Raw genomic sequence first — 72,089 nt, forward strand, 5'->3', positions numbered from 1 at the left:
GGAAAGGACCTCTAGAAGCAAAGAACAGATCAATTCTAGTTGCTTTTTAAGTGAATTCTTGAACCCTAGTCTTTGTTTTAAAATTTTATACATTGTGAAGTTTTGTAATAACCAAAGATGGCTGGTTTTCAGGTCTTAAGCTTCTCCAGAAGGAAAAGTCTTGTCTTGAAAGCATTTCTAGCTAAACAACGCTTCAGCAAACTCTGGCTTAGGAATCATGAGCAACTTTGTTCTTTCTCAGACTGTTCCTCTCAGAAGTCATTTCTGCTTTTACTCTTTGCCAAATGGCTGGGCTGCCCTCCACCCTGCTGCCTCCCGGAATTCACCTCCAGTCGGATGTGCCCTGTCACCTGAGCAGGGGAACAGATCCAGAGGTTATAATACACTGAGGCAGTATTTTCCCTTTGGACTGCCAGCCTGAGTCAGGCCCAGGTGGGTGGTGATTCAAGTGGAAACAAACATGGGCTCAGTCCAAGCCTTTGGTTTTGATCTGTAGGAAAACGTCTTTGTAATGTGTGCCAGAGAAATGCAAGTTAAATAATAATAATAATATGCAGGGAATTGTTATGTAAGCGCTAAGACTGCTTTACGGTCCCGTGACTGGGATGCTTAAAATGCTGTATTACAAGGAGAAAAATGTAAAGTGGAAGAATATGACAACAAAGTTTTGGTATAAAACATAGCCTTTATAGGAGACTGGAGTTTAGTACTCCTTTTAAAGGACTCTGAGGCCATCCTTTAACTTCTCAAGAAGTCAACCCAGTTACTGCTGCTGTTTTCTCCCAAATAATGAAAGTGTTGGAAGGTGATGAATCACAAAGCTGAGAAGAGTCTTCTCATTCTTGTTCCCATAATCTGGTGAGAAACTATATGACTATATAATAACCTCTTTAAAAAATAGCTATAGGGGGCTTCCCTGGTGGCGCAGTGGTTGAGAGTCCGCCTGCCGATGCAGGGGACACAGGATCGTGCCCCGGTCCGGGAGGATCCCACGTGCCGCGGAGCGGCTGGGCCCGTGAGCCATGGCCACTGGGCCTGCGCGTCCGGAGCCTGTGCTCCGCAACGGGAGAGGCCACAGCAGTGAGAGGCCCGAGTACCACAAAAAAAAAAAAAAAAAAAAAAAAACAACCCACAAAAAAACCTGTCTCCCTGTGTTCTCCTAGAAGCTGTTGACTGGAAAAATAAAAGCACAACCTAAAAGTTGAGAGTTGTTTTATTTGGTGGATATTCTGAGGACTTCAAGCCTGGGAGACAGGACTCTCCCATAGCTCTGAGGGACCACCCTCAAGAGGCAAGGGAAGAGCCAGGATATATAGAAGGTTTTGCAACAAAGACCAGGTAGTTGGAACTTCAAAAGATGACCATTAATTAAAGACAACAAGACATCTCAAGTTAAAATTTAGCACTTTTCTATTTATGGGAAGATGCAAGAGTATGGGCTCACTGAAATCATTCCTTTGATGTGCGCAATTGTCCTGTGCTTTCTCATGGCGGGGCAGGGGGGCTGTGCAGCAGTTGACTGCTGGATGGCAGGCTTTCTGTTTCCATTCTGAGCTCCCTTGGGGCGCACTGTCATTGGCTGTAACGTGATGGCTGCAATACCCTTTGTTTACTGATATGACAGGCAACACATTTTTCATGGACAAAGTAGATGATACTAGAACAGAATAGTTCTGTTTTTCCCCCAGCTGAAGCTTCTCTCATTATGGATGTAGTGAGTGAATCATATCTATTTACTCAGACTTTTGTTATATCTTTGAAGCTATGAGTCTTCAAAGTACAGTAGCAAAAAGGAGTAACAGGATAACTCTGAGATGTGTTTCTAGAAGTTAGAAAGTACATATTTTTAATTCACGGCCTCTCCACTGCTGTGGGAATACTACATTCTTGGTTTTGTTCTTCAGAGTTATAAAGACAACCTATAATTTTGTAGCTATATTAAAAAAATTCATAACTTTAAATAGCACTAGGAGTTCACTGTGAAACTTTTAACCCCTCTGAAAACAAACAAAAATAAAAATTAAAACTACCTTTGAACACATGAACACAAAAAAGCCCTCATCAAAATGACTTCCTATAACTGGAACACGTGTGACTCCACATTCTCAGAAAGAAAGAAAGATCTGTATGTTCTGTATGAAAACAATCATATTGAGTAAGAGGAAGTTACGGGAACTAAAGATCCTTTCAGGGCAGAATAAATAGCTAAGAGAGTTAATGAAGGGAATAAGTCTATGCATTCAGGCCATGACATTGCTAATCTAGAACAAGCCATCTTCAAATGTTTAAAATAATCATCCTGAAGAGAAACATTAAATCACAGTAATATGGTTTAAGTTAGAGTAATGGAGTAAAATTAGGAAAGAACAAAATTATTTATTATTTTATTTAAAGGCTAATTTAAAAAAAATCTTTCCAGGATGATTGATTATGATATGAAAATAACTTTTTAGGAAACAAACGATTTTCTCAAAGATTTTTGTAAGGCTGCTCCTCTTCTGGTTTGGAAAACACCAGCGAGTTAACATATATTTGCTCTGGTGAAGGATTTCTGCCCCATTTCTCCACCCTGCAGGCCCTGCTCTGCCAACCTGGTACCTCCAGTTCTCCTTCACAACTAGGATAAGCAAATCAAATCAAGAGAACTGAAAGGAAAGGACCATTAGGTTAAACTTTAAATTTTTGTGTACAGAAGTCTAGAGTAAGAGCTGGAAGATCTAGACACTTAAGAGCTGCATGATTTAGAATAAGACACTCAAACTTTATAGGTCTGTTACTTTGATCTGTAAGCTAGGGATAAAATTACTTACCTTGCCTACATCATTGGGTTGTTAAAAGGATTCAATAAATAACGTGTTGTGAAAATACAAAGTAAAGGACAGGATCATTATTACTCTAGGACAACTCCATGCTGCTTGTTCCAGCCCACTTTCCTAGGAACCTTTTCCCCGACCCAGCTCTGGTCTTGCTGTTGGACCACCAAGCTCTGTCATTGAGCCAGTGATAGGGCAGAAGCAGTAGTGGTCTTGAAACCGCACTCTTAGGATGGGATTCGAACCCAGTCGCACCTCATATGGGACTTGAACCCGCAATCCCTGGCTTAGGAGGGGACTCAAACCCACAGTCTTCTGATTGAAACCACACACCTGGTCTCAGGACTTACTGAAGCTCAGGTTCTTTCTGTCTTCATGAAGAAAGAATTCATCGAGAGGCAAAGTGATCGAGAGGTAAGAAGTGGATTTAATAGTATAGGATGCTTGTGAGAGATACAAGTGGGCAGGCAAGAGGGTGCTGCCCCAAGAGCTGGGTGAACTACATTTTTATAATCAAGGAAAAGTGGGGCAGGGTAGAAGACCACCTTCTTCCTCATTCTTGGAGTCTTCAGTCATTAGCTCCTCCTACATGCTGGGCAGAGGACTTTTCGACCCTATATGGCTCAACCAAGACTGTCATGGCACTATGGAAATGAGCAAACAGGTGTAACTTATACTAAAATATGGTAAACAATCTCAGGTTTCAGTATAATGTCACCTTTCCCTTATGTTTCTGCTCTTAATACACGTAGAAAAAAAGCCCCTTCTCAAGGATCATTAACTTGCAGACTTCAATGGGCTGGATGTAGGTCTCATTCCACCATTGTTTTATTGTTTTGGGGCATGTCTCCTGCTTCTAATGCATGGTTTTGTTGCCAAGCAAGCCTGCTTTCTTGAGTGATCATTATACAGGGTCTCTCATGCTTCTCTCTCTACTTACGATTCGCTAGTGGGATTAACACTATTTAATCACCTACTTTGTCCCTTTACTCTGTCCCTATCAGCCTGGACAATAGGAGGTGAAGAAGCTAAACAGAGCAGTCCTAATGGCTACACCCTCTGTTATATCCATAGCCAGGAAGAACATTTCTGACAATTATTCTGCAATAGAAATGTTTCTGAACAATTTTCTTCTACCTTAGAGTCCTGTCATTCTGATCTCTAAAATGAAGATTTGAATTGGTATGAAGGACAGCTCTCACTCTGAAGCGATCACCTTCTCTACCAGGAACAGCTCCATCCTCATTGGTGAATCATGAAATCCTGTCGTTCTGATCTCTAAAATGAAGATTTGAATTGGTATGAAGGACAGCTCTCACTCTGAAGCAATCACCTTCTCTACCAGGAACAGCTCCATCCTCATCGGTGAATCATGAAATCCTGTCATTCTGATCTCTAAAATGAAGATTTGAATTGGTATGAAGGACAGCTCTCACTCTGAAGCGATCACCTTCTCTACCAGGAACAGCTCCATCCTCATCGGTGAATCATGAAAAGAGTGGAGGATGGTGGACTTTGGTTTACTAAGTATTGTTTGAGATAGGCAGCACTGTTCAGGTCTACAGAAAGGTGACGCTCTACAAAATAAAATATATCTTTTAGTGGGTCGTGAAGAAGAATGTCTAGTGGCAGTGTTTTCTAGACTTTTCTGGGCAGAACACAAGGTTTGCATTGATATTACAGGTGCATAATTTATGTGTCTAAATACATAATTATAGGGGTCAATTTAGAAATGAAGTTTCCCATTCATTGTGAGAGTTCACAGGCTAAGGAAGGGATATGTTAAGGTTAAGGAATGCTAATATGTATGTGGGCATCAACAAAGCTGAAACCAAGACTCACCAGACTCACTTGCCTTACCACAAAAACAGAGTTTCTCAACAGCGGTGTTATCCACATGTTGAGCTGGATATTTCTTTGCTGTAGGACAGTGTCCTGTGCATTGCAGGATGTTTAGCATCATCCCTGGCCTCCACTCACTAGATACAAGTAGCACCTCTCCCACTTATGACAACCAAAAATGCCTCCGGACATTGCCAAAGTCTGCTGGGGAGCAAAATCAATCCTGGTTGAAAATCACTGTACTAAAGCCATTAATTTAATTTACTGCATAAAAATACTGTTTCCACTCTGGAAATTTTCTCTTATAAAGTAATATGCTTTTCAAATAATCAATAAATTTTAGTTCCCACTAATTTTACCAACAATGTTTTCATGGCTTTATGAGTTACAAAATAGTTCTACATACAATATTATGGAAGTGACAGAAGAAAAGGAGGTAATATTTGTTGAGTATTTACTACATGCCATTTGCTAAAGGACTTGCTTCAAATACATTCTTCTATTTAGATCTTGGATAATGTCTACAGGAGAGTTATTTCCCTCCATTTATAGATAAGGAAACAAACTTACAGCTGTTAAGTATCTTTCCCAAGAAATCTAGCTTACCATCTTGACTTCAAGTTTTAACTGCTCTTGTGCCACATAACAGCTGCCAGTGAGACACTGATCTTTTATACTTGAAGGTAAAAATAGCAACTATAATCTATGTTTCAGAATTAGTTATCTCCTTAGGGGCCCAGGTCATTTTGTATGGGGTGTCACACTTTTCCATTTTACAATTTAAGAGTCTGGCCCCAAATCACCAAGTTGCAGGCATGTAGCATCATTAAACGAAAATTCAGGGCTTCCCTGGTGGCGCAGTGGTTGGGGGTCCGCCTGCCGATGCAGGGGACACGGGTTCATGCCCCGGTCCGGGAGGATCCCACATGCCACGAGGCGGCTGGGCCCATGAGCCATGGCTGCTGAGCCTGCGAGTCCGGAGCCTGTGCTCTGCAACGGGAGAGGCCACAGCAGTGAGAGGCCCGCGTGCCACAAAAAAAACAAAAAAAACAAAAAAAAAGAAAGAAAAGAAAATTCAATTCAGCGTTCTGCACCAGGCCAGTTAAAATAACCAAATCAACCCACACTCTCTCTGGGTTGGTAAGTTACACCACCCTTCCATGCAGCTGGATTGTAACATTAGAGGGCAGGCGTAGCTAGGGTAGCAGATGTTAGCGGGGATTTGCAACAGTGGAGGGAGTTTTCACTGCAGCCACATGAACAATTGGACATTAAATATTAGATACCTCTTTTCTTAAACATCCTTTGCCCACCGCATCTCAGAATTCATCCCATTCTTTCTGGTCATCTTTTCCCCAGGCTTCAATCTGTCATCACACAGGTTAATCAGTCCTATCCCTCAGTATCCCCTCTTATTCCCTGATTCTCTAGGTCCCTTCACCTTTGGCTCTCCCTTTAATTCGATTCCCTTCATTTTCAGAGCAATTAGCTTTCCACTCTCTCAGGATGGGGTCCACCTCTGCGTATTCAAAGATGCATCTATCATTTTGCCAAACGAAAATCCATGTCCTCAGGAGCTCACCCCTGTGCAGCTCTGAAGAACTGGCAGACCTTGCAGTTTCTGTCCTTCCTGTGTCCCCACTCCACCCCCATTTTCCTCCTTCCAAACTCTGTGAGTGGAAGAGTTCAACACAGACATTTGTTTTCCCATTGATAAGAATTATCTAGCCACCCTGATACACATCATGAAAGGAAGCAGTGGTTAGTCGTTTTTTTTTTTTTTAGTACTTTGTATTGAAGTATAAAATACATACTGAAAAAAGCAATTTATACATGTACATCTCTATTAATTTCTATAAGCTGAACACACCTGTGTAACCAACCTCCAGAACAAGAAACAGAACGTCACAAGCTTTCCAGAAAACTCTTCATTCCCTCTACCAATTAGGGTAATATTTTCTAATGACAGGGTTTGTATATGCCAGCATATGCTCTCTAACCAAGAGCACTGCAGTAACTTGGTTTTATTACTGTGTTGCACTCAATCAGAAGTTCACCACATGAAGCAGAATTGTTCACATTATTTGTACACAAGTCATTGAACATGTAGTGACTGTGTTAATATTATGGTTTAAAGGTTCAAGAGGAGAGAGAAACCTCCCAGGTCCTCTTCCTGGAATTTCCTAGAGCCCGTGAGCCTGCCCTAGGTGAGGTTCTCTCCTAGTCACCCAAGAACTCCCAAATTTCTTTGCATTCCATGGGTATCATCTATTCTGATAAGTGATTACAGCTCTCCCAGCAGAGCTCACACCAATTCCATGTGAAGCTATTGCTCCCAGAATCACCAACACCACCACTTTCCACTGTCTCAATGCACATGAGACCTTGAACTCAGAGAATTCTGTACCCCAATGGATCTCATCCCTGGTAGCACATGAGAATTATCTGAAGAATTACAACCCTCCCCCAACCACCAAAACAAACAAAAAATGTGCCCACCCTAAACCAATGACATCAGAATCTCTTGAAGGGTAAGGTCCAGCATTGATAGTTTAAAAGTTCCATGTGTTTCTAGAGGGTTGAAAAGCATTGCAACTTCCCAACCTCTCCTGGGAGCTCCCTTCCATTTCAGTTTTAGGCATCTCAGAAACTCCAATAATGTTCTGAATGTGTCCAAAAATACAGCGCAGGGCTTCCCTGGTGGTGCAGTGGTTGAGAGTCCGCCTGCTGATGCAGGGGACACGGGTTCATGCTCCGGTCCGGGAAGATCCCACATGCCGTGGAGCAGCTGGGCCCGTGAGCCATGGCCGCTGAGCCTACGCGTCCGGAGCCTGTGCTCCACAACGGGAGAGGCTGCGACAGTGAGAGGCCCGTGTACCACAAAACAAACAAACAAACAAACAAACAACAGCCCAAACTTGATTCCCTAACCAGCTTTCAAACATAGGGTAGGGCGTTTTTTTTAAAGCAAGGCTTTAATACTTAAGTTGTCAGAAATTTACAAAACACGCCTATTATCTCCCAATTTCCTTCCACTGAGCATTGGGCAGGATGGCCAGGCCACCTGGGGCCCCTGTGATGAAGGTCTGCTCACTAGGATCCACTGCTTGGGGATGCTGAGTTTTCTCCAGCACTAAAGTGTGCCTCCGTCTGGTTCCATTCAGTTCATGACTAAGGTCTGCCTAAACAGAGCCATGTAAACAAGTGGCTCTCTTTCGTTTCTGAAGTCAGTCACTCACCAGCTTCATTTTGATAGCTTGTGAGCAGCAGTGGTGATGTGAGAGGGAGAGCGAAGTGAGGAGACTGAGTTTGCTCAAGGTGACTGGCAGGGAAGGAAGCATCCCAGAAGCTCAGCTCAGAAGGAGTCCAGAGAGAGGTGTGGGTGCTGACAGGGCTGTACAGGACTTTTCTTACAGAAAAGAGTCAGTAGTTTCATGTCTTCACGCTCCCACTTTCTCTGCCACAGGAAGTGTCGGGTCCAGAAGATGCCCTTGGAAGTGCATCCTGCCTCCACCGCCTGAATGATGCGGTAACTGGAGGGTGGGCAGGCAAGAAAGCATCCCAGAGGTGACATGTCACCTGGCCTGGGGCTCATACATGGCTATGAAACTGGCCCCAATATCTCTCCCCCTATTACACCTTTTGCTTCACAAGTTTCAAAGACAGTAATTGGAAATCCCGCCTTTTCTTTCTGTCCTCTTCTCTGCGTGCTGCTTCTATTGCCCCCCTCGTTTCAGTTGCTCTAACATGTTCCTGTGTTGAAGGCGAGGAGAATGGATGTCACGCTGAGTGATCTGCTCGAAATCACCAGACTTTCAAGAGATGTCTTTGCTGGAAGGAAAAGTATACCCTCTGATAAATTTACCTTTAAGTCCCAGCTTTGAAACTGGGCCCAAGGCAAACAGTTCTCAGGTCATCCTTCCACAGTGAAACCCCCATGGAATCTCCAGCACTGGTGGCAGTCCAGACTGATGGAACTTGCCGAAATAATAATATCATTATTGATAATCTGCTAGTCACCAGATACTGTATATTCGTCATATTATATAATATAACCAACCCTTGAAGGTAGGTTAGCATCTCATTTTACAAATGAAGAAATCAGGGCTCAAAAACTTGAATGGCTAACCACACAGACAGTAAGAGCCTGAATGAAGGTTTCAGACCAGGTCTGTCTCATTAGACCTTGCTGCCTTTCACAACCAACACTGACCTTCCATGTCTCCTCTAAGGCAAAGCTGCTAACCCTTCTCAGGTGGCTGGTGCTCCTTAGGCCAACCCTGGATCCCCAGTCTCCCCCAGTTACAACCCAGAGCGAGCCTTTCTCCTTCAGACTCTCGCATGAAAAGGGTTGCCTACTGCTCTCCACCCAAGGCCCTGTCTTCTTTTAGGAGGTAGCTAACCAAAGCAGCAACAGTTCTATGCTCCATGCAAAATGTGGTGAGTTCGCCTTTGGCCCTTCCTGGATAATACCTTTACTTTATGAGAGCCTTCCCAAAGCAATGCCTTAACCAAGACTGCTGCTGATGGTTGGGATTTTAGGCAACTCAAAGAGAGATACATGGGGCACTTTAAGATGTTTCCTGAAAGGGTCAATCAGGACTTTTTGGTTGACAGGTAAGGGAAACTCATACTCAACCTGACTAGAGGGAAAAGAAGATATACTAGCAAAATACCAGAAACATCAAAGAATGATGAAGGGCTTCCCTGGTGGCGCAGTGGTTGAGAGTCCGCCTGCCGACGCAGGGGACACAGGTTCGTGCCCCGGTCCGGGAAGATCCCACATGCCGTGGAGCGGCTGGGCCTGCGAGCCATGGCCGCTGAGCCTGTGCGTCCGGAGCCTGTGCTCCGCAGTGGGAGAGGCCACAGCAGTGAGAGGCCCGCGTACCGCAAAAAAAAAAAAAAAAAAGAATGATGAATACATAGCTTTATGGAATTTAGAATACAGCACTTTAAGTGAACTAGAGCTACATCTCATAACACAGTTAAATCTCCAAAACATAACATGGAATGAAAATGTCAAGTTGAAGAAGTATCTGTATAATTTGATAAAATTATGAAGTTTAAAAATATGTAAAAAAGTTTAAGGATAGATAGATAGGTAGTAAAAATATGTCATGTATGGACATGATAAACCCTGAATTTATGACAGTAATTGTCTCTGGGTTGAGAGGAGGGATCAGGGAGAAGCACACAGGGTATCTCAAATCTGTCTTTAATGTTGAATGCTTTCTTTTAAAAACGTCTAAAGTATGGATGCTTAACAGATTTGATAAAACTGGGTTTCATTGTATTATTCACTACTCTGATCTATATGTTTAAAATATTGCATAATTTTCTTTAAAAGGGGAAACTTCTGGCTTACGTAACAGAAAGATCTGTGCATAATTGGCTCAGTCAGGTGGATCAGGAGCTCTCTGGCTCCACATCTTGGCTCTACTTTCTTCCTCTGGGTTCTGGGTTCTATTCCATTCAGGTTCCTTATCCATGATAGCTACAGGGCTCCCAGGAGCTCCACTCCCAGGTTCTAACCTCTCAGCAGCTCTTGTAAAATGCAATTCTCTCTTCTGACAATTTCTATAAGAGTGTTAGAATTTCATCCCATTGAATCATGTGTCCATCCATGAATTAAATCACTTCGACTAGGGGACTGAGCTGATGAGCCAGGCCTTGGCCGTGTGCCTCTTCCTAAAACTAGTGATAAGGAGATCGTTTCCCAAATGACAATGAGGGAGGCATTTCCCGAGGGAATTAGGAGAGTGCTAGCAAGAAGATGGGGAAGTAGAAGAAACAGCAGATGTCTACCACGATAAGCCCCTTCCACAAAGAATTGCCTGTATGTATACTCTACCTATGATTATCTTAGAACAATGCTGTTGTGCTCTTTCATCTCTAAGTGAAAGTAAATCAGTCTCACTTAGGAATATATTTATATATGCAAACTCCTAAATGAAATGCCGGAAAATATCATTGAACAGTATATAAAGGAATAATTTACCAAAATCAGTCAAGATTTATCTCAGCATAGAATAATAGAACAAAATCCATTATTATATTACATTAATAAGTTATGAGGAATAACGAGCAGTAGGTGAAACTCTATAGGGAGTCCCATTAAAATTAGGAACTAGAAAAAAGTGATGCACATTATTACCATTATTATTTAATATTTTTTCCTGAAATGCTAGTCAGTGCAATCAGGCACAAAGCAGATATAAAAATATCATAAATAGAAGGTGGGAGAATTTTTCTAGAAATAAAAGACCAAAACTAACAAAAGTGGACAGATTCAATCCAGTTTATCAACAAGGAGAACCTGATCTAAAGGACAAGGACACAAACTTGCTCTGGAATGAGGTCAGTGGGAGTATAGATACAGAGCCAGGTTGTTCTCAGAATTATCTCAGAACTAGCAAAAAAGAAGAACAAGACCCAACCCCCAGGAAATAGGGCTGGCAGGGATGAAGTGGGAAGCAGTTTCCAGCCAGCTGGCTAGATGCCCAGAAGACACTGACACCCTAGCACTGACAGTAGGGAAGACCTGTGCTCTCAAGAGCTCCAGGTAGAAAAGAGTCAGGTAGGGGCCCAGCCTTGCCATGTTCTGTATTTGTCAATGCCTCTTGGTATACTGGAACTATAGACATACTTAACACAAGCACACTTAGGTGAGAGCAAAGGGCAAGAGGTTTTGATGTGGTGCTGGGCTGGCAGCCTTTTCCTAAATGGACACTCCTTTGACAATATAACTGGGTTGAGAAGTTATAGTCTCATGGGACAAGTCCTGACAACATCTTCCATGTGTATCAAGGACGTGAATTGCAGGTAGGAAGTGATATTGTGTGGGTTGTAGGGTCAAATGAATTACAGCACAAGGCCTTCTTCCCAGTCTGACCTGTCCCGTCCCGTGGGCCTTGAGACAGCGCTGCTTGTGTCAAGCAACAAAGCCTCTTGTGGCTACTCCAGCTCTTGACCTTGACCTCTCTTATCCTAGGGTTGAAATCCCACCCACGGAGCCAAGAGGGCAGGCCAGCTACCCCCTCCAGAGACTTTCCCTATCACCCATCTCTCCCAAGTCCCTAGGGCCTTAGTAAAACAGCCACACAAGGGAACAACTCCTCCTGGACTGTAAACCCAGGCTCCTGTGCATATCGGCAGAGGCTGGAGATGTCTGGAAGGCGGGGGTTGTTGGAGCCTCTGCTCAGCCGGGGCAAATGGGCTCGGGCATGGGGAGGAGGGGGATGCTGTGGGGCTCTTCTCACCAGGAGCACCCGAGCTGTAGCCACAAAGGCCTCTTACGCTCTGACACAATTAGCCCCATACAAGCCATGAGTCACAATGCTCGTGTTGGTGCCTGTTCAGAGCATGTGAATTCTGCCAGCAGCATTTCTAGTCTTCTCTGCCCTGATGCTGAGAGAAACAGCAAAAAGGTGCAGAAAAATCAAAGGTCCAAATTTGATCTTTTTTCTCCCTTGCTGTCCTGTCCCTTTCTGGGGCTGTTGCTGTGGGCATGTTGCAGACAGCACAGATTCCAGAAGCCCTCCCATCACACCTCCAGGTCATTTCTTAATTACAATCCATATCTCCATACTGGGCTTGCTCATAGGTCATCCCAAGCTTCAGGTCTTAAAAATATTCCCTTAGATGTACCGTCATGAGCTGATCATATCTTCTGAATATGGCAGAAAGACTTAATACTAGAAGATGGATCCATAAGGAAAAGGACAATTAATGCTAGAAGATGGATCCATAAAGAAAAGGACAATGTCTGAAGCCTGAGAAAAAATGACTATTTTTTTCTAGGGAATTAAGGATAATAGTGCATATGAGGCCCCTTCCTCCCTACTTCAGCCCTTCGTACCGGGACATTGGGAAGGGAGTTGTGCCAGGCGGAGAGAACTCAGCAAGGATTCTGAGCCATGTGGCTGACAGGGTCTTAGTGCTCCAGCCGGGCATCAGGCCTGAACCTCTGAGGTGGGAGAGCCAAGTTCAGGACATTGGACCACAAGAGACCTCCCAGCCCCATGTAATATCAACTGGCGAGAGCTCTCCTACAGATCTCTGTCTCAATGCTAAGACCCAGTTCCACTCAACGGCCAGTGAGCTCCAGTGATGGACACCCTATGCCAAACAACTAGCAAGACAGGAACACAATGCCACCCATTAGCAGAGAGGCTGCCTAAAATCATAATAAGGTCACAGACACCCCAAAACACACCACCAGACATGGTCCTGCCCGCCAGAAAGACAAGATCCAGCCTCAACCACCAGAACACAGGCACCAGTCCCCTCCACCAGGAAGCCTACACAACCCACTGAACCAACCTTACCCACTGGGGGCAGATGCCAAAAACAATGGGAACTACAAACCTGCAGCCTGTGAAAAGGAGACCCCAAACACAGTAAGTTAAGCAAAATGAGAAGACAGAGAAACACACAGCAGATGAAGGAGCAAGGTAAGAACCCACCAGACCAAACAAATGAAGAGGAAATAGGCAGTCTACCTGAAAAAGAATTCAGAGTAATGATAGTAAAGATGATCCAAAAACTTGGAAATAGAATGGGGAAAATACAAGAAACATTTAACAAAATGTAGAAGAACTAAAGACCAAACAAACATTGATGAACAACACAAAAAATGAAATTAAAAATTCTCTAGAAGGAATCAATAGCAGAATAACTGAGGCAGAAGAACGGATAAGTGACCTGGAAGATAAAATAGTGGAAATAACTACTGCAGAGCAGAATAAAGAAAAAAGAATGAAAAGAATTGAGGACAGGGCTTCCCTGGTGGCGCAGTGGTTGAGAGTCCGCCTGCCGATGCAGGGGACACGGGTTCGTGCCCCGGTCTGGGAGGATCCCACATGCCGCGGAGCGGTTGGGCCCGTGAGCCATGGCCGTTGGGCCTGCGCGTCCGGAGCCTGTGCTCCGCAACGGGAGAGGCCACAACGGTGAGAGGCCCGCATACAGCAAAAAAAAAAAAAAAAAAAAAAAAAAAAAAAAAAAAAAGAATTGAGGACAGTGTCAGAGACCTCTGCAAAAACATTAAACACACCAACATTCGAATTATAGGGGTCCCAGAAGAAGAACAGAAAATTAAAGGGTCTGAGAAAATATTTGAAGAGATTATAGTTGAAAACTTCCCTAACATGGGAAAGGAAATAGTCAGTCAAGCCCAGGAAGTGCAGAGAGTCCCATACAGGATAAATCCAAGAAGAAACACACCAAGACACATATTAACCAAACTATCAAAAATTAAATACAAAGAAAAGATATTAAAAGCAGCAAGGGAAAAGCAACAAATAACATACAAGGGAACACCCATAAGGCTAACAGCTGATCTTTCAGCAGAAACTCTTCAAGCCAGAAAGGAGTGGCAGGACATATTTAAAGTGATGAAAGGGAAAAACCTACAACCAAGATGACTCTACCCAGTAAGGATCTCATTCAGATTCAACGGAGAAATTAAAACTTTACTGACAAGTAAAAGTTAAAAGAATTCAGCACCACCAAACCAGCTTTATAACAAATGCTAAAGGAACTTCTCTAGGCAGGAAACACAAGAGAAGGAAAAGACCTACAAAAACAAACCCAAAACAATTAAGGAAATGTTAATAGGAACATACATATCAATAATTACCTTAAATGTAAATGGATTAAATGCTCCAACCAAAAGACATAGACTGGCTCAATGGATACAAAAACAAGACCTGTACATATGCTCTGTACAAGAGACCCACTTCAGACCTAGGGACACATACAGACTGAAAAAGATATTCCATGCAAATGGAAATCAAAAGAAAGATGGAGTAGCAATTCTCATATCAGACAAACTAGACTTTAAAATAAAGACTATTACAAGAGACAGAGAAGGACACTACATAATGATCAAGGGATCAATCCAAGAAGAAGATACAACAATTGTAAATATTTATGCACCCAACATAGGAGCACCTCAATATATAAGGCAAATGCTAACAGCCATAAAAGGAGAAATCGACAGAAACACAATAATAGTAGGGGACTTTAACACCTCACTTTCACCAATGGACAGATCATACAAAATGAAAATAAATAAGGAAACACAAGCTTTAAATGACACATTAAACAAGATGGACTTATTTGATATTTATAGGCCATTCCATCCAAAAACAACAGAATATACTTTCTTCTCAAGTGCTCATGGAACATTCTCCAGATAGAGCATATCTTGGGTCACAAATCAAGCCTTGGTAAATTTAAGAAAACTGAAATCATATCAAGTATCTTTTCCGACCACAATGCTATGAGACTAGATATCAATTACAGGAAAAGAAAAACTGTAAAAAATACAAACACATGGAGGCTAAACAATATGCTACTAAATAACAAAGAGATCACTGAAGAAATCAAAGAGGAAATTAAAAAATACCTAGAAACAAATGACAATGAAAACATGATGACCCAGAACCTATGGGATGCAGCAAAAGTAGTTCTAAGAGGGAAGTTTATAGCAATACAATCCTACCTCAAGAAACAAGAAAAATCTCAAATAAACAACCTAACCTTACATCTAAAGCAATTAGAGAAAGAACAACAACAACAACAACAAAACACCCCAGAGTTAGCAAAAGGAAAGAAATCATAAAGATCAGATCAGAAATAAATGAAAAAGAAGCAAAGGAAACAATAGCAAAGATCAATAAAACTAAAAGCTGGTTCTTTGAGAAGATAAACAAAATTGATAAATCATTAGGCAGACTCATCACGAAAAAAAGGGAGAAGACTCAAATCTACAGAATTTCACAACATTGTGAAAATGATTATACTACCTAAAGCAATCTACAGATTCAATGCAATCCCTATCAAACTACCAAGGGGATTTTTCACAGACTAGAACAAAAAATTTCACATTTTGTACGGAAACACAAAAGACCCTGAAGAACCAAAGCAACCTTGAGAAAGAAAAATGGAGCTGGAGGAATCAGACTCCCTGACTTCAGACTATACTACAAAGGTACAGTAATCAAGACAGTATGGTACTGGCACAAAAACAGAAATATAGATCAGTGGAGCAGGATAGAAAGCCCAGAGATAAACCCACACACATATGGTCACCTTATCTTTGATAAAGGAGGTAAAATATACAATGGAGAAAAAACAGCTTCTTCAATAAGTGGTGATGGGAAAACTGGACAGCTACATGTAAAAGAATGAAATTAGAACACTTTCTAACACCATACACAAAAATAAATTCAAAATGGATTAGAGACCTAAATGAAAGGCCAGACACTATAAAACTCTTAGAGGAAAACATAGGAAGAATACTCTTCGACATAAATCACAGCAAGATCCTTTTTGACCCAACTCCTAGAGAAATGGAAATAAAAACAAAAATAAACAAATGGGACCTAATGAAACTTAAAAGCTTTTGCACAGCAAAGGAAACCATAAACAAGACGAAAAGACTATCTTCAGAATGGGAGAAAATATTTGCAAACGAAACAACTGACAAAGGATTATTCTCCAAAATATACAAGTAGATCATGCAGCTCAATATCAAAAAAACAAACAACCCAATCCAAAAATGGGCAGAAGACCTAAATAGACATTTCTCCAAAGAAGATATACAGATTGCCAACAAACACATGAAAGGATGCTCAACATCACTAATCATTAGAGAAATGCAAATCAAAACTACAATGAGATATATACACTACCAAACGTAAAATAGCTAGTGGGAAGCAGCCGCATAGCACAGGGAGATCAGCTAGGTGGTTTGTGACCACCTAGAGGGGTGGGATAGGGAGGGTGGGAGGGAGGGAGATGCAAGAGGGAAGAGATATGGGAACATTTGTATATGTATAACTGATTCACTTCGTTATAAAGCAGAAACTAACACACCATTGTAAAGCAATTATACTGCAATAAAGATGTTTAAAAAAAAACTACAATGAGGTATCACCTCACACCTGTCAGAATGGCCATCATCAAAAAATCTACAAACAATAAATGCTGGAGAGGGTGTGGAGAAAAGGGAACCCTCTTGCACTGTTGGTGGGAATGTGAATTGATATGGCCACTAGGGAGAACAGTATGGAGGTTCCTTAAAAAACTAAAAATAGAATTACCATATGACCCAGCAATCCCACTACTGGGCATATACCCTGAGAAAACCATAATTCAAAAAGAGACATGTACCGCGATGTTCATTGCAGCACTATTTACAATAGCCAGGACATGGAAGCAACGTAAGTGTCCATCGACAGATGAATGGATAAAGAAGATGTAGCACATATATACAGTGGAATATTACTCAGCCATAAAAGAAACGAAATTGAGTTATTTGTGTGAGGTGGATTGACCTAGAGTCTGTCATACAGAGTGAAGTAAGTCAGAAAGAGAAAAACAAATACCGTATGCTAACACATATATATGGAATCTAAAAGAAAAGGTTCTGAAGAACCTAGGGGCAGGACACGAATAAAGACGCAGACATGCAGAACGGACCTGAGGACACAGGGAGGGGGAAGGGTAAGCTGGGATGAAGTCAGAGTGGCATGGACGTATATACACTACCAAATGTAAAATAGGTAGCTAGTGGGAAGCAGACACATAGCACAGGGAGATCAGCTCGCTGCTTTGTGACCACCTAGAGGGGTGGGATAGGGAGGGTGGGAGGGAGACTCAGGAGGGAGGGGATATGGGGATATATCTATACATATCACTGATTCACTTTGTTATACAGCAGAAACTAACACGACATTGTAAAGTAATTATCCTCCAATAAAGATGCTAAAAACAAAACAAAACAGTGCATATGGGAAACAGATCCCCCAGGCCAGACTGTTGGCCAGGAATGTCATCTTCCTGATTCTTCTGTTTTGGTGTCTTGCTATCTGGCCTGAATTTCAGAAGCACAGCTCTAAAAGGGTTCTGAAAAATTTTGCTTCCAAGGTGTACCTTCACATAATTCAACTGAAATGGCTGAAATGTAACTCATTTTCCTCACCATTTCTGTCATAAGTTTGCCTGCTTATTGGTGGCACTGAGACTTACAATAGTAGAGAAATTCTTGAAATTTTTCTCACCTTTTTTTTTCTCCTCATCTTTCACTGGGCATGGGGCAATTATTCCTTTTGTCGTTTGTATATATGCCTCCATTTCCAGTCCCCAACCCCCATCACCACCACATTCAGGTCTTCCCCTAATTTCCTATGAGGTCTCCATGCTGTGGACTAAAAACAAAATGCACAACCTAAAAGTTGAGAATTATACTTTATTTGGTTGACTTAACACAGGACTTAAGCCAGGGATACAGTCTCTCAGCTCTGAGGGACTGTTCCAAAGAGGTAAGCAAAGAGCCAGCATATATATGAGTTTTTGGAAAAAAACATAAAACAGTGGTCAAACAGCAAAAGATTACTCCTAATTAAAGAAACAGACATCTCAATTTAATGGATTTAGCATTTTTTCTATGCATGGGAAGATGCAGGAGTCTGGGCTTATTGAAATCATTCCTTTGATATGCATCTTAACTATCTAGTGCCAGTATCCTCTTCTTTCGGACCCTGAGCCCCCTCAGGGTACACCTCTGGGGGCGGTTGCAGTAGCTGACAGCTTGGTGGTGGCAACATCCTTTGTTTATTGATATGGCAGGTGACCTTTGTCCACAATGTCTTTACTCCTGTCTGTTCCCTAATTCTTCCTGTAAACAGCCAGATTTATCCATCTAAAATAGAGTCCTGATGCCTTTGTTTATGCTAGATTCATTCTGCCTGAAGCGGTACCCCCTTTCTTGCACTTGTCTAAACTGTACCCCTTTTCAAGTCCTGCTTCCTTCCTGAAGCCTTTTCTGGTGGCCCTAAGCTTCAGTGATCAATTACTCTTGCCTGAATTTCTGGAGCATTTATTTTCTGTGTCACCTATTTAGCACAAAAAATACTACCTTGCCTTACCTGTGCATGAATGCTTGCTTCCTTTCTAGCAATACCTGGTAATGGCTGTGCATTAAGATTTACCGAGGTTTTTCTTCCCCTAATGTTCAAGACAGAGATTCAAGAGACATTCCAACTCATATAAGCAACAAATAAATAAGAAGACCTCACTGTTCCAAATTTCTGAAGTTGATTTGAGGTTTTTATATTTACAAATATTTTTTGAGCAGCTACTCTATGCTTGGCATTTTACTGCATGCTGGAGACAGAACAGTGAACAGGACACTAATCAAGTCTGCTTTCAAGAAGCACACATTCTGGTAGGAGAACAAGCAATTATAATACTGTGGAGTACATACCACAATAGATGCATAGGACGCTATCAGAACACAATGTAATGCTGACCTGGGGGGCCTGAGAAATCATTCCGGAGAAATAGATCCAAAAACTGGAACATGGAGGATGAGGAGGAGCTGCCCAAGCAAGAGTGTGTGTATGTGCAGGGATGGGACTGGGGACAGAGGAAAGAAGGGGACTCCAGGCGGAAGGAATGACAAGGTCCTGGAGACAGGAAAACACGGCTCACTGAACATACGAAAGGAGTTTAATTTGGCCAGAACACAGAGTGCAAGGCATGAGACAGCAAGAGATGAGGTTGGAGGGATAACCAGGGCCTATGATAAAATAATAAATACTTGGAAGGGCAGTGAGCAACATAAAAAAGGTAGGATGACTGGACTAGGTTTGCACTTTAGCAGTGCCACTTTGGCTGCAGGGTAGAGAAGAGCCCGAGGAGAGAGAAGAATGAAGGCAGGAAGGCCAGCTGGGCAGCTAACAGGGCAGGTGATCCAGCAAGAAACTGAGGTGGTGACCTGACATTAGCAGTGATGGTAGAAGTGAAGAATGTGGATACATTTCAGGATGCTTAAGGGAGGTGGGTAGTGAGGCTGAGGAAGGTGAGCGGCTGTTAATGTCGTTCCTTAAAAAGGAAACCAGGAGGAAAAGCTAGTATAGAGAAGATGATGATGTCAGCATGATTCATGTTTAGCTTGGTTTTCTGCACCTGGACAGACCCACGTGGAGACGTCTTGGCAGCTGTGCCATGCAACAGTTCTCAAACTTTTTGGTTGTACAAATTATTGTATACTGTTACAAATTATTGAGGACTTGAAAGAGCTGATGACTATTCATATTTACTATTCAAATTAGAACTGAGAAAAATTTAAACATATGTATTAAACCATCTTAAAACATAATAAACCTATTACTAGTTGGTATAAATGTTTATGAAAATAATTATTTTAAAACAAAACATCAGTGGAAAAGTGGCACTATTTTACGTTTCTGCAAATCTCTTTAATGTCTGGCTTAATAGAAAATAGGTGAATTCTAAGATCTGGTTCTGCCTTCAATCTGTTTTGCTATCACACTGTATATAGCCTCTGGAAAACTCCACTGTAGTATCAAAGAACCAGAGTGAAAAAAGTAAACAGCATCTTGAATAACTATGAACATAGTTTGACCTTGTGTTCATCCCTGAAGGGGATCTCTAGGGATCTGGGGACTACACTTTTAGAATCACTGCCCCAGAGCAGGAAAACTTGACAATATTGTGAGTCTCACTAATAAGCTCTTGATGCCTTGGCCAAAAGGAGGCTGGATAGTCTTGATTGAGGTTTCAACTGCTATTTTGAGAGGTTGTGGTTGCCTGGTTGACATCACCTTCCAAAGTTAGGAACGGAAGAATGTTCATTCAATTAATTCATTCAACAAATATTTATTTAGCCCATATTATATGTCAGGAACTACTCTAGACACAGAGGGTAGAACGAACAAAACAGAAAAAAAATCCTTGCCTTCATGAAGCTTCCCTTGTCTTTGGGGAAGATTAGACAGTGAACAAAGTAGTAAAATATATATCGGAGGGCAGTAAGTACATGCAGAAAAACAATGAAAAGAGGTATGGGGAATGTTGGAAGGATTTGCAGATTTCGAGTAGTGTGTACAGGGAAGGCTTCATTAAGAAGGCAACATTAGAGCAAAGACCTGAAGGAGGTGAAGGAGCCATTTGGGTATCTAACACAAGAGCTTTTCCGGGTATTTAAAAAGATTATTTCCTTAATTTATTTTAACATTTATTAACATGTATTCTTTAATTAAATATCTATTGTATCTGGCATTAGCTGCAGGTAAAAGAAGATAAGATGGGAGGCTAATGTTTATTTAGTGTCTGCCATGTACCAGGCACTTTGTTAGTTACTATACATGAGGTTTGGCGCCCTCACTAAGATTTATAGCTTGCCAAGAAGACAAAGCATGTACATACAATTCCTGCAGTTGTGGTGTAGTAGCTCTTATGAGTAACAGTTGGTTTGAGTTGCACCACCAGAGATTTGTATGCACCTGATCTACCTGAGGTTTACATCTCTCTGAATATGAAGTGAGGTGTGAAGGGTATTTGTCAAACAGCCAGGAAGTTAATAATACCAGATCACACCTTTTATAGAGCACTTGAGTTTACAAAGTGCCATCAGAAATTAACTCATTTAATCTTCATAACAATTCTAAGACGCCGGTCTTGTTCAAATAAGTATAGTTGTGCCGACTGAGGGGAACAGGCTCAGAAGTCTAGGTAATGCAAAGCGGTTATACGGTGGCTGGGACCTAAAATTAAGATCATCTGCCTTCGCGCACAAGACTCTTGCCACTGCAATGCAGCTGTTTTGAGCAGCTATTGAAATCAGAGAGCACCATACTCCCCTGACTCAGTCCTCTTCCGAGTACGTGCACCAAGGAAGGACGGTTAAGTGAGGGCTAGAGAAGCGGAAGAGCCTGCGAACTCGGTGAAATCACACCCGGCACTCTCCCTCTGCGCTTGCGCAAGGGAGGAGTTGCCCTCTCCGGAAGGACACCTGGGACTTGGGTTTGCGCCGACGCAGAGCTACCTCCAGGCGGAACCCGGGCGTGCGGGGCTCCTGCAACCTAAACACCCGGTGTGAAAGGAAGGTGGCACCGGCGGGGCGGGGCGCATGCGCGGCAGCTCCCACTGGGGAAGGGCTGAGAGGCGGAGCGGGGCGGCCAGCTGTGAGCCGAGCGGAGCAGGGTCAGGATGGACGAGGACGTGCTGACCACCCTGAAGATCCTCATCATCGGCGAGAGTGGCGTGGGCAAGTCCAGGTGAGGCGGCTCTTCGGGCCGTGACGAGGGTGGCAGGGCCCTTTCCCCCTCGGTGGCCGCTGTCCCCTGGGCCGCGGCAAGAACGGTAAACGGCGACGGCCGGGCGCGGCCCGGGCTGGGGCGGCCTCCGGGCCTTCCCGCTGCGCGGCCCCGCGGCCCCGCCACCCCTCCGCCCGGTCCACGGCCTCTGCCAGGCCCGGCTCCCTGGATCGCTTCGCCTCCTGTCGCACCCAGAGGAAAACAGTTCCGGGGCCGCCGCCCGGCCGGCGGTTTGCTGTAGAGGAGCCTAGGGCGCGGCGGGCGGGCTTGGGCCCGAGTCCGGCCGAGGGCGAGGCCTCTGGGCCCCGGGGCCAGGCTGCCTGCACCCAGCGAGTTGAGAGGTGTAGCTCTACAGCTGGGGTTTCGGCCTGCCTGCCTCGTAGTACGTCAAGTTCTGCACGGGAAGTTTAGCGACTCCGTAGGTCGCATTCCTGGCCTATTATGGTGCACCCCGCAATTTTTCTTTCTTTTTTTAAAAATGAATCAGCTGTGAAAGAACTCTTCAGTCCTCTGATTGCTTAAATAATTCACTTTAGTCTAAGACGGTAGAGCTTAAGCTGTGGGCCGCTTTTGAAAATCAAGTGTGATCGTTACTTGTCATTGTGCCGCATCATATAGAGGTAAAAGAACACATTAGCATGTGTCTCTTCTTTCTTGACGCTTTCTTGGGGGAAAATAACGTCGACAGTAGTTAGAGTTGAGTATAAGGGAAGACGTGGAGCCTGGGGCGTATTGCAAGAGGGCTGTGATTTCATCCACATCCTGGAACAGAGTTCTCCAGGTGAAGGTATCCTCGCCATATGATTATGAGCTCCTTGTATTCTACGCTGCTTTGATCTTCAAATAATAGCCAAATTCCAGGAGCTGCAAGCAATTTCATATTTTAGCTATACCTCCTGATAAACTTATCTTTCACATTACTTCGTGAAGTCTTACTTTTTTAAAATACTTGAGTATTTGAAACCTTACTCTGTAAATATATTCTGAAACTTTATGTGTTTTTAAAGCATGGCGGTACATTTTCATAGTTTCTCTCATTTAATGTACTCTGTATGTTAGAGTGAGGGATTTGTACCTAAGAATGAATAAATTAATGAAACACTATGGGCTAAAAAGATAGTATGATTTGTGTGTGTGTGTGTGTGTGTTACTTAAAGGGCTGAATAAAATCATTTTCATGGTCACCATCTATTGTATTTGAGGGTTAAAAAGCTAGGTAATATATAAACATTGTCTTAATAGGAATTCCTTGGCCTTTTGACCATTTTCTTCTTGAGATGTGACCCTCATTTAGGTTAAGACATATGAAATTGCTGATTTTGAAGTTAGGAATGGTTGAATGTCATTTCATGTGGTTCAGCCCCAAACATGGTTGATTGGCACCTTTTCTAAATGTGTTAGATGGGTGATTACTTGATAGCTAATTGCAGTGCAGTGTTCACATAATTGAAGTTCTTCCCCTAGAGTAAAATCTGTTAAGTGGATTTACTGGTTCCCTTGGTTCCCTCCCCCCAAACAAATTTATTTGGATCTAATATGCTCCAGACTTTTTCTCAATAGTTAGTGGTGAATTATCAACTACTCACTGCAAAATTTTAACACCTTTACCTCTTTCAAGAAAGGATTGCATTTAAGGAGAAAGTTGGCTTATTTTTCTGGCTAGATATACATTTTTGGTGTATGTCATATGCTATGGAAAAAACTTTGAACACTTTCTGGATAAGATGAGAATAAATGACTTTAGAAGCCTATGCTTTTTAAGGTAAGTACAAAAACACTTGTCATGGATATAATACAGCGTTGTTCTAACCAATGGTTTCTATTTCTTTATAAATCTAGAGTTAGTGGAAGTGATGTATCACTTGTGTTGTTGAGAAATCATTGCACAACAAAGGATATCTTAACTAATTCAAACTAGTGGGTTATTTTTCCAGTTTATTTCGTACTTGGAGTGTAATGAGCATGTGTGAGAGGAGCCAGGAGATGAGAATGATGAAACTGGTGCTGCCACTTGTGTGACCTTTGTCACTCAGACACTCCAGGCCTTCATTTCTTTGTTCGAAAAGTGAGGTTGGGTAGAAATCTCTCAGGCCCTATCAAGTGTTAAATGTGTAATAGTCTTTGATTCCGTGGCTAGCCATAGTGAAGTGAAGAAGTAGCCAGGTGTTTCAGAAACTGGGAGGGATTATAGAGACCTTCTGTTATTTAAGTTGCCGTCCCTCCTGTGCCCCTTATATCCCATCCTTTTTGACCAATTTAATTTGTAAGTTGAGAAATGCATGTTAGTTATAATCGCACTGACTAATTACAGATTTGGTCTTCTCCAGGTGGATTGGTGTCTCCTTCCATCTATAGCTCTGCATGGAGAGTATTTTGCTCCTTTAACTTTGAAAGTATGAAGGCTTAAACATACATCCTTTAGAGCAGTGGCTCTTAATCATTTTCGGGTTGTGGGTTCCTGTCAAAATCTAATAGAGAAACAGACTCCCTGCCTAGAAAAATGTACACATAGAATTTAGAATACATTTCAAGCTAATAGTTTACCCCTGGCTAAGATCTGCTGCCTTATACTCGAAGCCTGTATTAAAATTTGTGGCTTTACACCCTTGTCTTTCCTGACAGAATACCATTAATGACAAGCCACGTTGTCGATGTTTAATAAATAATAGCCAAGACCATTGTTATTATTTATGTTATTATGGTGTTATTATTACTACTCAACAAGGTTCTACGTTTTTGTAATAGTATTTTCTTTGGTGACTGAGTATAGATACACAACCTTTCTATTCTTAAATTGTGAGTAACTGAAATTTTTAGTGAAATCTTCACTTTTATTGATTTGAAGTGTAGTGTTGGGGACAGAAGAAAATCCTTATGAGTAGTGTTTTAAGATTCTTATTAGTGCTGTCACCTAATTCATGTTGGAGGTAAGTAAAATGAGTTATAGTCAAGAGTGTTCAGTGTTAAGTAGAAAAATCTACAATATGATTCTTTTTACTTTGCTTTTGTAGTGCTGGTTTTATGATCAACAAAAAGCAAAACCAGGAAAGGGAGAGTTAATCCTTCAAATAGAATTAATGACACTGGGTTCGGGAACTACCAAGAGGCCATTACGTTTTGCAACCCTGTGGACAAAAAAAAAAAATCTTTAGCAGCAATAATTATAATCTATAGAAATATTCATACATTTTTTTCCTGCAATTCAGACATGAGATAGCTATTGTCTTGATTTTATTAATGCAAATAGGTCAATAGAATGGTCTCGTCCTACTTAGGAGATAATGTGAGGGGCAGTTGATTAATTTTATAAATCTAGGGCTTTAACAAAAGCTTAGATTTTATTTTTGAAGAGCTTCTAATAACTGACACTTCTGCCTTATGTTAAACAAAATAATGCTGGGAAACAAAATCTTGGAGTACTCTTAGGGTATCTTTTCATTTCATGCCTTCCTTTCTAGTTTCTTTACCATTTCCTAGGTTTAGTCCTTCATGATCGCTTACTATAATCATGGCAGGTGTCTTCTGTTGTTTTTCTTGCATTTTTTTTGCTGGCAATAAGTTTTCAAGATAAAGAGCGATTCCTGCCATTCCTTTCGGTGAAAGCTTTTGGTAGCTTCATGTTGCTTCCTTGACTTTATACACCCTACCCAGCATTTGCCAGAGGCTACCTGCTCTGGCCATCATGTGACCTTTCTGCCTTCACTTTTTATTATATCTCTTTACACTTGGGTAATAGTCTTACTACTTGTTTCAAAATGCTAGACTTCACACCTTTCTGTTTTTACCTGAATTCAGAGTGAATTATGCATTAGATTAAAAAAAATTAATTTGTTGCATTCCAAAAGACTTACTTTTCCCCTTTTTGTCCATGTCAGTTAAAGTGTCACATGTTTGCTAATATCATTTTCTCAGAAGGACATACCAATACAGTTATAAAAAAGCAAAAAACACAGTCGTTTTCACACGTGGTGAATTGAGCAGGGGAGCATGGGGAACATATTTTCTAGTAAAAACTACTTTGCTTTTGGGACTCTTTAATTGCTGTTCCAATAATTTAATTCCTCTGTATATACCTGCACTGAGGCTGTATTTCTGGGAGTGGACTACATCAGCTATTCTTATCTGCATCTAACTAGTGACAAAATAAAACAATCAGGAAGATTTATCAAGTGATTAGAAAGAAAAGCCAAATTACTAATCTGTCTTTTTAACATCTCTTTTAGCCTGCTCTTGAGGTTCACAGATGATACTTTTGATCCAGAACTTGCAGCAACAATAGGTAAGCCTATGTTTAAAAATTTAGTAGAAATGCCAAATATTTTCTTGCTTCAGGCTGTTTCATCTAACTCCCCCTGCCCATCCTCTCACCACCCCATTGCTTCCATGTGTGTCAAAATCTTATTTGTCTTTCAAGTCTTAACTTTGGTAGTCATTAAATTTCTGGAGCCTTTGTAGATCTCACCAAGCAAAAAAAGTCCTTTTCTGTTGTCTCATGGTACTTTGTTAACACTGCGGATATTACGATTATCTGTATACACATCCCTGTGCTATGGGTTGTCTGTTATTTAGCAGTATACAGTCATTTGAATGTTTATTGCATGCCAGGCACTGTCCTAAGAGGTGGGTTATAATGTTCAATAATGCAGACTTGGTCTCTGTCATAAGGGACCTAGCAGTATCACCCAGCAGTAGAGTGTGTTAATTTTGTATTTTTAGCACTCAGTACAGTATCTGGCATGTATTCTGGCAGCATATTTATTTATTTATTTATTTTTAAATTTTTTTTTGCGGTACACGGGCCTCTCACTGTTGTGGCCTCTCCCGTTGCGGAGCACAGGCTCCAGACGCGCAGGCTCAGTGGCCATGGCTCACGGGCCCAGCCGCTCTGCGGCATGTGGGATCTTCCCGGACTGGGGCACGAACCCGCGTCCCCTGCATCGGCAGGTGGACTCTCAACCACTGCGCCACCAGGGAAGCCCATCTGGCAGCATATTTATTGATACTAGTTATTAAAGACTGTTAGAAGCAGTAATACATAAATGCCTTTTAAAAATGAAATTTAGATTGCCTGAAAGTGGTTTGCCACGCCAGCTTATTAGGATATATGAGAAGACAGAGCTAAATATTCTGGTGTCACATGTTTAGGGAGTAGGTGACAATGTAAAGGAACAAGAGGCAGCTTGCAGCAGCAGTAGGAGGAGCTGAGTCAGAGCAGGATAATAGTCTTGGCTCTGCCTTGAATGTTGTCTTCTTGAGCAAGTCATTCACTTCCTTGTCTTCTGTACATTGAGGAATTTTGGTGAGAGAATACATTTTTCTTCCAGCTCTAAAATTTCATGATCTGATGAGTAGAATGTAGTAAAGATGACCCTTGTATTATTATTAGGCAAAATAAAGAGTTTCTATTAACTGGGTTGATTTTTTTTCCTTTTTATTGTTAAATAATTTCATACTTAGAGAAAAGTTGTAAAAATAGTTCAAAGAATTCCTGTATATCTTAATCAAATTCCCCAAATGTTAACATTTATCACATATGCTTTATCATTTGCTGTCTACATACACATACACAGTATTCTTGCTTTTCTCGAATTGTTTGAGAGAAAATTGCAGACAGTGTCTTCAGTGTCTTTAACCTCTAAGTACTTTAATGTGTATTTTCTAGATGAACATGGATACAGTTCTCCTGTATACAGGCAGATTTCATCAGTTGGCCCACTAATGTCTTGTATACCAAAGAAAAAGAATTGTTTCTGGTCCAGAATCCAGTCCAGCATCACATACTGAATTTTGTTGTCATTTTTCCTTAGTCTCTTTTAATCTGAACAGTTCTTCACTCTTTCTATGTCTTTCATGGCCTTGACATTTTTGAAGAGCACATACAGGCCAGTTATTATAGAATATCCTTCAATTGCATTTGTCCGTGTGTCCTCATGGTTAGATTCAGGTTATGCATTTTGGTCAGGAATTCCTCAGAAGTGCTTGTCAGAGCACAGTGTATATTTGTGCCATTACTGGTGATGGGACTTGGTTCCTTAAGATGATGTACACCAAGTCTCTCCACTGTAAACTGTCATCCTGTCATTCCAGCTATAGTGGTTGTCCAGCTGTGGTTTTTCAAATTCCGTCCTTCCATTTACATTTCTTATTTAGAATTCTGTAAAGAAGAGTTCTTCTTTGTTTCTTTCTATCAGTATGAGCTCACGGTGCCACTAAATGTTTAATAAATTATATCAGGCATTACTTAGCTTTTGGATGACATGTTAACATTGACAGATTTACTGTTATGCGTGTAAAAGGTAATCATTTAAAACACTAGTAATTCAAAATCTATTTAATTTGGTTTTGGTATATTATTTGCTCCTTTAAAAAATCAGTTATTAATAAAACTTGATTTTGTTCAGAACATACCTGGTATTGGATAAGCGAGGAGTAGAAGAATAATAACTGGCAGGAAAATAAACTTGCCTAGAGTTAAAATTTTCCTAAGGGAGTGATCTTATATATACTATAAACTATCCGTCTTCATTTCAAACCCAAATGTAACTGGGGACTTGCAGACTGACAGATCATTCGTTGTCTTTATTACTAAAAAGGCTTTGCTTTAAAAGCAAATACTAAGATTGTAGCATACTGATGAGAATATACATAATTTGTTCCCCCAATAGGCCTTGGGTCTTGAAAAGTATCTTTTACATTTCGGCATCAGATAATTTTCTGCCCTAGGTTATAACCAATATACATGAGTTTTTGAAATAAAAATAATTAGCCCAGTTGTTAATGGCCATACGAAAATTAGTATTTACCTCACAGTATAATAGTAAGGAAAGCACACCTTTATCTTACAGTAATACAATGAGACACTCAAGTTTCTGTCTTGTATGAAATACTCTATTAAGGTAATTGTTGGATTTCGGGTTTGAAGGTGGTACTATAGAGTTGGCATTTTCATCTTTTGCTTTCTGGCAATTGACTAATAACAAAGAGAGGGAGAAACTAAAACCCCACCTCGTAGTCCACTATACTAGAAGGCAGCTAAAACACCAAGCCACGAAATAGGTGGGATGGCTGCCAAGAGCAGTGGGGACCAGACAGGCCGCCTGCAGGAGAAAGTAGGCGATGCCAGGGCTGCAGAGCTCGGAGCCAGCAAGAGGTGCTTCATGAGGTTGAGAGGCCCACTGTGAGGTGCAAAACCTATATCCCTTGTTTGTAAAAGCAAAATGGTTTCTTAAGCTAATGGCAGGAGTTGCCCTGCATCTGGTTTGGTTTTAAGAAGTTGGGAAGGTGAAGCCAAACAAGGAGTCATACAAACCAGCCATTTTTGCATTTTGTCTGTCTCTGTAGCAGTAGGGGAGGAGATAGATGCCTTTGAAAAACCTCAAGGTTGCCTATCTCCTCTGAATGTTGAGAGATAAAAAACTAACTGATTCTCATGTAAAACCCTGAATCAAGACAAAATTTTGCCAGTGCAGAACTGATCCACTGTGGCTTTCTGCATGAACCTCCTGCAAATAGCTTGTCCAGGAAAACCTCACCACTTTCAACTATGACTTAGTAAAAAAGAATCCAGCTCAAGGCCACTACCACCATTCAAGAATCGAAAAGGAAGAAAGGAATGGAAAAACAAAGGACAGTTGAAGAATCCTCACCAGAAAAAAATATTGCCGTAAAGAAGATGAAAATAATGACCAAACATTTTGCCATGAATTTAAAAGCCTTAATGGAAATATTTATCAGTGAGAGCACAAAACAGTGATATAAGAGGTCGGGGAAGAGATAGTGCGACTACATGAGAAAATACAGTGTGAGCTGATTGAGTGGAAAGAAAGAAAAGATAAAACCATCACTGAAATGAAGGTGAGATTGGAAGGATCACAAGGGACAGTAGAAACTGGGAAACACAATAAAGAACCTAGAAGCTAGGAATGGAAAAGTGGGTAGAATTTACCAAAATGAATAAGAATATTAAAACAAATTAGAGTGAGAAAATGATAGATATGGAAATCAGAAAAGGAGATTTTACATAGTATGTTTGAGTCTTAAAAGAAGAAACATAATGAAGCACAACCAATATTTAATGATATATAATCCGAGGTAACGTTTCTGACATAAAAATAAACCACATAGACAAAATTGTAAGAATATTTTGACCAGGTTTTTGTTTGTTACATGGGAATGTTTGGGGGGAAAATAATAAGCATTAGATTTCTCTTTTTTGCTATGGTCAGGCCATAAGATGGTGCTTAATCAGGTCTTTACCTGAGGTATTTAATCAACTGCATAGATACAACTGGTTGAAATTTAAGCATGGATATAGAAAGTAGTTACATTAACTTTATATAGTATGATTAAATAGGCAAAATTTGCTTCATGCTTTTTGTTTTTTTTATTTACCCTATTTTAGGTAACCTTTGAATACAAAAAGAGCACTTTAAGTAAAAATTTTCAAATAAAAAAATTAGAAAATTTAAAACTGGCTCTCTACTTAGGACAGGCTCACAAACTATTTCTTAATCTCTAAGACTTATAGTTGTTACAATATGTGAAAGTGTTTTTTGAGGGTTGATATATTTCAACTAAAGTTAGACAAATTTTGCTTGTTGTTGGTTGACTTTAGATCAGTGATTCTTATCACTCCCTTGGTAAGTTTTTAGAAATACCCATGACTGTTTGGCTTCTAAGGGCAGGTGTCAGATCTATTTCATCCACAAGTTACTTTATAGTTTGGGCTTACTTAACAGAAAGATAATTTAATTAAAATGCAAAGTAGTTTATACATCTTGTTTAATGCCACAACATAAACTTGTTAAAATACTTGGGAATATGAGATAATTCAGAAAGTAAAATAGAACTATTCTATTTCATATAATTTCATTCAATTAAACATGTTAAAGTAATAAAACTGGCTCTGACATTTCTTTATTTAGAATAATGACAAATGGTCTTGATCATATATAGATTGTTTCTTTCTTCCATTCTACTTAGAGGCTTTATTAGGAAAGGTTGTAATGTTTTTCATATGCCTTTTCAGCACTGACTAATGGTAGATAGACCTTTTTATACTGAAATGTCCTTGCTTTCCTAGATAAGCCTTCACTCATTTTGTTTGATGTATTTCTGGATTCTGTTGACTAATTTAGAATTTTTACATCTATTTTTATATGTAAGATGGTCTCCTTTTTTGTATTTTTAAAAAATCAGAATTTGGTATTAAAGTTGTATTAGTGTATACAATGAAGGAGCTTTCTGTCTTTTTAAATTGTCCTTACTTGCGTAAATATTACTGGAATTATCTGTTCTGTGAAGGTTATATTTCATCTGAGTCAGTCTGATCCTGCTTCTTCCTTACTGTTACAACCTCTTCAGGTTCTCTGTTTCTTAGGACAGTCTTAGGAGTGCAGCTAGGAAGGAAAATCCCAACTCACTTGTTAAGTTAGTTGCATGTAGTATCTTTTTTTGTTTTTTGGCCAGCACACAGGATCTTAGTTCTTGGTTCCCGACCAGGAGTGGAACCCGTTCCCCCTGCAGTGGGAGCACTGGACCACCAGGAAAGTCCCTGTAGTATTCGTTTAAACTCTTCATTATCTGTGTTTATGTTCTCTCATTTCTAAACTTGTACATTTTTTTGGTCTGTCTTTTCCTTAAGGAATGTATCTATTTCATTGTTTGAGGAATTGCCTTATTTTTCCCCTCTTTCTCCTTCCTACTTTTATTTTGGTTTATTTTGTTAGTTTCTTAAGATGAGTATTAAGTTCCCTTCTTTTTAGTCTTTATTCTTTAATAAAGATGTCCTCTAAGAACAAGTTTTACTGTGTCCCATAGGTTGTGATAGGCTGTTTGTTTTTCATTGCTCTCTGCATAGTTTAAATTTTCAGTTTTGCTTTCCTCTTTGACTATTTGAAATCTTTGATTTAGGAATATGTTTCCTAATTTCCAGGCTTTTTTTGGTCATTTTATTTCTTATTTATTGGATAATGACTTCCATTTGGAGTAAAGCCACCCACCCTTCTGCCAGCCTCATGTCCATCAGCAAGAGTCAGGTTAGCCTCAGAATTTAGCCTACTTCTGACAAGACCTTCCTCCACACCCTTCTTTCCCCTCCAGATGTTCTTATTTTGCTACTGCTAGCCACCGTAAGACCATCAGGCATCCTAACCGTTTTTCCCTCTAAGCAGTCTCCACGGAAAGCCCCGGTGTCTCTTCATTTCCCAGGCTCGGACCTTTGTACCCTTGTTCCCCTTCTTCTCTTGCCTCCAGTGCTCACTGCTTCTCAGCTCTGTCCTCTGGGGGAGCAGAGCACGTAGCACAGGTCACTGTTGATACTTTTTAGGTTGTTGGTCAACTGAGACTTTGGGATCCAGGTCCTCCTATCTTGTTCTCCTTGGACCCTTAAAGCTTTGATGGTATCTGTCTTGATGCCCCCTCTCCTGTTATCCTCTAGCCCCTCCCCCAAAATAACGACATAGCAGATAAACCAGGAATTTGTATATCTTTCATGAGAAGGGGGAAATTGACTTAAAGAGATTAATTAATAAGCTCTTGGCTATCGAGACCTTAGTAAGAGGGCTGAGACTAAATCCAGCCTCCTGACTTGGTATTCTTTTAATTACAGCACAGAAATACAACTCAGCAATGAAAAAGATCAAACACATATTTGAACAGAATGTCAGAAATGCTAAACATAAGAGGGAAGCAGCAAAATTAGATTTATCAGTTAATTAAATGTAAATGGGTCCAATTCTCCTAATAATTCAGATTGCCAGATTGGAGTTGAAAAGTACTTAAAAGAAATATGGAAAGGTTGAAATAAAGGGATGCACCAGTATAGAAGCAGAGGTGGTAATATAACATGATTTAAGGTAGAATTCAGGGCTAATGCACTTGACAAAATAAAATAGGATATTATGTAATGATGAAAAGCCAAATTAATTAACAAAACAGCTATCATAGTCATAAACAAGTAGGCATCAAACACAGAAATGATATATAAAAGCAAAATCTGTTTAAAACACAAGAGAAGAATTTGATGAAAATACATTTATATTAGGAGATTTGTCCAAAAGACACAAATAAGGTCATGGGAAACAGAATAACACAGTCAAGAAATATTTTGAATGAAGAACTAATTATATTAAAAGCCCATGGAACAGTTTTACAAAATCAATCTTTACTTCGGCAGCAAAATAAATTGGAAAGAAGCAGAAATTTTACAGTACATGTTCTCTGATAATTTATTTTTTCAGAAAGTATTTTTGATCTATTATGTTCCAAGTAGATAGCAATATTTTTTAAATTATGATATAGTAAAGTTGGCTTCTTTGGGGGTATAGAGTTCTTTGAGTTTAATATGTGTTATAACAAATATATATGGTTATGTAATCGCTACCACAATCAGGATACCAAACAGTTCCATCATCCAAGAGTTCCCCTAGTGCCATCTTTTTTCAGGCACACTTTTTCCCTGTCTTTATTCCCTGGCAGCCACTGCTAGGTCTTTATCACTATAGTTTTGTGGTTTTGAGAATGTCATATAGATGGAATAGAGTGTGTAACCTTTCCAGCCTGAGTTTTTTCACTTAGCATGATGCCTTTGAGCTGTCTCTGAGTTTTTGCGTGTCAATAGTTTGTTCCTTTTTATTGGTGGGTTGTATTCCATTTCAGAGTTGGTTAAGTCATCTACCCATTGTAGGACATTTGGGTTGTTTCCAGTTTTTGATGATAATAAATAGACCTGTTAAAAAACATTCAAGTACAGGATTTTACATGAAAATTAATTTTTATTTCTCTAGAGTAATTACCCAATAATGGAATTGCTGGATCATATGGTAAATGCATGTTTAACTTTGGAAAACAGTCTGTCCATTTTTTAATAAAGTGGTTGTGTCATTTTACATTCCCACTAGCAGTATATGAAACTTCCTGTTCTTCTGTAGCCCCATCCATTATACTTAGTATGGTCAGTCTTTTAAATCGTAATCATTCTAATAGGTGTGTATTGGTAATCTCATTGTGATTTACTTTGCATTCTCTAATGACTTATGATGTTGAGCATCTTTTAAAGTTCTTATTTGCTATCCATATGTATATATTTTGTGTGTGTGTGTGAAGTGTCCAAGTCTTGTTCAGTTTTTAATTGGGTTTTTTCTTATTGTTGAGCTTTGAGTTCTTTATATATTCTGCATGTAAGTCCATTATTAGATGAAATATGCTTTGTAAATGTGTTTTTCTTAGTCTGTGGCTCCTCTTGCCATTCTCTTAACAGTTTACTTCTAAAAGCAGAAGTTGTTTATTGTGATGAAATCCAACTTACCAATTTTTTTCTTTTATGGATGATGATTTCAGTGTTATATCTTGGGCTCAACAGATGATTGCGATGATTTTCTCCCGCATTTTCCTCTAGAAGTTTTATAGTTTTGTATTTTACACTAGGTGTATGACTCATTTTTTTTAAAATTTTCACTTATAATGTTCTTTTTAATTTTTATTTTTTTAATTTTTATTTTTTTTTGCAGTACACGGGCCTCTCACTGTTGTGGCCTCTCCCGTTGCAGGGCACAGGCTCCGGATGCGCAGGCTCAGCGGCCATGGCTCACGGGCCTAGCCGGTCTGCAGCATGTGGGATCTTCCCAGACCAGGGCACAAACCCGTGTCCCCTGCATCGGCAGGCGGACTCTCAACCACTGCACCACCAGGGAAGCCCGAATGTTCTTTTTTAAAAAAATTTTTATTGGAGTATATTTGATTTACAATGTTGTGTTAGTTTCAGGTATATAGCATAGTGATTCAGTTATACATATACTTATATTCATTCTTTTTCAGATTCTTTTCCCTTGTAGGTTATTACAGAATACTGAGTAGAGTTCCCTGTGCTGTACAGTAGGTCCTTGTTGGTTATCTATTTTATATATAGTAGTGTGTATATGTTAACTCCAAGCTCCTAATTCATCCTTCCCCACTCCATGTTTCCCCACTGGTAACCATAAGTTCGTTTTCAAAATCTGTAAGTCTGTTTCTGTTTTGTAAATAAATTCATTTGTATCATTTTTTAAAAATGAGATTTCACTAATGAGTGATATGATATTCGTCTTTCTCTGTCCGACTTACTTCACTTAGTATGATAATCTCTAGGTCCATCCGTGTTGCTGCAGATGGCATTATTTCGTTCTTTTTATGGCCAAGTAATATTCCATTGTATGTATCTACCACATCTTCTTTATCTTTTCTTCTGTTGATGGACATTTAGGTTGCTTCCATGTCTTGGCTATTGTAAATAGTGAAGTGAACATTGGGGTGCATGTATCTTTTCAAATTATGGTTTTCTCCAGATATATGCCCAGGAGTGGGATTGCTGGATCATGTGGTAGTTCTATTTTTAGTTTTTTAAGGAACCTCCATACTGGTGAGCTTTCCCATTCATAATTTTCTTGTTTCTAGCCTTTTCTTTTCTGCCTAGAGAAGTTCCTTTAGAATTTTTTGTAAAGCTGGTTTGGTGGTGCTGAATTCTCTGACCCTTTGCTTGTCTGTAAAGCTTTTGATTTCTCCATCAAATCTGAACAAGAGCCTTGCTCAGTAGAGTATTCTTGGTTGTAGGTTTTTTCCCTTTCATCACTTTAAGTATATCACGCCACTCCCTTCTGGCCTGCAGTTTCTGCTGAAAAATCAGCTGATAAACTTATGGGGATTCTTTTATATATTAATTCTTGCTTTTCCCTTGTTGCCTTTAATATTTTTTCTTTCTGTTTAATTTTTGTGAGTTTGATTAATATGTGTCTCAGCAAGTTCCTCCTTGGGTTTATCTTGTATGGGACTCTCTGTGCTTCCTGGACTTGAGTGTTTCCTTTCTCATGTTAGGGAAATTTTCAGCTATAATCTCTATAAATATTTTCTCAGGCCCTTTCTCTCTCTTCTCCTTCTGGGACCCCTATAATGCAAATGTTGGTGGGTTTAATGTTGTCCCAGAGGTCTCTAAGACTGTCCTCATTTCTTTTCATTCTTTTTTCTTTTTTATGTGCCACAGCAGTGATTTCCACTACTTTATCTTCCAGTTCTCTTGTTGTTCTTCTGCCTCATTTTTTCTGCAATGGATTCCTTCTAATGTATTTTTCATTTCAGTTATTGTATGGTTCATCTATGTTTGTTCTTTAAATCTTCTAGCTCTTTGTTAAACATTTCTTACATCTTCTTGGTCTGTGCCTCCATTCTTTTTCTGTGATCTTGGATCATCTTTATTATTGTTACTCTAAATTCTTCTTCAGGTAGATTGCCTATCTCCACTTCATTTAATAGTCCTTTGGGTTTTTATATTGTTCCTTTGAAACATATTTCTCTGCCACCTCATTTTGTCTGACTTTCTGTGTTTGTGGTCTCCTTTCTGCAAGCTTCAGGATCGTAGCTCTGCTTGCTTTTGGTGTCTGCCCCTGATGGGTGAGGCTGGTCATGGGGCTTGTGCAGGCTTCCTGGTGAGAGGGACTGGTGCCTGTCCACTGGTGGGTGGAGCTGGGTCTTGTCCCTCTGGCGGGCAGGGCCATGTCAAGAGGGTGTGTTTAGAGGTGGCTGTGGGCTCAGTATGACTTTAGACAGCCGTCTGCTGATGAGTGGGGCTGTGTTCCTGTCTTTGTAGTTGTTTGGTCTGAGGTGTTCCAGCACTGGAGCCTGTAGGCAGTTGGGCGGAGCTGGGTCTTGGGGTCGAGCTGGACATCTCCGGGAGAGTACACACCGATTAATATTCCCTGGGCAGAGGAATTCTCTGGTGGTCCAGCATCCTGGGCTCAGCACTCCCACCCCAGAGGCCCAGGCCTGACGCTATTTCCTGGCTTCTTGGGTCTCCTGTGTCCTCCCTTCCACTCCCATTGCCCATGCAGGTCACAGCACTGTAGGTGCTGCAGCAAAAACACCTGAGACCTTTAGGTGCAGGTAAAATGCCTCAGAGTGGTTACATACATACCTTTCACATCTTTTGTGAGATTTAGCCCTAAGTATTTTATAGGTTTTAATGTACGATGGTAGTAAATTTTAAAAAAATATTGTTTCTTTTCATTACTATTATATAGAAATACTGTTGATTTTTTAAATGTTTATTTAGTGCCCTCCAACCTTGCTAAACTTGCTTATTCGTTCTAGGTGCTTTTTTAATCCCATAGATTCCATTGGGTTTCTACATTCTTCCTTTCCAATCTGGATGCCTTTTATTTCTTGTTTTATTGCCTTGGCTGAAGATCTCCAGTGCAGTGTTGTGATGAGAGCTGATATCCTTCTTTTGTTCCCGATATTAAGGGGAAAACATTCAGTCTCTACCACTGAGTGTGCTGTTAGTTGTATCTTTTCATAGATGCAGTTTATCAGGTTGAGGAAGTTTCCTTCTATTTCTGGTTTGCTGAGAGGTTTCATTAGGAATGCGTGTTGGATTTTGTTAAATTCCTTTTCCACATTTGTTGAGATGTTCATATGAAGTTTCTTTTTTGGTTTAAAATAGTAAAATCCACATTGATTTTTTTTCCCCGTGTTACATCAACCTTTCATTTCTGAAATAACGTCACTTGGTTGTGCTGTACTGTTCTTTTACACCTATTTGGATGACTAATGGTAAAATTTTGTTTAGGATTTTCATCTATGTTCATGCAGGATATTAATCTGTAGTTTTCTTTAATTATAGTGTCTTTGTCTGGTTTTGGTATCATGGTACTGTAGAACTCATAGACTGACTAAGGAAGTATTCATTCCTCTTCAGTTTCCTGCAAGAGTTTGTTTGTAATGGATTATTATTGAAATGTTCAGTAGAATTCATTTGGGGCCTGGAGTTTTTTCATGGAAAGGTTTTATCCACAGATTTAAATTCTTTCATAGATATAGGATTCTCTGGTTATCTATTTTTTATTGTGAAAATATACATAAGATAAAATTTACCATTTTAACCATTTTTAAGTGTATGATTCAGTGGCACTATGTTCACATTGTTTTGCAACCATCAATACTATCCATTTCCAGAACTTTTTCATAACCTCAAACAGGAACTCCACCAATTAAGCAATAACTCCCACTCCACATTTCCTCTCAGTCCCTGGTAACTTGTTCTACCTTCCATCTCTATGAATTTGCCTGTTCTAGATACCTTGTATTAGTAGACGCATACAATATTTGTCCTTTTGTAATTTGCTTATTTCACTTAACATAATGTGTTTAAGGTTCATCCATGTTGTAGCATATATCAGAATTTCATTCCATTTTATAGCTGTATGTATTGGAATTTCATTCCATTTTATGGCTAATAATGTTCCATTATATGTACATACCACATTTTGTTTATCCATTCATCTGTACATGGACACTTGAGTTGCTTCCACCTTTTGCCTTTTGTGAATAATACTGCTGTGAACATTGTTGTACAATTATTTGTTTGAGTTCCTGTTGTCAGTTCTTTTGGGTATGTACCTGAGTGGAATTGCTACATTATATGGTAATTCTATTTTTAGCTTTTTGAGGAACTGTCAAACTTTTTCACAGTGACTGTGCCATTTTACATTCCTACCAGCAATGCACAGGCATTCTAATTTCTTAATGTCCTTGTTAACACTTATTTTTCACTTTTTTCTTTAATTGTAGCTGTTTTAATGGATATGAAGTAGTGTCTCATTGTGGTTTTGATTTGCATTTCCCTAATGGATAATGATGTTGGGCGTCTTTTCCTGTGCTTTTTGGCCATTTGTGTATATTATTTGGAGAAGTATCTATTCAAATCCTTTTCACCATTTTTGAATAAGGCTTTCTGTTGTTAAGTTATAGGCATTCTTCATATATTCCAAATACTAATCCCTTATCAGATAACTGGCTTGCAAATATTTTTTCCATTTTGTGAGGTTTTTTTTCCCACTCCCTTGATGTTGCCCTTTGATGCATGTAAGTTTTTAATTTTGATGAAGTCCAGTTTATTTTTCTTCTGTTGCCTGTGCTCTTGGTGTTATATCCAAAAAACCTTTGCCAAATCCCATGTCATAAAAATTTTTTCCTATCCTTTCTTCTAAGAGTTTTTAAGATTTAGTTTTTACATTTACATCTTTGATCCATTTGGGGCTAACTTTTGTATGTGGTGTAAGGTTAGGGTCCAACTTCATTCTTTTGCATCTGGATATCTAGTTTTCTGAGCATCATTTGTTGAAAGGACTGGCCTTTACCTATTGAATGGTCTTGGCTTCCTTGTTGAAAATCAGTTGGCTATATATGTGAGGGTTTATTTCTGGGTTCTCTATTTATTCCATTGGTTTAAATGTCTGTACTTAATGCTAGTACCACTGTTTTAATTATTGTAGTTTTGTAGTAAGTTTTGAAGTTTTAAAGTTTGAGTCCTCCAACTATTCTTTTTTTTTCAATATTGTTTTGTTATTTAGTGCCTCTTGTAATTCTATACAAATTTGAGTGTCAGCGTTTCCATTCTGCAAAAAAAGCTATTAGAATTTTTATTGGATTCTGTTGGATCTGTAGATAGCTTTGGGTAGTATTGTCATCTTCACAATATTAAGCCTTCCAACTCATGAACACAGCATGTCTTTCCACTTATTTGTGTCTTCTTTAACTTCTTTCAGCAGTGTTTTGTAGTTTTCAGTGTATAAATATTAAAGCTACTTGGTTAAATTTATTCCTGAATACTATTATTATTATTATCATCGTCATCATCATCTATTTTAAAAGTATTTTATTCTTTTTGATGCTATTGTAAATGAAATGATATTTAAAATTTTTCTTTTTGGATTATTCATTACTAGGGTATAATGCAACTGAGTTTTGCATGTTGATTTTATATCCTGCAACTTTGCTGAATTCACTTAAATAGTTCTAACAATGTTTTTGTATGCGTATGGAATATAATCATTAGGATTTTCTACATATAAGAAATGTTGTCCGTGAACAGAGATAATTTTACTTCTTCCTTCCCAATATGGATGCCTTTTATTTCCTTTTCTTGCCTAATTGCTCTGGCTAGGACTTCTAGTACTCTGAGAATAGAAGTGGTGAGAGTATGCATCCTTATCTTGTCCTGATCTGTGGGAAAAGCTTTCAGTTCTTCACCAATGAGTATGATGTTAGTTACAGGTTTTTCTTATGTATTCACTTGTGTTTTCTTCTGCATTGTCTAATCTGCTGTTAATCCCATCCTGTGTATTTGGTTTTTTTTAATCTCAGACATTGTCATTTTCATCTCTAGATGTTTGGTATGGGTTTTTAAAATCTCTCTCATGTCAGCTTAACTTTCTGAACACGTGGTATACAGTTATGTGTTTTTAATATCCTTCTTTGCTAGTTTTAACATCTTTGCTAGTTCTGAGTCAGTTTCTCTTGATTGCTTGTTTTTCTTTTGATAAGGCAGATGATTCCATTGATATGTTCTGGCTTCCCATTCATTGGTATTTCTTTACAGTGTAGTTGATATTATCTTTGGTAAATTTTCATGTCTCACTTATTGCTTGTTTCAAAGGCTTTAATTGGTTATATTATCTAGTTTTAACTAACTTAACCTTCATAAAATAGGCATGTGCCTATAAAAACATTCCTGCAGAGGAACAGAATTGAATATTGTATTCAAAATGCAAGCCCAACTGAACAACTAGAGAAAGCTGAAGTGACAGTTCTTCTGTGATTTTGTAATTTATGATAAGAAATATATGTTTGGTTCCTAGCACTGAACTCTGAAAACCCTTGGATTTTCTTTTTTTTTTTTTTCGGCGGTACGTGGGCTTCTCACTGTTGCGGCCTCTCCCGCTGCGGAGCACAGGCTCCGGATGTGCAGGCTCAGCGGCCATGGCTCACGGGCCCAGCCGCTCCGCGGCATGTGGGATCTTCCCAGACTGGGGCACAAACCCGTGACCCCTGCATCGGCAGGCGGACTCGCAACCACTGCACCACCAGGGAAGCCCCATGGATTTTCTTAAGTGATAAGAATCATTAAAGATGTCTTTTGTTTTTCTTTTCTTTTTTGGCTGCACCACGTGGCTTATGGGATTTTAGTTCCCCGACCAGGGACTGAATGAACCTGGGCCCCGGCAGTGAAAGCGCCAAGTCCTAACCACTGGACGGCCAGGGAATTCCCAGGATGTCTTTTGTATTTTCATAACAAGCCTTTTTCAACCACACCTGAGTTTATGTCAATGATGTGACTTCTAGAAAGCCCCTAAGCATAGAGGCTGGTTGCCAGGAGAACCAACCATGTATTGGGTTGGCCCAAAAGTTCGTTCAGGTTTTTCTGTAAGATGCTATGGAAAACCCAAACAAACTTTTTGGCCAACCCAATAATTAGAGGGTTGGAACTTTTCAGCCCTATCTTACCTCCCTCACTTCCAGGGTGCGGAGAGGGGCTGGAGGTTTCGTTTAATCACCAAAGGGAAATGATTTAATCAGTCAAGCCTCCATAAAAAAACCCCACAGGTTCAGAGAGCTCTGTGTTGGTGAACATGTGGAGGTACTGGAAGGATGGCATGCTTGGAGAGGGCATGAAAACTCTGTGTTCCTTCCCCATACCTTGCCCTGTGCCCAGATCTCTTCCCTGTGACTGTTCCTGGGTTGTATCCTTTTATAATAAAATGATAATCAAGTAAGTAAGTAAACTGTTTTCCTGAGTTCTTTGAGCTACTATATCAAATTAATCTAATTGAGGAGGGATTATGGGAACCTCTGATTTATAGCCAGTTGGTCAGAAGCACAGGTAACAACGTGGACTTGAGATTGGACTCTGAAATGGGGGTGTGGCAGTCTTGTGGGACTTCGCCCTTACCCTGTGGGATCTATCTCTTAACTTCAGGTAGATAGTGTCAGAACTGCATTGAATTGTGGGACACCCAGCTGGTGTCCCTGGAAAGTCAAAGAATTGGTAGTTGTGGGAAAAACCCTACGTATTGGGCCACAGAAGTGTTCAGTGTTGTAGAGGAGAAACACAGGAGTGTTTTTTTCTAAACAGTCTGCTTCTATTATGAGCTCCTTGTTTGTCATCCACATGAGGAGGTTGAGAAGATAGTTTAATCAAATGTAGTGAGAAGTTGGCAAAATAAAATTTATCAAAAACATTCCCACTGCTGCCACCCATAAGGCAAATTAACAGCCACTTGCAAAACAGAAGACCCAGACTTGGTGAAGAAGCAGTTTGAGCATCAAAGAGCTAAAGAGATCAATGTCTGCACAGGAGATTCACCAGAGGAACCAAGGGAGGATGAATGAGAACTGAAGGTCCTGTGTCCAGGAGAGGTACCCTTTCAGGTTGCCTGTCTCTTGACTTTGATGGTAGGACTCCAGGGGCAGTGTTTCCTGAGGGTGTTATCTGTAGCTTTCAAATCTAACATGTCAGAAGAGTAACTTGGAGACAGTTATTGACATGCAAATTATACGTATGACAGAGAAAGTCATTAGACTGCCAAGAAATATATGCAGGAAATTATAAAAGAGAAAGAGGATATTGGGGGAGGGAAGGAGAACACAAACATTCTGGGAACATTGAGTTTCTTTTCCTGGGTAGACTAGCTGGTAGCAGTCTGCCCTTGAGCAGATTTGTCTTAGGTGTTTAAGAATAGAAAAGTTCTTTCTATCTTCTCTGAAGAACCTTGAGAATTTAACTGTGGAGCATGTGTGACAGGCCGTCTCTTTGTGATGTCTACCAGTGGCCTTCATTTAGTACCTCTACCAAGTCAGAACCATTTCTTCATCCACATTTTCTCAAGTTTGGGTGTCTTTTTTTAAAGCTGTATGAGTAAAATGTAAATAATTTCATATTTTTTATAAAAATGGTGTGGCAGATTTCTTTATCTAGACCTGGTAAATACAAGTTTACTTAATATATAGAATTTTTTGTTTGTTTTGCCTCAAAGAAACTACACTTAGGTTTTCCTTGGACTGTGCAATTGCCACTGTCCTTTAACTCATGGTTGCCTGACATTCTAGGAATGACTTTATCAACTTCTTTATCACCTTAGCCCAAGACACCAAACTGTTTTTTTTTAATCTTTGGCATGCAGAAAGACCTGGTGTAATGCATGTTTTGAAATGCATTTTTACTACCTAATTTGTGTAATGGATTATCAGAAATCATCCAAGAATTACTAATATATTTCCATATTGGTGACAGGTGTTCTAGGAAGCATTTAGTATTTGAGCATTTATATATATCATCTTAGTTGTGGCTGTTCTGAATTAATTGTGATAAGCTAAAATCTTTTGAAAGTTTCTTTCCAAGTGTCTTGAGTTAATATTTTCCCTCTGGCCAGTGGGATAGACTGCACATTATTTTTGATACTCTTTTAAGACATGTGGGCAGTTAACTGTTCATTTAAGCCAGGTGGCATGTGTCAAGTCCTTTTCCAGGGCAGGGAGAGGTTTTGGGGGCTGCTGTAGTAGAGCCCAATGTGACTTCTTACGGAACTTGTCTTCCCTTCATATAAATCAGTACATACAGATTTCACTGCTCTTCAAGCACTCCTCTGTAACTTATGAAGATTCTTAAAGGATTGGGCATAAACGTTTTTGTGTGTAAATTCTCTTTTTGCAATTGTGCAGTAGCAAGTGATTATTGATAAAATTATATAAAATGAATACTGTTTTTTAGGATAAAAACAAACAAAAACAAAGAATTCATAAGGCAAGGAAAGAGGGGCCCTTTTATAATTTTACCAGTCTTCCAAGCTGCCCACAGCCAGAATCTGACTTAAGGTGTTGGCCAGCTGTGGACAACGCTCCTAATAATAGCTTAGGGGGCCCTGGGAAAGTGCTCCAACCCACAGTCAGCCAGACATCTTCTCTACATCAGCACGGTGAACTCTAGCTCTTGGCTTTTAATGTGCAGGGTCGATCACCGCCTTACACCTTACACTTTCATTTTTTTCAATAAAATGTTTGCTTTTTCAAGAAGTCCAGGTAAGTGAATAAATTTTGCAAGCATTTGGTTTTCATTTTTCTCGATTAAATTCTAAGCTGCTAAACTTTAGTGACACTTTTTCTTTTATCTTCACATCCATAACTCTAAGAATTCGGATGTGAATTTGGGCATTTAATAAAGTGGCTTTTCTGTTTCTTCATTTTCTTGGTAATTGATTTTAAATGTATGTTTTACTGGAATTCTTATCAAAATTTTCATTTTTCCAAGGTGTTGACTTTAAGGTGAAAACAATTTCAGTGGATGGAAATAAGGCTAAACTTGCAATATGGGTAAGAATTTTTAAAATGTATTCTGTGTGAATATTAAACTTGTACTTTTTGAAGAAGCAGAAATTGATGTGTGTAGTGTTCTAGAGCTGAATGAGCAATGTGTGTTTAATAACTTGGGAGATTTGATGTTGATTAAAGGATAGACATAAATAGTTATATCTTATAATTCTGTAATCGGGCAGAGACTTGTTTTACTTACTCAGATTTTTAAAATATATAATCCCTTCAGAATATTTGAAAACAGAGTATTAAAAAATTCATCGTCTGCCAGAGAGAATCATTGTTATTGAATGTGTTTCTTTAAAGTTTTGAAAAGACAACCTACTCTGAACTAATGCTAAAGGCAGTTGTTGGGGAGAAGGGAACGAAGCGATAGAAAAAATGATTTTTCATGTTTGTTAGTGTAAATATCTATAAAATTTGAGCTTGCCAACGCTGGATTTTTTTTAATACTGATGCTGAGTGTTTACTTACTAGCGTCTTTTCATTTGCCTGTTAACCCAGCTGTTCTGATCCGCATTCTCTGCTAGCTAGACCTCTTCCTGGTAGTGCTGAATAAGGTAGCACTAGCTGCTGGGACATCCAGGTTACTCAGCCTGCATCTGTATGCTCCTCTTTCCCCCTCTCCTTCCTTCCTTCCTTCCTATCTCTGTCTCTCCATCTAAGTATGATTCCTTATATATTAAATATATTACATATAAAATTTATAAAAATATACTCAGCTAATTCCCACATATGCTATAGTTAAATATCTAAGTATATTTTTATAACACGATAATAATACTAGAACTGGTCTGCAGTCATCAAATTGAGTCATACTTTGGTGGCTAAGTAGTAAATGCTGGCTGGGTGGGTATCAATTACAGATTGAAACAGCAAGTGTTCATGCATTGTATGATCTCATTCATGTTAATGGCATTCTCTGAATGGCACACTATTTCTTACACACATTTTATTCCAAATGACTGTGTGTCTTATGTTTTTTTTGTCAGTTTTTTTCTAAGATACAATGCTTTACATGATTGGTAGCCTGTTTGTCCCTTCCCCAAAATCTGTTTAATATCAATCAGTACAGTAATGTCTAACAAGAAACAATTTGGAAAATGTTGAACTAGACCATAGTAAAATATATACTGAAGTTTAAGAATGCTCCCTTCTTTCCGTACTGAAGTGGAGCCTGATTTTCCACGTTTTTCTTGTTTGATTTATTACCTCTTCTGCCCTTGCTCCTGCTGTGACATATACAATTTAGAATAGGATCTGAGGCTTGATGGCTGCTGTGAGATCTTACTTTCATACAAGAGGTTTTTTGTTTGTTTGTTTTTAATTTACTTTCTAGTTCCTGCTCAATAAAAAGGTTGGCAGGTATTACTGAAGTGACATCTTTATCATAGGCTTATAAATATTTTTTAAATAAGAGAGGCTTCTCCTGACTGCAAGGATAATATAGTTTCATTCTAAAAAGGATAATCAAAATAGTATGAACTTAATAGAAAAGAGCGTTCATCTTTAACCAATGTCTGCATTTTAGTGAACATCCTATAAAATGTCAGACACATGCACATTGTTACACGTGTTGTATATGCAACTTTCTGAAAGAAAGGATTCACCTGCTTGTCACCCTCCCCCCAACACACTGTGTACATTTTTGTGTCAATAAATATAGAAGTACATCAGTTTAAATGACCATCTTAAAGATATTTACACCATTAATAGTTTTTCACAAAAATCAGAAGTGCTGTGATGAGCATACTAATTTTTACATCTGTGTGTACTTGTCCAGTTACTTTACAGTTTATACGTAGAAGCTGAATTATTGTCTCAAAGAATATGAAGACTTAACATTGGGGTATAGGAAAAAGGTCTTCTGTACTCTATATTGTTAATCTTTCTCATTTTTGCCTTTCTGAGTAATAATTTTTCACTTGTTTTGCATTTCTTTTGATTAGTGAGATTTTTTCTTACATATTTATTGATTATATTTTAATGAATTTTCTCTTATATGCTTTGCCCTTTTTATATTAGTGTTCATCTTTTTCATGGTTAAAGTCTTTATATAATAAAAATACTAGCTTTTTGTCATACGCCACACTTTTTCCACTCTGTCATTTGTCTTTAAAATCTTATTTAAGAGGAGTATACATTAATGTTCTTGTGTGTGTGTGTAATACTAACTCTGTCATATGCTGCAGATTTTTTCCCCTAGTTTGTCATTTACTTTCAAATCTTGTTGAGGATGAGTGTTGGGGTGGGGGCGGGGAGAGAGCATGGTGTTGGGGAGGGGTGTTCTTGCCATACCAAGGGTTTAGTACTCACATGATTAAATCAGTTATTTTCTTCATGCATCTGGATGTCATGTCATATTTAGGAAGGCCTTCTCACTCAGTATTAGAAATACATGAATCTACTTCATGTAAATAAAATCAGCTCCTCTCCCACTTGGATGCTCCTTCCAGGATTCTTCAAACAGATCAGTCAGGCACAGCCCTGCCTCCTGTGCCCCCGAAAGTGCGGCACACACAGCATGGCCTACTTGGCACCCACCTCCGAGGTGGTTTTTCTCTGCATCCTTCCCTCACTTCTACTCCCCACATTCTGTCATTTAGCCTTTCTAGATCCTTTCCAGCTTTGTCCGTTTCTGTCTTTAATAATCCTCTCTTCTCCCATCAGAAAATAAAACCACATATAATAAGCTCTGCTTCCTTTATCTTACAAAGATGTTATTACTTACTGCAAATTCCTGTTTTGAAGACAAGCCAAGATCTAACTTCTGACTATTTAAACATATAAATTATATAGTTATTATAAATTCTGATCCATCTGAGCTTCTGCTTGCACCATAGCTAAACTCACAACCATGGGACTGGCAGTTGTTGACATTTGATATATGTGTTTACTTTTCTTCCGGTTATTTTACATTAGCAGACTGCAAACTTTTTCTTAAAAGACTGGAAAATATTTAGTTCAACCCCAAGGTGGGCCGTACAGCAGTACATAAGTGAATGGGCCTGGCTGTGTTCCAGGAAAACTTTATTTAATAAAAACATATAATGAAACAGGTCGTGGGTAGAGGCAGCAGTTTACCAACTGCTGCTTTGCTTAATCTTAGGTAGACGTGAGCCACAGTCTGAGGATGGTAGAAAGAAGACAGAAGGAACCAGGCCCAGAAGAAGAGACTTGTTAATTAGTTTACTCCTTTTTTTTTTTCAACAGAAGTTGAGCAACTATTCTATGGCAGGAATTTCTCTGGGCTCTGGGGTTAAACCGGTGATTGAGCAGATGTGGTCCCTTCCTTGTGAAATTTACATTTCCTAGCTTGTGTACATCTTATATTCATTACCCCTAATATGAGTCAGAAATGTAATAAGGAGTGGTTTGGTTTTAATGCATTTTCCTGAAAGAAGATACATAGAAAACATTTTTTAAAGTACAACCTAAAAATTGCCTACTTAAAATAAAACACCCCTGTAATTCTCTTTAAATCATTGGTTCTCAACCTTGATTCTATGTCAGAATCACCTGGTGGGAAGAGTATTAAAACTTCTGTCATACCCTAGTTAAGTCAGAATCTTCATGGGTTCAAGCTAGGCGTCTGTATTTTTCATTTCCCAGGAAATTTTATTGTGCCACCGGAGTTGAGAACAGTGGCTTTCAATGAAATGGGTTTCATGTGTAATAAAAATCTTAAATTCAAAATGGTAGAAAACCTATACTTTGTTACATTTTTTCTAGAGATGAGGCGGCATTTGTTAGTTTTTATGTTACATTTGTCAGTAAAAAAAAGAAACATGTCTTATTTAAATTTTAAGTTTTAAATGAGCTTGATATTTTAATAATGCTGTTCAACTTTCTGCTCTTAAATTAGTATGTTGAAGGCTTTTATTTATACTTTGTTTTGTTTAATAATAATTGATTGCCACTTTTAGGATACTGCTGGTCAAGAAAGGTTCAGAACATTAACTCCCAGCTATTATAGAGGTGCACAGGGTGTTATATTAGGTAAGGTTTTACTTTATTATACTGTTTAAAAAATATTGTTTTATTACTGGGGAATTTCTAATTTTCCTTGTTTGTGAAGGTCAATAAGTTTTTGTTTCATTTTTCTTTAGGGCTACTTTTATGTGACTTGAAGTTATATTAACTTCATGTAATATTAATGAATATTTAAACTTTTAAAATTTTGTCTCAGCCCTTTGTCTAGCAATTAAAAAATAAAGATCAGAAACATGTACTAAGGAGTGGTTTGGATTTATGCATTTTCCTGAAAGAAGATACATAGAGAACATTTTTTAAAGTACAACCTAAAAATCGCTTACCTAAAATAAAACACCCCTATAATTTATCTGGTTTAAAAGCACGTGTTGCTGAGGACATAATTGAGGACCAGTCCTCCTGTCACTGGTCTGTCTTAGAGTATTACCAGAAACCAATCTTCGGTCAGCAGCTTACAAATATTTACTGCCAGATTATAAAAGGAGAGTGTTGGTTGCTTAGCAGAATCTGTTTTATTAGTCTTGAAAAATAGCACAAAGCACTTAGTACTATTGATTTATAATCACACAGAACTTAAAAACCAAGTGTGGATTTTCAATATAATTTATTGAAAAGTGCTTGTTCTTAATATTCCTGAGAAACTGTTTAAAATGAATATTGATCAATTGTAGGGAGAAATCTCTTTTTATATATCATGACTTGTGAGGCTTTGGTTTCATTTCTGTTAATTTGACAGTGACTCTCATAGTTTTGGTTCAGCATCTCCTAAGTTTAGAAAACACTTTAAATTAATAAGCTCTTTATTTAGTATAATGCAGAGTGATGTGAGATGAAAGTGAAAACAGAGGAAGACGATCAGGATTCCACCCACTAACTTTACATGTTTTTTCAAAATTTCAAATTCTGGTCCTTGTGAGAAATAAAATAACAGGGTCATAGATGTTGAAATTTATGTAAATTTTTTTGGTATTTTGCCACAGATTTGAATCTAAACACCTTTTGGTTTTCAAACTTTTTTTATTGTTATAAATGGAGACAGCTGTTGTTTTGCTTAATTTTCAGTTATCACATAGGATATAATTTCATTTCTCTCACAACATATGTAAATAAAGTTGAAGTATGTATGTAAATGCATATATATTTTTTAAAAATACACTTGTTTCTTCCATCTGGATCAGTAGGCACTGATTTTTAAGCATTGAAGGCTTAAAAAACAGACTTGTCTGTATAGTAATGTCAGTTCCTAGTACATATCAGAAGTGTAATGTCATTGTTTCTTACTTTTGATATTTATTTAATAAATGATTCTTTTTATTTTAGTTTATGATGTCACAAGAAGAGACACCTTTGTTAAACTGGATAATTGGTTAAATGAGTTGGAAACGTACTGCACGAGAAATGACATAGTAAACATGCTGGTTGGAAATAAAATTGATAAGGTGAGAAGTCAGACACTTGGCAGTTTGGCTCTATATTTTGGTAGCTTTTCTTAATCTTTGATTTACCTTTTAGGAAAATCGTGAAGTTGATAGAAATGAAGGCCTGAAGTTTGCACGGAAGCATTCCATGTTATTTATAGGTAGGTGTGTAAATCTTTATCTTTTCATTATTAATGAAGAGTTTTTAAATGGAGTTTCTGTTACATTGTTCTCTTTATGAACCATAAAATGTGTGTATATAGCTTGTGCTATAAAACTAACCAACTGTAGAACCAGGTTCCTTATTTTTCTTTCTGTGAAAAAGAATAGGATCACATCATGTGAAGCCTGACAGAGCACAGTCACACCATTCCTCTCCTTCAGTAAAGCCAGGAACCCAGCCCTGCAGTCATACCTGCTGGTTCATGTGCTGGCAGCAGTGGCACCACCTGAGAGCTTGTTAGAAATGCTTCATTTCAGACCCTAGCCCAGTTTTTCTGAATTAGAATCTGCATTTGAGAAAGATGTTCATGTGATCTGTATGCACGTTAATGTGTGAGAAGCACGGTAGAGCAAGTGTTGGCAAATACAGCACGGGCCAGATGTGGCCCCACTGTTCGTATGGGAACACACCATGCCCGCTCATCTGCGTTGCTGTCTATGGCTGCCTTTGTGCTTCATGGCAGAGTTCAGTCATTACAGTAGAGGCAGTATGGCATCAAAGCCTAAAATAATTACTCTCTAGCCACTTACAGAAGACGTTTGTTGACCCCTTGTCTGGCATAGTGGGCTGCCTCTACCAGTTGGGAGCTTTTAAAAATTACAGCTCTGGGCTTCCCTGGTGGCGCACTCTCTGGGCCTTACTTATCACAGGTATGAAACAGAGCCTCGAAGGCAGTTTATAAGAAACACACTAGTTGATTCTGATGTGAAGCCAGCCTTAGGAATTACTGTTTTAGCTATTCCACTGTATTAGAACCTAGTAGGAATCAGGAAATGGAAATGCGAGAACATCACATATAAAGAGAAGTGGGGTGGTGTAAGTGGAAGGTATAGGGAATTTTAGAAGGGGATTGAGTAGTATCTCTACTGCTTACTTGCTAGGTGTCTTTCATTTTTATATGTTAGCTTGTTCAATTAATATTTATTGAACACTGAGGATACAACAACAAAATGGTCCAACTTCCTGTCCTCAGGGAGTTTACATTCCAGGCTGGGAAACAGACTTGTATAAGTAAGTAGTGCTATGCAGGAAATAAAACATAGTAAGGGGAGAGAGAATGACCAGGGTGGGAGGTAATAAGGAAAAGTTCTTTGAGAGAGTGCCATTTGAGCAAGAATTCGTGGTATGAAGATCAAGACGGAGAGCGTCTCAGGCTGAGAGCATAACAAGTATTTCCTGAGGTAGGAACCAGCTTAGTGTGTCTGAGCAACAGGAAGAAAGCTTGTGGGCTGGAGCATAGTGTGTGCTGGAGGAAAGGGTGGTGATGATGGGACAAGAGATCTTAAGAGGTCATGTTGGACCTCCTAGGATATGGTAAAGAAATGAATTTTATTCTAAGCAAGGTGGAAAGCAAGGGAGTAGTGCTGTGATTTGATATTCTTTTAAAGAGACTCATTTGTGTAGAAAATGGCCTGTGAGAAGCAGAAGCAAGAGGCTGGTTATTCTCTTACAGTGGCCTAGATGAGGGATGCTGGTGGCGCTGACTGTGGTGGCAGTCGTGGGTGGTGGGAAGTTGGCAGATCCAGGAGACGCTTTGAGGGTAGAGCTGACAGCAGATAGGTTGGGTGTGGAGGGTAAGACAGCAAAAATCAGGATAAGTTCAAGTCTCTGGCATGAGCAGCTAGGTGAATGGTGGTGCCGTAACTGAGATGTGGAAGTCTGAGATAAGAACAGGTTTAGGCAGAGGAATAGGGAATCACGATTTCTGCTTAGACATGAGACCTGTCTTTCAGACAACCAGTGGACATCGTGGTCATTGGCATTTAGGTGGCATTTAAAGTCATGGGATTGGAGCAATCACTACAGGAAAAACTGGATAGAAAAGGGCTGAAGACTGAACCCTGGGGCACTCCAACAGTCAGAAGTCAGCAGGAAGAGGAGGTGCCAGCAAGTAAGGCCGTGAACGATATGCCAGTGAGAGAGGAGTACCAGGAGTGTTCAGTGTCCTGCAAGTCACGTGAACAAAGTGTTTAAAGGAAGAAAGCGGTCAGCCGCATCAAATGCTGCAAGGTGTCAAATGAGAAAAGGACGTTGGATTTGACAAGGCAGAGGCTGTTGGTAGTCTTTAAAAGAATAGTTTCCATGGAGTGGTGGGAACAAAAGTCTAATCAGAGTAGTTTGAAGAAAATTTTGAGATAAAGTGGAAACAACTTATATGGACAGCTCTTTGTGACAGTTTTGTTTTGAGAGAGTAGAGAAACCAGGTGGCTACTGGAGGAGGTGTGGGCCGGAGGGCAGGTTGGTTGGTTGGGCGGGTGGGTGTTGAATAAGACAGACAATAATTTTGGTGGGCTTTTAAGCTGACTGGTATAATCCAGTAGAGAGGGCACATGATTTTTCAGTGAATGAGAAGGGGTGGGATCCCGGGAACTGGACAAAGGGGGGCCTCGGATGGCAGCCGGGATGGTTCACCCGTTGTAACAGGAGTGAAGGCAAAGCCTAAGGATACAGATGTAGATTGGCTGGTAACCCTGTTAGTGGGATGATCAGTAGTTCTTGCCAGGTTGTTTCTGTTTTTCTCAATATAGAGCTAGATCATGAGCTGAGGTAGAGGAGCTTTAAGATGACGGAATAAATAGTCATCTCAGACTGGAAAAAAAGGTAGTCACTGGGGAAATACAGGATTGGGGAGCAGTGCTAAGTGTCCACATGCATCTCATGAGCATAAATTTAAAATGGGACTAGTGTTCATGGTTGTATGTCATTTATGCAACCACCTATAGCTGCTGGGTCACAGGCACAGAGCAACCAGATTGTTTAACTTAGAGCCTAGATTTCCTTATTCTAAAATGGGAATGATACCTGCTTCAGGGGCTAATTTTAAGAACTAAAAAAATTAAGGAAAGAACTTTGGCGTAGTATTTGAGTAGGGCTTTGAAATTTACAACTCTATATCACAAAATCTTGGGCTTATATACCGCTAGTCTTATGGATAGAATTTAAATAGCTCAACTTTGAGAGTTGCAGGAAATTCGCTAATCTTAAACCTGTGGGGAGAGATTTGGCTTTTTAGATATCATCAGCTGATATTTCTGCTGTAATAGTTTTCCAGAAAAACATAGAAATGTGATCAGATCTGACATTTTTCCTTGAATTTCAGAGGCAAGTGCAAAAACCTGTGATGGCGTACAGTGTGCTTTTGAGGAACTTGTTGAAAAGATCATTCAGACGCCTGGACTGTGGGAAAGTGAGAACCAGAATAAAGGAGTCAAACTGACACACAGGGAAGAAGGCCAAGGAGGAGGAGCCTGTGGTGGTTACTGTTCTGTGTTATAAACTCTGGGAAACTCCATCTCTTGCATATTTGATCAGATAATGTCATCTTTCTGTATATAAACTCTTTAACTGCTATTTTAGGGTCCTTGCAGTTTGCACATATTTGTTTTGTATCATGGCAGTAAATATTTGCGAGAAATCCCACTTATCAACTTTTCCAGGTAAAACATTATGGTAAGCATGCACAGTTTGCAATCTGCAGTTTTTTATGTAACATAAAATAGGTGTACCTTTATAAGTACATTTGATTTTATGATTTACATTCATCATGTGATTTTTTAAAAATCCACTTATCTAGTGTATGTTGATACAAGGTCTATTTCTGGTCTCCTTTTCATTTAAATACTCATCAATTACTGAATTAATTGGTATGTAGAACTCCTAGGACCACTGGGAGATATACAGGTATCATCAAACCTGGCAAATTTCCCTTCAGAAATAACAAAGAGCATGATTCCATAACTTTTCTAGGATGTTTGCTGATGGATTCTCTTTTAGTACTAAGCAAAATTCTCTTTACAGGATGTAGTCCAGGCCAATTTATTATTAAACCTCTGTTTGTTCTGATGTTGTTCTGATGCTTCTAAAATAGCATCGATATGTTAAAGAAGTTTGGTCTTACTTTTAATTTAGTTCAAGAGTAGCTCAGTTGCTTAACTGCAGTTTTAATTCTGTGATATGTACATGGGATTCATGACCCTTTGTGCAGCATTTTTGGTTATGTGGTATTTGACAGGATGGCAATAAGGTTCCCCCCATTTTGTTTTCAGAAGGACAGGAATAGTGTGTTTATGTGTTTACTACTCGTGTAGTACTTAGCAGTTTTAAAAACAACACCTTTTCCCATAAATGTTGGTGGTGTTTGTCCAAGTACTTCAATTGTAGCTTGTGTAATGTTAATGAATATCTGTATCTTATGACTTCCATAAATGGCTAGTTGATACTCAAAAACCTACTTCTGTGTTTTGAGGGTTGGGGGAAAACACACTAACTTATAATTTGAGAAAGGCATATTGCTTCCAGATTTTGATGTATGTGGGAAAATACTGTTGCAATGAAAATCTTGGTAATTTACTGTAACAAGTAGCCAATAGTTTATCAAAACCAACTTGTACAGACTAATAAATCTTTTCCACAGTATTCAGTTTTCTAACCTCTTGCTATTGTACGCTGTATATTTTTTCACTCATATATTTAATTTACATTGATCTCTGCTATTTTAAGCCTCCAGATAAGTAATTTGTCCTTTCAGGCAGGTTACTCTAATACCCCTCAGTAAGATTAATAAGAAATATTAATTTCTGGGCAGTTTGTTCTCTGTATACAGTTGCAAATGATAAACATTTCTGTGGGTCACCTTTGCAATATGTGTGATAATGGGCTGAAATGTACATCTTCACATAAGAAAACCTTACATTCTACGTGGTTCACACTTGTTAGACTACATTACATTTGATTAAAGGTTTTCTGCATTATGTATGTTTTTACTAAATATGAAACATACTACTTTAATGTTGGAGAAAGATAGCTAACACATGTACTTAACGATTTGTTGTTACATTAAAACTGTAGATTTGTATATTTATGTAGTTTCTGTATTGACATTTCTGTTTATTGCTTTTTGCTCCTTGAACTATATATAATACTTTCTATGCATTGGATTGTCTTGATTTGGTCAGAATTTGGATACATATGAGTCACTTAACTTTTAACAACTAATTTTGTTTGATTTATATTGTAACCTTTTATAGTTTTTAAATAAATATAGCCTGCTTTCCCTAGATGCATTTGTGCAGGAAGTATTACACATTTCCCTGTTACTCTCATCAGCTGAGGAAGTCCTGAATACAGTGTGATTCACATTGTCACTATTTTGTTGCAAGTTTCTTGTTTCATAGTGTAGGTTTTCTAAGTGATGTAGTAGTAATATCTAAAATTAGTCACTTAACAGGATTTTGTCATTTCTTCATTTCTCAGTCATTTGTAGTAGTTTTAAAGTGCCTCTTGCAGATGGAGAAAATCAGAACAATTAGAATATAGTGTTTTGAGTCTGGGAGTACTGAGATAGACCTAAACAAAAAAAATAACTTCAATTTATATTAACAGTAATAGTTAACATTTATTGAAAGCTTACTGGGTGTCAGGTCCAGTTCTAAGTGCTGGATTATCTCATTAAACCTCACAGCGACCTTAAGAGATTGGTTGGTACTGCCATTATGCCCATTTTAAAGATGAGTATGATGAAACTTATATAGGTTAAGTAACTTCCCAAAGATCACAGAGCTAGTCAGTGATGGAGCTGGATTCCAGTCAAGGCATTTTCACTCCTGAGTCCATACGCTTAACCACCGCTCCCTTTGCTATGGCTAGTTTTTGTTTTAACATAGCAGGTTTATCATTCTTTTGTTATGTGTAATAGAAGCTTTTCAGGTTTTTTGGTTATAGAGTAAATCCCATTGATGAAAACCAACTGTGTAAATCATTTGACCTAGAAGTTAAGGTAGTAGAGTAGGTGGCCTCTTAGTTCTTTTACCACCTCATAGTGGAGTGAAAATCTTTGACTTAGTAAAGGTACAAAATCAGGGGACTTAGGGCACCTTAATTTCCTATTTTTAATTGGATATGGGAAAAGTTATTAAATCTGGGAACAGCCTTTCGGCTCAAAATTGAAATCTAGGGGATGTTTTCATTTCAAGTACTCAGTTGCCATCTACAAATTCACACTTGGCTTTCTAACTGAATACAGTGGAATTGGACTTGATTCATTGTAATTTGCATACTTGAAATATACATGATTACATGATTCTGTTTTAAGTGTGGGATAGCACAGACCTACCTTATATCTATAATGTCTTTAAATACAGTTTAATATATATTTTTTCTAACTGATTTTCAAGTGAACTGGGATAATCCTCTAGATCCAATAGCTTGTAGGTCTTCTCAGTATTCAAGCATTATGCTTCTATATTTTGGGGTCCATTTCATCAGTCATACTTATGAAGTTTTTGCATCCTTCATTTATTTCCCTTGTTAGAGATAGGAATAAAAGCATTTAATTTAGAAGATATTATACTAGTTCTGACCCCAGCTATGCTGAGGGTAATCAACTATAGATTTCATCTTGGGTTTTGTCTGGAAATGTTGAAGGAAGAGAATAGAAAGAAATAAGCTGAATCAACACTTGGAGCTAAGGAATATAGATTTACCCAGGAATCTCCGTTTTTATTTTTTATTATCATTTTTAATGGGAACATCTACCAGGTTGGAGGAAAAGAAACATGCTCAACTTCTGTTACATTATGGGCTTTAAATTTTATTGTTTGTTGCTAGCTTTTTGTTTCATATTTAGGAATCAGTGACATTTCTGATAGTGGCATAAAGTTTGCTTCAGGGCCTCTTAGTTACAACTGTTTTGTCACAAATGTTTCCAGTAGTACTGTGAGCTTCTCTTCTCACAGGAGCTGCCCCCTCACCATCTCTCTCTCACACACAAGCAATGTTTCTTTTTCTCTTATTAACTTGATAAACAATAAACTATGTAATTTTATTTGTATTTCTTTGAGTACCAGTGTGGTTGGGCACTTGGGATATTTGTATTATTTTCTTTTGTTCCTTGTTCATGTTATGTTGTGCTTGCCCATCCGGCATCCACCACCCACTTTTTCTTTGGGTAACTGCCCTCCATCATCACACATGCAGCTTGGATGGGATTGTCGCACCTTCAGCTCTGGAGCTGACGTGGTTATCTTTAACCAGTGCCACTTCCCCCCACTCCCCACAGTAAATGGTTCAGATGAGGCTACTTAGTTATAAGATGTTTGCTAAGGCTTCCTCAGGAACTGCAGAAGAAGACACTTTCTTGGAGATAATGTGGTGTGATAATTCTGAACTTGCTGCAGCCAGCTTTTCTATTTAAAGGAGCCAGCCTGAGGGCAGTACTAAGAAAATAAAAGTGTGTCCAAGTTGGACCCTTGATGCAATCTGGAGCCTCTGGATCAAACTGGACCTGAAGTTAGTTACACTTCTGGACTTTTCACTTATGTGAGCCAATAAATTCCCTTTTGGTTTAAGCCAGTTTGAGTTGGATTTTTTTTCTTGTAACCAGATGTATGCTCTGTGAGTGTATATGGTCATGTAGGGGCTCTTTGTACACTGAGTTCAGTATGTTGATGACTATCACTTGAAAAACCATTATTCTTAAGTAACTTAATATTTCAGTGAGGTTACTTTCATATATTTCTTTGTGGATATATACATATATATAATTTTAAGGGCTCCTTATTTTATAGGGTCTCACGTTTTTTGGTTTAATTTCCTCTGTCATCCCAACATTCACTCTTCCCCTTTCCCACCTGACATAATCATTGTTACAGCCTGGCATGTGTACCCTTTCTGCATTTCTCCATGCCTCTTTAATTGTATGCAAGTATGTATATATACATTATTTTACTCTTGTTATTTTACAAGAATGAGATTGTCTGTATATTCACCTCTGCATGTTGCTGTTCTTACCTAACAATAGACTGTGAAAATACCTCTAAGCCAACTTGGATGCATCTATTATCTATTTCAATGATTGTACAATATTAATATTCCATGGTATGGATTATCACAGTTTATTTAACCATTCCTCTAGGAATGGGCACTTACGTTGTTTCCATTTTGGCCTTTGCAGATGGTGATGCAATAAGTATCCTTGTACACATATCGTTTTGTTTCTATGGGATAGATATTTAAGAGTTGGATCTATGGGCCAAAGAAAATGTATATATTTTCTAGTTTTGATAGATCTTATAAATTGCTTTTCAAAAATCTGTAACAGGGCTTCCCTGGTGGTGCAGTGGTTGAGAGTCTGCCTGCCGATGCAGGGGACACAGGTTCGTGCCCCGGTCCGGGAAGATCCTACATGCCGCGGAGCAGCTGGGCCCGTGAGCCATGACCACTGGGCCTGCACGTCTGGAGCCTGTGCTCCGCAACGGGAGAGGCCACAGCAGTGAGAGGCCCACGTACCTCAAAAAAAAAAAAAAAAAAAAAAATCTGTAACAATTTACATTTCTACTAGCAATATGTAAGGGTATTGTTTTTCCCCCTGCATTCCCCATCAGCAGTAGGAGGTGTTCACAAAATTTAATTTTTACCACTTTGATGTACATTAGTTTGCATTTTCTGCAGAATATTTTTTCATGTTTGTAGGCTATTTGGAGTTACTCTTTTTTGAAATGATTATTCATATCATTTGTCAGTTTTTTTTCTGGTTTTATTATGTTATACGAGTTCTTTGTATAGTACAGATACTAACCCATATATATGTAAGTTTTAAGCATTTTTTTCTAACCCAATGTTTGTTTTTCAGTTTGTTTATGCTATGTTTTTTCTTACAATTTATTTTTTAATATTTTATACCTTTTGGGTTCCTCGGCTCTTAGACTGTACATGCAATCTCCTTAACCTCTTCTGAGACTTTTGTTTTACTTTTTTCTTTTTAAATCCTTAATAACTTAGAATTCACTTTTGCTTATGACACAAAGTAGGGAGCCATCTTATTTTTCACATGGATAGCCAGTTGTGTCAGTACTACACATTAAATAAACTTTTTTTCCCCCACTGAGCTGAAATACCAATTTTGCCCTAGATAAAATTCCCATAAGTACTGGAATCTACTTTGGCCTTCTATTTTGGGCTCTCTTCACCTTGGAAGGTTATGGATTTCAGTGTAATTGGTTTTCTTTAATCCTGTGTGTTTCATTTATGCTTTAAAAACATTCTTAGAAGGGCTCTGTGGGTTCCATCATACTGTAGCAGAGGCCTGGCAAAACAAAGGTTTTGATGTTAGTGGCTCTATAGTATGTTCATGGCTGATAAGGAAGTCCTTTCTCTTCAATTTGTTGTCTTTTTACATATGATTCTTTCACTTTATCCTTTGCCCATTTTTCCTTTTTGTGGTTCCTTTTTTTAATAGAGATCTTTTATAAAATGTGATATGGATACTAGTCTTTTGTCACTAATATATATTGCTGAAGTCTTGTCACAATTAGTGGTTTGTCTTTTGAATTTGTTTGAAATAGTGCATAATTAAAAATTTTAAACTAAGAATTTAATCATTTTAGTCCATTTGTAAAAACTAGAGTTCTAATTGGAATCATCTGATAAATATTTCTACGTTAATTATGAGAAAACTGATAATGGTAAGACTTGACATTAGGAAATGAGATATCTTTCTGTCTATTCAGATTTTATACTGTTTTTATATTTATAGTTTTCTTTACATAGGTCCTGAACCTTCTTTTTTAAAACTATTCCTAAGAACTCGTGTGTGTGTGTGTGTGTGTGTGTGTGTGTGTGTGTGTGTGTGTATAGAGTTGGGTCTTCTCATTTCAGAATCTATGAACTTGTTGCTAGTAAGGAAAAGCTGTTGACTTTTCTGTCTATCCAGCTGACTAATCAATTTGGTACTTCGGTTTAAAATAAGGTTTCGTGGGACATCCCTGGTGGTGCAGTGGTTAAGAATCCGCCTGCCAGTGCAGGGGACATGGGTTTGAGCCCTGGTTCGGGAGGATCCCACATGCCATGGAGCAACTAAGCCCGTGAGCCACAACTACTGAGCCTGCATTCTAGAGCCCACGAGCCACAACTACTGAAGCCCGTGTGCCTAGCCCATGCTCCACAACAAGAGAAGCCACTGCAATGAGAGAAGCCTGCACACCACAAGGAAGAGTAGCGCCCATTCACTGCAACTAGAGAAAGCCCAGGCACAGCAACGAAGACCCAACATAACCAAAAATTAATTAATTAATTAATTTTAAAAATCAATAAGGTTTCTTTGTTTTCTAGGTAAAATAGAAAAATATAATTTGTAATTTTAATACATATATATTTATTTAGAGGAAATTACAGCCGTCTGTTTTGTTTCTAATATCATTTTGAATCTTTTTTTGACAAAGTGCTTGGAGGGAGCCTCCCATTTCACAACTGCTGTTAGGGTCTGCGGCCTTCCAAAGAGGCAACTAACATGCAGCTAGCTCCTCGACCAGCCCTCCCAGCCTCTCCAAGGCCAGGGGTCTTCTTAGAATTCCACAGGCCGAGCTCTCCCTAGGATCCACCGCTTTCTGCTTTTTTCTTATGTAGTCATAGACTTGGCTATTGTTTCTGTCGGTGTGAGACTTGGCTATTATTTCTGTCGGTGCTAACTTCATGTTTTGCAAGATTCATAAAACTGAGGATTCTATGTTTTTCTACATGCTGGAATACTTAATTTTAAAAATGGGTATTGCCTGTTGTAAGTTTCCTAGACTTGGTTCTCAGTTTCTTCAAATTGAAAACGGGATAATAACAGTCTCAATACTTTGTAGGGTTGTTCTGGGCATTAAATGAATTAGGGAGTACAAAGCTTGACAGAGTACACTTCAATAAGCTTAGCTATTATTAGCATATCATGATTATTGGTCTTAGTTTTTCTATTCTTAAGTCAGTTTTTATAATTCACATAGAGAAAACAGTGGGGGTTTTTTTTCTTTTGAGATTTAATTTTTTTCTGGAACAAAATTGGGTATACTCATTTGAAAATTATTTTTCTAAGGTTATAGTTTCTCATTCCATACGTGTATATGTGAATTTTCATTTTTTTCTTCTGCAAGCAGTTTGTCTCTTTGGTCTTTCCAACAGGCAAAAACTAGCATAGAAGAGTGAACTGGGAATAAATGATACAGTGATTTCTAAGAGAGCCAATAAGTGCAAATGAGGCACCTGTTGAGGATGCTGCCAGGTTCACTGCATTGTGAAGACCTAGATGTTGACAGCCAACCCCACGTCAGGCTCTAAGGCATCCTGTGTGTCCCAGCCTCTGAAGTCTGCACCTGCCACCGTGCCAGGAAATAGGACAGGCTCCTGGCCACGAGGCAGTTGTCCTCTTGAGAGTCATGTACCTTTAGCCATATTTCCTTCACTAGGAATTTTAAGCTACTTAAATATTCCTGTGTGTCACACTCATACCACCTTTTTTAGGTTAAAAACACAAGCAACATCTAAGTTTTCTCTAAAACAACACTAATAAATCTTGCAGTGCTGGATAGAGAGCATAACCATGTACATTAATAAACATGTCTGTTTACATGTACCTCTTGCACAGTTCACTTTGCATTAATAGAAATACGAATAAATCACTCTTTACAAAATGACTTCAGAATTATAATACCAGTAGAACTACCAAGCATGAACCTGCTAAGAAAATGTCAAAATTCACTTGCATTCTTTTTAACCTTACGGTGTTTATCTCACTATGGATGTACAGTCAAGTGTTCAAATTACTTGAATACATATTTTTCTATGTGGTCTTATTATCTATTTGATATAATTTCATTTGTTCCTGCGTATATTCAATTTTAGCGTTACTTTTTTCATCCCTTTTAATTTATTTAGTCTTGAATAATTAAAACATTTCACGTGGCTCAAAAGTCAATACCATATAAAAAGCTAAATCAGACGAGTCCTGTTCCCAAACCTATTGACCCCATTGAGATGTTGCCCTCCCCATATGTAGTCCTTATCAATAGGTTCTGGTTTATTCCTCCTATGTTTGTTTTTGCAAAAATTATGCAATATTCTTTTTTTCCATTTCTTACACAAAAGGTAGCATGCTGTAGACACTCTTGAATCTTGCTTTTTTACTTAACAGTGTAACCTGAAAAATCACTCTATGTATCCTCAGTTTGTAGCGTTCTTCCTTTCTTTTTTTTATGGTTAAAAGTCCTCCATTGTCCTGGGTTGCACAGTTTATTCAACCAGTTGCCTGTGAATGGGCAGTGAATAATCGTATGTGTTGTTTTGTATCTGTGGAGGTTAAGTTCCTAAGTCAATTTAAAAAACCTTATTTTTTTATTTTTTTTGCGGTACGCGGGCCTCTCACCGCTGTGGCCTCTCCCGCTGCGGAGCACAGGCTCCGGATGCGCAGGCTCAACGGCCATGGCTCACGGGCCCAGCCGCTCCGCGGCATGTGGGATCTTCCCGGACCGAGGCACGAAGCTCTGTGCCCTGCATTGGCAGGCGGACTCTCAACCACTGCGCCACCAGGGAAGCCCAAAAAAGTCTTTATTGAAGTATATTTTACATAAAATAAATTCACCCATTTTAGGACTGTAATTTGATGGGTTTTAGTAAATACATACACTTATGAAACCGCTATCACAAGATCTGGAACCTTCCTATTACCAGGACATCCAAAAGTTCCCTTGTGTACAATGTTTGGTCCCTTCTTCCTCCCATCTCCACTATGCCTGACACTGCCTGGGGCTTCCTCTGTGACCCCAGGCAGAATGGCTCTGGCCTCTATTGTATTCTCCACCTGCGAATTCTAGACCTACAGTTTCTCCTCTTTTATCCAATAGAGCCAGCCATCTTTTCTCCATTTTGCATAAATCTAGAATCATAATGTTCTTTGCTGCCTTCACTAAGAAGATTTGTTCTTCAATTTCTTTAATATACTTTTAACATGTTTTTGGGAGGACGTACAAACAAACTCACGTGCTTGGGTGTACCCTCCTAAGCTGGAGCCATTTTTATTAATTGAAATATAGTTACTGTACATTATTATATAAGTTACAGTTGTACAATATAGTAATTCACAATTTTTTTTTTTTTTTTTTTTTCGGTACGCAGGCCTCTCACTGTTGTGGCCTCTCCCATTGCGGAGCACAGGCTCCGGACGCGCAGGCCCAGCAGCCATGGCTCACGGGCCCAGCCGCTCCACAGCATGTGGGATCCTCCCGGACCGGGGCACGAACCCGTGTCCCCCGCACCGGCAGGTGGACTCTCAACCACTGCGCCACCAGGGAAGCCCAGTAAGTCACAATTTTTAAAGGTTATACTCCATATATAATTATTATAAAATATTGGCTATATTCCCCATATTGTATAGTATATCCTCATAGCTTATTTTATACCTAATAGTATGTACCTTGTAATCCCCTACCCTTATACTGCCCCCCCCACTTTTCTCTCCCCACTGGTAACCACTAGTTGGTTCTGTATATCTGTGAGTCTGCTGCTTTTTTGTTATATTCACTAGTTGTATTATTTAGATTCCACATATAAATGAACAGCCATTGTTAACTAGCGAGGTCAACAAGAAATTGTTGATGGGGGGAAAATGTAGAACCAAAGGATGGGTGTTCCCAATAGGGTCAAATATTTTGGAATGGATATATCAAGGCAAGTGAGCTAGAAAGACAGGCAATAGTGGAGAGATGCTTGATAATGAGATTCTGGGAGTAGATCACAGTTACAAACGTGTGTGTGCCTGATGTGGGGTGAAGAGGCCAAAGTACTAGATGGGTCATGGATGTTCCTTCAATCAATAGATACACAGTTGAATTAGTTCTAGATTCTATTCTGTTCCACAAATGTAGTCCTCTGCCAGATCATAATGATTTGATTTGCAATATATTTATAAATCGTTTTCCCCCTCGCAATTTTTTTTTAACATCTTATCTCGGCAATCATTTTATCCAGTTACAAAATAAAGTTCTTTGGAATTCTGACAGAAGCCTCATTATATTTATATATTAATTTACAAGCTGACATTTTAAAAAGTCTTCCCATCCAGAAACATGGCATATCTTTCTGTTTACTGAGTTCTTGCTTTATGTCTTTCAATAAAATTTTAGAATCTCCTTCATATACACCCCCTAGCTATATTTGTTAATATATTCCTAGGCATTTTATTGTTACTATAGTGTACCATGGGTTTTTTTCTTATTTCTTTTTCTCTGTAATAAAGAAAAATTAGTTTATATGTTTCTTATAAACATCATCTTAATGAATTTATGAATACTAATCTATTTAGTGTTTCTTATTATCTAGGTTCATAATAATATGTGTGAGTAAAGATAATTTTATCTGATCCTGATTTTATGGCAATAGTTTCAGTATTTTGCCTTTTAATGTACTATTTGCTTTTTTCATTTCAATAAATAGCCTAATTAGTATATTGGTTTACATTCATACTTTTAATATTTGAATTCAGTCTTATTAGGAATGGCAGTTGAATTTTTTCAAATTTTTTTGCCACCTATTGATACAAGCAAATGGTTTCATTGTTTTGTTTAATGTAGGAATCATGTTGAAGATTTCTTGTTGAAAAACCATCCTTACATACTAGGAATATATCTTACTTGTCTGAATTGTATTTTTTAAAAATATTCTACTGGATTCAACTTACTCATATGTTTGTAACTCTTACATCTATAAGCTATCTGAAGACATCAAAGGAATCTTGTAAATTGATCTGTCCTCAGCACCAAGAAAAGGGCAGCTCATGCATACAATTGTGTTTCCCCCCTCCACCCTGTAGACTTCTGGCATCTTTTATAGGAGTGAATTCAGTGAGCACAAGCTGTGTGGCCATCCAGGGAGGCCCTAGCTAGAAAAGTGGCCTATAGTAGATGAGTTTACCATAAATTTTCAAATTTATTGCCATATATAAATAGACGAATATATAAGGTCTCCTCATTTCTTCTGTAGTTGGGGTTTTACCTTGTTTCTTATCCCCTATGTATTTTCATTTTCTCTCTTGTATGGTCAGACTTGTTGGGGTTTAATGTGTTTTATTTTTATTTTCAAAGAACAAGATTTTATTTTATCAATATTTTTAATTCTACTTAATAATTTTATCCTTTATTTAATTTTTTTTAATTTTGGCATAATTATAGATTTGCAAGAAGTTGCAAAGATAGTACAGAGTGGTCCCATGCACCCTTCACCCAGTTTCCGCCAGTGGTTACATCCTACATGACTATAATATCAAAACCAGGTGATTGATGTTGGTCCAATAGGTGTGTGTATTTCTACATTTTATCACATATGTAGATTAGTGTAACCTCCACCTTATTTATGATACAGAACAGTTCCATCACACAAAGCTCTCTCCTGTTCTATCCTCTTATAGTCATGCCTCCCCTTTCCCCCATCATCCCTAACCCCCAGCAACCAGTGTGTTCTCCACTATATCATTTTGTCATTTCGAGAATGCTCCTGGGTTCGCCAAGAAGTTCGTTTGGTTTTCCGTATGATGGTTCTAGTAGTACTTGGCTGTCTTTAACTTCAATTCAAAACAATTTTGTTAGATTGTATTGTGACAGCTGTCGTATCAGTGTGCATTAAAAAATATCAAAATTGGTGAATTTTTGTGTAGCAATTTTAATATAGAAGATGAAAGAAAACAACATTTTTGGCAAATTACACTTTAGTGTTTCAAGAAAGGTAAAAAAACAACTGAAACACAAAAAAAGATTTGTGCAATGTATGAAGAAGGTGTTGTGACTGATCAAACGTGTCAAAAGTGGTTTGCGAAATTTCACACTGGAGATTTCTCACTGGAGGATGTTCCATGGTGGGGTAGACCAGTTGAAGTTGGCAGCGATCAAATCGAGATGTTAATTGAGAACAATCAATGTTATACCACACAGGAGAGAGCCGACATACTCAAAATATCCAAATCAAGCACTGAAAATCATTTGCACCAGCTTGGTTATGTTAATCACTTTGATGTTTGGATTCCACATAAATTAAGCAAAAAAAACCTTCTTGATCATATTTCCCCATGGAATTCTGTACTTAAATGTAACGAAAATGTTCCATTTTTAAAACAAATTATGACAGGTGATGAAAAGTGGTTACTGTATAAAAATGTGGAATGGAAGAGATCGTAGGGCAAGTGAAATGAACCACCACCAACCCCACCAAAGGCCGGACTTCATCCAAAGAAGGTGATGCTGTGTATATGGTGGGATTGGAGGAGAGTCCTCTATTATGAGCTCCTTCCAGAAAACCAAACAATTCATTCCAACAAGTACTGCTCCCAATTAGACCAACTGAAAGTGGCACTCGATGGAAAGTGTCCAGAATTAGTCAACAGAGAATGCATAATCTTCCATCAGGATAACATAAGACCACGTGTTTCTTTGACGACCAGGCAAAAACTGCTACAGCTTAGCTGGGAAGTTCTGATTCATCTGCCGTATTCACCAGACATTGCACCTTTGGATTTCCATTTATTCTTTACAAAATTCTTTACAAAGTTCTCTTAATGGAAAAATCTTTCAATTCCCTGGAGACTGTAAAAGGCACCTGGAAGAGTTCTTTGCTCAAAAAGATAAAAAATTTTGGGAAGATGAAATTATGAAGTTGCCTGAGAAATGGCAGAAGGTAGTGGAACAAAAGGGTGAATACGTTGGTCAATAAAGTTCTTGGTGAAAATGAAAAATGTGTCTTTTATTTTTACTTTAAAACTGAAGGAACTTTTTGGCCAACCCAATATATAACTAGAATCATATAGTACGTGACCTTTTAAGATTAGCTTTTTCTCACTCAGCACAATGCCCTTCAGATGCATCCAGTTGTTGCATGTATCAACAGTTCTTTTATTTTTATTGCTAAGTAGTAATTAATAATATGGCTGTACACGGTTCATTTACTCATTCACCTATTATAGGGCATTTTAATTGTCCAATTCGGGGCGATTATAAATAAGCTGCTATGAAAAATTTGTGTGATGCCCAGAAGGGTTGGGCATCATCAAGGATGATGACCCAGACCCCCAAGGAGTGTGGGGGGCTGGATCATCATCCTTGATTCTTAATTCTCTGGCTTTCTTTTGATTTATTATAATTTTATAAAGTGTTCTTTAGTTGCATACTTATTTATTGTCAGTCTTTTTTAGTAATAGAAACATTTAAATATTCTCTACTGTATATAGTTTAGCTATGTTCCAGATATTTTGATATTAAGTATTCTTTTATTTGTAATGTATTTTAATTATATGTTTGAGTAGGAAACTATTCAGAGTGTCTTAATTTCATATTGTAAGGACTTTGTTTTTTTCTCTTTAGGTTAGTTTTTCTTCTTGTAAACTTCTAGTTTACAATTCAGTTATGGTTAGAGAATGTGGAACATAAAATCTCTGTACTTTTGGGGATCCTTTAAGGTTTTCTTGGTGGCCAAGAATTTTATTTTTATTACTGTTTGGTTTGTTCATATTTTATCATTACTTATTTTAGATTTGCAGTTGTATAGCCTAGGGCAACCAAGGGCAAGAGCAGTTTACCTGGCATACTGTTGCAGTGTGTGGGGTTGCTGAGTTCAGAGCATTTAAATTTCCCAACTAGAGGAGAGCTGTGATATGAATGAAAAGGACTAGTACGCAAGTTGAGGAAGATGGCACCAAGAAGAGAGATAATTACAGAAAGAAAAAAAAAATGCTATTATTTACCATCTCCTAGGTGCCAGTTCCTGTGCTTGGCTTTCACTCATTTATCATTATTAAACTTCAAATGCATTCACCACACTGTACTGCATGGAATACACTATGTAAAGACACATGTGTTAAAGATGTCTCTAAGAGTGGTAGAAAAAAATTATTAAATTGTCACAACAATCCAGTGAGAAAGTGTGACAGTTTTTATTTTACAGAGAAGGAAATAGAAACTCAGAAAAATTAAGTAACTTTTCCAAGGTCACATAGCTAATAAATAATAGAGTTGGAATTTTGATTCATTTTTTAAAATGCATGGATATTAGAAATTTAAAACACATAATTTATAGAGAACAAAGTTTTATACAGATATATCTACTAAGTAAAATATGGGGCTTCCCTGGTGGCGCAGTGGTTGAGAGTCTGCCTGCCGATGCAGGGGACACGGGTTCGTGCCCCGGTCCGGGAAGATCCCACATGCCACGGAGTGGCTGGGCCCGTGAACCATGGCTGCTGAGCCTGCGCTCCACAACGGGAGAGGCCACAACAGTGAGAGGCCCGCGTACCGCAGGAAAAAAAAAAAAAAAAAAAAAAAGTGTCTTTCACATCTTCTATAGCATTGTTATTTTGTGTATTTGAGCTGTCAAATTCTGAAAGAGTTAAAGGATGTTATAATGATAGATGATTTTATCAAGTTCCTGTAGAGCTACATGTTTTAGCTTTATGTTATTTAGTCCATAAGGAAACAGAATGTACATATTCTTTGTGCTTGTATCTTTTATCATTACATAAACGCCCCCTTTGTCTTGTTTAATTCATTTGGACCTTGAATTTTGCTTACTCTGATAATATTGCAACCATGTACTCTTTTGTTTTTATTTCATTAATTTTTTCATGTTTATAAGAGAATATGGGTAATGTATATATGTTATAAAGAATAATATGACGAACACCCATTGAAGTCCTGCTGTGTGTGTGTATATAAAATTTATTTTTGGAGATTTCTTCAATTTCTATACTTGGGAGATAAAATCAAAAATAGACTTTTTCCTTTAGATTTTCTCTTCCAACTTCAGAAAAATTTGAAGAATGTGCACAATACAGGAATTCAGATTTGTTTTAAAACGATGTTAATGTCTAAGTGCAAGCTCAAAAGAGTACAGCACTGGAGTGGGGTCAAAACTAGGTGAACAAAGTTAGAAAAGCCTTACTTTTTACACAAGTTTGATGGAGAAGAGTTCCTTATTGAAGCATTCAAAGAGGATATGGAAATACCAAAATTCACTTAGTTTCTAAGTGATTAAGATGCAGCATTGGAAATCCCATTTCAAGCTCCAGTGATAAATATCATTTGTATAAATTACATGTTCGATTCGTCAATTAACTAGATGGGAGGAATCCTTTCACAATGTATATTTATATCAAATCATCATGATATACATTTTAACTGTCTTACAATATGTAATGTATTTCCAGTAAAACTGGATAAAAAGAGCTTTTCTTTTTTTCAAGAATGAGTCTTATAAAGGATAAGTACTAGGTTAGTATTTGAAAATAGAGACTGAAGTAAATTCAGTAGTTTCTAAAACTTTATCCTCTTTGAATTTAAATTTAAAAGAAAACCAATCTTATTTTGTAGATGGATGGAGAAATTTCTATCCACATGGAATCAAATGTTTTGAAAAACTTAGAAATGCAACCAAGGTACAAGTGCTAGTGGAAAACATGATGGTTGTCATTGTGTAAACCAGTGTTAACTTTCTAATTCACATAGAAGTATTTCAAATTGCCTACAACCTAGAACAAGACAGACAAGTTCCCTACTTTCCTGGAATTTATATTCTATTATAGTAGAACAAGACAGACAATTTAAAAACTAGATTTTGAGGTCATTTTTTCCCTTGATCAAAATGCACACTATAGCATATTATCCTCCCCTGCAGAAAAAGGCATGTTGCTTTGCTCTGCTACTAAGATATGAAAGTTCCTTGAAAGTGAATTTATTATTGTACTTTAGGTCTTGAGCTTGCCCGTTTCTATTGCTAGGATCGCATGGCTTGAGATAAGACCTGAAATTGGGAAGGCAACAATACGAAAGATAAGAAGGAAAGATTTTTGATTTTTCGATCAGAATGTTGCAGGGAAGGTAGACATGGGGCAAGAAGACAAGCTTCAACTGTGCTACTCTCTAAACTTTGAAATTTCACTGTTAGATTTTTATTTTTTATTTTTTATTTATTTTTTTTGCGGTACGCGGGCCTCTCACTGTTGTGGCCTCTCCCGTTGCGGAGCACAGGCTCCGGACGCGCAGGCCCAGCGGCCATGGCTCACGGGCCCAGCCGCTCCGCGGCATGTGGGATCCTCCCAGACCGGGGCACGAACCCGTGTCCCCTGCCTTGGCAGGCGGACTCTCAACCGCTGCGCCACCAGGGAAGCCCACTGTTGGATTTTTAAAGTGTGTGTTCAGGGCAGAATTGTAATCTGTCACATCAGACTGTTTCTCTCCACAGTCATGTGTGGGGCAAAGAGTTTGACATCTAAATCCAAGTAAAAACTTAAAGTGAAATTCTATATTTTATTGCTTTCATATGCCTGTGCTATATAATACCAGGGTCATCAAAAATTAAATTAATTATTTTTAAAGGAAAATTATGTATCAAGAAGAGTGGGCATTTTCTATAGAAAATGTTTGTGCCTTTTTTTTTTTAATAGTCCAATAAAAGAGAAGAAGACAGGATGTAAATGTGTGATTGCAGAATCAATGCTTCTAAATGAGATCTTTCAGTTCTCCATGAGGGGGCAGCAGCTCTTCAGTTATCTGAGAATTTCTGCAGTGAAGGTCACCGTCAAAGCCTTGACACTGTCCAATTTTTTGAGAATTTTTACAGCCTGTGGGTTTTTTTTTTTTTTTTTTTTGGTTGCTGTTGTTTGTTTTTTGTCTGTTTTTGTTTTTTTGCCATCTTCCTCCTTTCTCTCTCTTTCTGTCTGTCACTGTCTCTTTTTTTGTTTCTTTTCTTTTTTTGGCAAAGTTCAGCCACAGATCACATTTTTATTACATCTGAGCCTTTCTGTTCTGAAATGGCCTATTTATACTGAAGTCAACAGACAGACTTCACAACAGTGCTCAGGACCAAATTACAGTTCAGCACCCACAGGGGTTGATTTCGCCGGAGGCGGGGAAAATGGAAGCATAGTTGGTCTCACAGTTTGGAAGAGGACTGCTTCCTTCTGTGGTATGCCTTCATCATTTTAAAGAGAAGTTTGGAGGATTGAATAGAGGCATTACAGATAAAATGAGGATGCCACAAATAGTTTGTGAAGCTGAGTTAATTTAAGGCTTTAAAATTATTTACTTTTATGTTTTTGATTTAAAATCAGTTTAGAGCTTAAAGATGAGATTATATTAGGCTTCTTTTTGTGAGAAGAGAGAACTGTTTTCTGGAAACACTCAGTTAAAATAAAGGATTTTAAATTGCACTTCATTTTCCACCAAACTTTTAAAACTAAATTGTTCGATGATTTTGACTCCAGTATATTGAATACATTTAATTCTCACAGGCTATTTTTCTCCAAATGTTTCAAATTATAAGACAATTCTGTCATTGTATTCTTCATCAGAGTCTGGCACTACCTCTCTTTCTCTGCTTACTTTGTTTAAATGGCACTGTTTCTGGACTGAGTAATAGCAGACATGCTTGATATAAATATATGTTTATAATGTTAGTCGTTTTTAGAAGGTTCAGAAGTCTTCAGCTAATGTTCTTGATCACACTTGCTACTTTTAAGATGTTGGTTTTATTGATAATATGTCTACATTTTTATTGGTAATGTTTCTACTTAATTTTTGCTTCTGTATTGATTAATTCTTCCCTCTACTTAAAGAATATCGACTTTATTTTTTATAGCAGTTTTAGGTTCACAGCAAAACTGAGCAAAAAGCAGAATTCCCATATATCCCCTGCCCTACATATACACAGCTCCCCCCAGCTACCAGCATCCCACACTAGCTGTTTTTCCAGCTATTTTTGTTATTAATTTGTAGTTTAATTCCAATGTCATCTGAAAGCATGTATGATTTCTATTCTTTCAAATATGTTATGGTGTGTTTTATAGCCTAGAAAGTGTTCCATCTTAGTGGAAGTTCCACGTGAGCTTGAGAAGAACGTGTGTTCTGCTGTTGTTGGATAAATTTGTCTATAGATGCCAGTTACATCCAGTTGATGGATGGTGCTGTTGAGTTCAACTATGCCTTATTGATTTTCTGCCCACTGGATATGTCTATTTATGATACAGGGATGTTGAAATCTCTCACTATATTACTGGATTCATCTATTTCTCCTTGCAGATCACTTTTTGCCTTATGCCTTTTGATGCTGTGTTGTTAGATGTGAACACATTAAGGATTATTATATCATCTTAGAGAATTGACCCCTTTATCTAATGACCCTATTTATCCTTGAGAAACTCCTTGCTGTGCAGTTTGCTCTGTCTGAAATTAATATAGCTACTCCTGCTTTCTTCTGATTAGTGTTAGCGTTGTATATCTCTCTCCATCCCTTTACTTTTAATCTATATGTGTCATTGTATTTAAAGAGGGTTATTTGTTGTCAACATATAGTTTGGTCTTGTTTTTGATCCACTGGTAATCTGTGTCATCTAAACGTCAATTGGTACATTTAGACCATTGACATTCAAAGTGATTATTGATATAGTTTGATTAATATCTACTATATTTGTTAGTTTTCTGTTTGTTGCCCTCGTTCTTTGTTCTTATTTTTGTCTCACACTCTTTTACTGCCTTTTGTGGGTTTAATCAAGCATTTTATATGATTCCATTTTCTCTCCTTTCTTAGCACAGCAATTATACTTCTTTTTAAACGTTTTCTAGTGGTTGCAATATGCATTTACAACTAATCCAAGTCCACTTTTGAATACCCTTATACGGCTTCATGAGTAATACAAGTGCCTTATAAAACCAAA

General features: G+C 38.5%; 1 protein-coding gene across 1 annotated transcript; it reads left to right on the plus strand.

Moving 5' to 3' along the window:
• The first annotated feature begins 21,504 nt into the window (after nt 1-21,504).
• RAB18 (RAB18, member RAS oncogene family) lies at nt 21,505-56,420 on the plus strand. Its single transcript, XM_081229488.1, has 7 exons — nt 21,505-21,745; nt 26,008-26,063; nt 43,896-43,957; nt 47,884-47,956; nt 49,271-49,389; nt 49,463-49,529; nt 52,692-56,420. The coding sequence occupies exons 1-7, from the start codon at nt 21,678-21,680 to the stop codon at nt 52,865-52,867; spliced, it is 621 nt and encodes a 206-aa protein (XP_081085614.1). The 5' UTR covers nt 21,505-21,677; the 3' UTR covers nt 52,868-56,420.
• The last annotated feature ends 15,669 nt before the right edge of the window (nt 56,421-72,089 follow it).

The sequence above is a fragment of the Mesoplodon bidens genome (genome assembly GCF_964165515.1).
Source record: "Mesoplodon bidens genome assembly, chromosome: 3".
In the NCBI taxonomy this organism is placed as follows: Eukaryota; Metazoa; Chordata; class Mammalia; order Artiodactyla; family Ziphiidae; genus Mesoplodon; species Mesoplodon bidens.

What these genes read in the sequence shown, in the direction of transcription:
- RAB18 (XM_081229488.1), top strand. Translation starts at nt 21,678, where the DNA reads ATGGACGAGGACGTGCTGACCACCCTGAAGATCCTCATCATCGGCGAG. An exon ending in AGTGGCGTGGGCAAGTCCAG is followed by an intron (nt 21,746 to 26,007) that starts GTGAGGCGGCTC and finishes CATCTCTTTTAG; the next exon opens with CCTGCTCTTGAGGTTCACAG. An exon ending in AGGCTAAACTTGCAATATGG is followed by an intron (nt 43,958 to 47,883) that starts GTAAGAATTTTT and finishes TGCCACTTTTAG; the next exon opens with GATACTGCTGGTCAAGAAAG.